Below are 69,917 nucleotides of genomic sequence, written 5' to 3'. Positions count from 1 at the left end.
ATTCTGTCATTCTATCTATCTATCTATCTATCTATCTATCTATCTATCTATCTATCTATCTATCTATCTATCTATCTATCTATCTATCTATCTAATCTATCTATTATCTATCTATCATCTGTCTATCTATCTATCATCTATCATCGATCTATCTATTATCTATCTATCATCTATCTATCTAATCTATCTACCTATCATCTACCTACCTACCTACCTACCTACCTACTTACCTACCTACCTACCATCTACCTACCTATCTACCTATCTACCTATCGATTGATCGATCGATCTACCTATGATCTATCAATCTACCGATCCATCGATTTATCAATCGATTGATCGATCCATCGATCCATCGTTTCCTCATTCTATCATTCTGTCTATCCATCCATCCATCCATCCATCCATCCATCCATCCATCCATCCATCCATCCATCCATCCATCCATCCATCCATCATCTATCAATCTATCTATCTATCTATCATCTATCTATCTATCTATCATCTATCTACCTGGCCAACTGACCGGAAAAGATCTATATTAGCACCCATTCCAAAGAAAGGTGATCCGTTGGAATGAGGAAATTATCAAACAATAACATTAATATCACCCATTGGTGTGAAGTCGAACTTGACTCATAGTGGCCTTACAGCACATGCAAGTAAAATTATGCTGAAGACAATTAAAAAACTGGTTTTAGCTGTACATTGATGGGGAACTGACAGAAATTCAAGCTGGATTCAGAAGAGGAGGTGGAATGAGGGATATCATTGCTGATGTCAGACGGATCCTGGCTGAAAGCAGAGAATACCAGAAAGATGTTTACCTGTGTTTTTTTGACTATGCAAAGGCATTCAACTGTGTGGATCATAACAATTTATGAATAATATTTCAAAGAATGGGAATTCCAGAATACTTAACTTTGCTCGTGCAGAACCTGTACATAGATCAAGAGGCAATTGTTCGAACAGAACGAGGAGTTACTGTGTAGTTTAAAATCAGAAAAGGTATGTGTTGTACCTATCATTTCACCATACTTATTCTATGTGTATGCTGAGCAAATAATCCTAGAAGCTAAACTATATGAAGAAGAACGCGGCATCAGGATTGGAAGAAGACTCATTAACAGTTTGTGATATGCAGATGACACAACCTGCTTGCTGAAAGCAAAGAGGACTTGAAGCACTAACTGATGAAGATCAAAGACCACAGCCTTCAATATAGATTACACCTCAACATTAAGAAAACAAAAATTCTTACAACTGAAGCAATAAGCACTATCATGATAAATGGAGAAAAGATTAAAGTTGTGAAAGATTTCATTTTACTTAGATTCACAATCAACACCTACGGAGGCAGCAGTGAAGAAATCAAATGATGCACTGCATTGGGCGGATCTGCAAGAGATCTTTTTAAAGTGTTAGAAAGCAAAGATGTCACTTTGAGGACTAAAGTGACCCAAGCCATGGTATTTAGAAACACCTCATATTTTTTTTTACATACATGTGAAAGCTGGACAATGACTAAAGAAGACTGAAGAAGAATTGATACCTTTGAATTAAGGTGTTTGTAAAGAATGTTGAATATACCATGGGCTGCCAGAAGAATGAACAAATCTGTTTTGGAAGAGGTACCGCCAGAATTCTTATACACCTGATGGCGAGACTTCATCTCAAGTACTTTGGACATGTTATCAGGAGGGACCAGTGCCTTGAGAAGGACATCATGCTTGGTAAAGTAGAGGTTTTGCAAAAAAGAGGAAGACCCTCAAAGATATGGATTGACACAGTGGCTGTAAAAATGGACCCAAACGTAGCAACGATTGCGAAGATGGCACAGGACCTGGCAATATTTCGTTCTGTGGTACATAGGGTTGCAATGAGTTGGAAAAAACTTAAGGGCACCTGACAACAATGTTGATTTATTCATTTATTTGATTGCTTACCTAAGAGTGCTACAGTCTAGCCTCAGTCCATATTCCCTTATGGTCAATAGCATCTTGTATTAAATAAGGTTAATTTTTTTTTTCAAAATGAGTTCCATTAAGCTTTTTGTGTTTATCCTATTATCACTTTACTTTTTCCTTCATTCTCAGTACCTTTATATTCCCACCTCATGCTAGTCTTATCACGTTTTTCAAAAGAAAATGTTCCAACGTACAACCTAACTTTTGGGGATAAAGTTATGTAACAATACAAACTCCACAAATAATTACATAACAATCATAGTTTTAGAGATGAAAAGGCTCTGAAAATAATATAACACGGATGCTGCATTTTATAGGTAAGGAAATGAATCAGTCATGAATAAGATAATCATTCAAATTCATTTAGCTGGTTGCTGGAAGTTTCTGCCCAACATCTGTGTCCAATTCGGTAGATAAATTTGTCTGAGATTCTTTAGCCTCTTTTTAACTCATATAAACATTCAAGCCAAACACTTGGGATTCATATTCAGCTTCAGTTCTTTTGCCCACAACATGTTTGATCAGCAATTATGTACAAATATTTCTCTAATTTTTTTCTTCTCTCCAGTGACATCAGTAGGGGTGTGCAGGGATGTGAACTGCAGTGGGAGACACTGCAGAGGGGTGACACCAAAATGACTGTCTGTAAAACTTTTGTGCAGTGTTTCAGCAGAAATTTATTATTTTTATAAAACCATTCTTGTAGTTAATAACAAGGAGAACATTTTTTTTGTAAGCCCAGCTTACATGCATCAATATATCTATAAAGCTAAATCCCTATACTAATTTACTTTTTGAACCTTCTAACGTGCTCCGGTAACAGCTGTCATTATTACCCAGTTACAATGATGCTTTAAGTCATGTGGACTTTTCCTCACACACTACCAGCATGTGCTGTTGTTTTCATTGCCTCCAGTATTTTTACAGTTGCAGATTTTGTGAAGTTTTTTGGTGTTTAGCTACAATACTGTGGTAATTAGTATTTGTGAGCCTATATCAATAACTTTTTTTGAGAATGAAGTAGTAATTAAAGGAAAAGAAGGAGAATAATCAAAAAGGCTTCAGCTCAATTACTAATAATGTTGTAATTCAACATGGAAAGATTTTGCAAAACAATTTTGTTGTTAGTATTCACATGATCTAAGAAATATTGCACTTAAGTAATTTACAGCTATATCTATCACGTATTATTCTATGATTTAAATTGATAATAAACATTACTAAGGATTCTGTATGGTTTGGTACGGGAGGAGGCCAATGGGGAGGTGACACCATCTGGGTGCTGCACTGGGTGACACTAACTGTAGTGACTTTACTACTTCTCTCCTACTCCAATTTTACTGCATATTTTAGGTGCTTATGATGTTGGTGAAGAATATTGAATATATCACGGACTGCCCAAAGAATCAACAAATCTGTCCTGGAAGAAGTACAGCCAGAATGCTCCTAAGAAGGAAGGATGTTGAGACTTCGCCTCAAGTACTTTGGACATGTTATCAAGAAGCACCAGTCCCTGGAGAAGGACATCTTGCTTGGTAGAGTAGAGGGTGAGCAAAATAAAGGAAGACCCTCAAGGAGGTGGGTTGACAGAAAGACTGCAACAATGGTCTCAAATATAGCAATGAGTGTAAAGATGGCACAGAAGTAGGCCACATTTCGTTCTGTTTTACGTAGGGTCAATATGAATCTTAACTGACTCAATGGCACCTACAAACATTATCTGTCAACCAGACATTCATGATAACTTCTTAATTGATTGCTTTTTCTTCAACCCAATCTCTTCCTTCTCCTTCAATCCAACGTTCACATTACTGTCATAGTTATTTTTTCCTAGAGCACACATCTATCATCACTGTTTAAAAACTTTCAATTTTTCTTTATTATCTCCAAGATAAAAATAAAGCTCCCTAAAATGGCCCTTAGTAATTCAGATGTCAAATATATTATCTAGTTCATCTTTCTCGCCTCTCTCTCATACTGAACTTTGCATTATTTTTCAAACACTCACACTCTGACTTATCCATGCTGTTACCTCGCCTAGTATACCCATCTCCATTTGTCTAGCCACCTCAAGTATTATCTCCATTGAAAAGAAACTTAGAATCAGGTAATCACCTTGCCTACAAATCTTATACTATCATTTAGGCCCTACATAGCTCTTTTATGAAAAACTTACCCTATTGAATCATACTTATTTTTTCATATCTATAGATAGGGTCGCTATGAGCCAGAATCAACTCGACAGCACTGTTTTTTTTTTTTTTCTTACCTCCCCTAAGAGACTGACTGTAAGCTCCAAGGTGAAAGCAAATACATCTCATTATCTCATTCATCTTTCTATCCCCACACAGTGATTGACCCATAATAAAGTGCTAAAACCAGTGTCTGATGCATAAGAAATGAGTGAGTGTTCGAAATCCTTTTTCATATCTGTCAAAGGAAAGGAAAGGCTGTTGTCCCTCAAGTTCTTGACCACCACCATCTTCCTATTAACATTGTGTTGAGTGTTCTAGCTTCTGAAGATGAGAAATACATTATACAATATTGGAGTAGGTACACTTCCACTTTAATTGCATGACTTTTCATATTTTCAGAATAAATCATCTTTTGCGCACTACACCTAATCATTGCTTTTTAAGATATTTTTTATTTTTATTTTTATGAATGGAAAGCATCAATGCCATGATTTTAATGCTTCTAATTTATGAAAATAATTTCTCAATTGTGCATGAGAAGTAAACTAATCACTTTGGAATTGGAAGCTCTTGTCAAGGTCATAAATTTTGTTGAGAATACACAACTTAGTACTATCCCAGGCACTGTGATTCTTAAAAAATAAAAAAAAAAGAACCAAACTGAACTATACATTACAAAGTAAGTTCTTAAGCTCCAAGAGATTCATAAACCAGATACAAAAAGCTGTGTAGTGTGTTCATGTGTGTGCGTGTGTGTATGTGTGTTTGTGAGCCTGATTACTTTTCTGAGCTGAGGGTTCATTCTGTTCACCTGATTCTTAGAGGGCCTAATTCATGTAACAGATTTTTATCAGTTGTTAATAGCCTCAGGTACTGGATTCCTACATATGCCTCTCTTTTAAAATTTCTCTCTCCATTTACTCTCTTAAAACCAAAAAACAAAAACAAAAAAACAAACCCGTTGCCGTTGAGTCGATTCGGATGCATAGTGACCTTTTAGGACAGAGTAGAGCCACCTCATAGGGTTTCCAAGGAGTGGCTGGTGAATTTGAACTGCTGACCTCTTGGTTAGTAGCCATAGCTCTTAACCACTGTGCCAAGTAATCGTTTATTCCACTTTTCTTTGTTTGCACTGAAAATCATCCCATAGGAGACAGGTAATTCTAGAATAACTTCCAGGCATTTGTCTTGGATTACTGGATGGATACAATGTAGTGGATATGTAATCTTTATTATGTCTGATGTCCAGCAACTGAAACACTTGCCTTTCTTTAGGCAGTTTTCCACCATAAGAGTCAGGCAAGCCCTTCTCCCTCTTTAGAAGCTAAAAAAGTTTTTCATCTTCCCGGCCTCCCTTGGAGCTGCTGAGGCTGAGGGGAATGTGGGCTAGGCCCAGTTGGATGCACCTACCTTAAACCCAGAGTAGGGAGCTACTGAGACTCAGACGTGGAGGTCAGTCTCAGAGGGAAGAATGGTTGCATCGCTAATATCTAGATTCCAGTACACTGATGACACAGAAAATGTTTCCAGTGATGTTGGCAGTCTTTATTGCTTTCAGTTAAGATCAGAAATACCCACCCACTGCCGTTGAGTCGATTCTGACTCATAGCGACCCTATAGGACAGAGTAGAACTGCCCCATAGAGTTTCCAAGAGGCGCCTACAGAGGGAATAAATTTGGCTGAATAGTATAATTAATTGAGTTTTGGGCATGCTGAGTTTAAAATTCCTCTGAACATCTAGGTGGAGCCGTCTAATAAGCATTTGGATATAAGATTCTGGGTTTCAGGAAAGTGATACCAGTTAAAGATAGAGGCTTGGGTATTTTCAGCATGTCTGAGTCAATAGTAGTTTTGGGTATGGATGAAATTACATACAAATGGTAAGTGGAGTAAGAATACATGCGGAGGAAGGACAAAAATTTATGATAATATCATACTATTCATTTCTTTTTAGTCAACTTTTTTATTCAGAAAATCTATTTCACTTTTTTTAAAGAAAACTCACCCCACTCTTCCCCTAATAGGTTGCAATATCTTGTTCTTTGGTCCCTTTTTCCTCTTTCTCACAGCTTTATTATGTGAAACCTGGCTCCAGACCAAGGTTAACTTCTCCACAGCAATTCAACCAAAGCTATTTTCTATAAATCCAGTTTCTATCTATAAATGAATCAAACCAGCTGCCAAGAAGACAAAATATTTTATCATTACATTTGTCTTGGTGGGTACTGTGGATTCTTTCAAAGTATCTGCACGTAACCCAATAACTACTATCCAATATTACAAATACAATCTTTCTGGTTTGACAGAATGATTTGTAATTTTGGGGTCTGTAACAAAAAATATTTATTTATTATTAATATAGAATAAACTATTGGGTACATATGAAATTTTTCCAAGTGACTTTAACTTATATATTTAAGAATCAACAATGTGTAAATTAATAGATATCTCTCATGCAATTTTGTAAAGGCAATATTTTTAGCAGTTCATTTTAAACTCTATACTAAAAAAAAAAAAAATCCTGTGGTCATCAGGTTGATTCTGACTCATGGGAACCCCATGAGTGTAGAATATAAAATAATTTTTTCTTATAGCCCTAAAGTTACAGTTATAAATACTAATTATTATACATTTCTTTAAGTCAGTATTCATTAATAGACATTCGATGTGTGGAAGGCTACTTACCAATTCACTAAATGATACTAGACTGCTGGATTTATATATTTGAAAGTACATAAATGCTAGTCTGATTTTTATTTTTAAGGTCTCTATCCTCCCATTATAAAAGTATAATGGGAATAGATTTTACCTGTTTAGTACAGGTGGTGGGCATTCCTTACCATACACTATTGCATTTTGGGTAACCAAGGATTCAACTTTCTGTTGTAGTGACTGGAAGGGAGGACTGAGACATACAGATCCTGAATCACTGAAGTGAGGGTGGAGGATGGGTGTTGTCTATACAAGGAGGTTTGAATCAGCAGGTATCATTCTACCAGATAATTTACAGTGGTATGAAGGAAGATACAGACATGTGGAGCCTTCTTGGTGGTGGTGGGGGGGAAGCAAACCCTTTACCGTCGAGTGGATTCAGACTCATAGCGACCCTTTAGGGCAGTGTAGAACTGCCCCACAGAGTTTCCAAGGAGTGCCTGGTGGATTCAAACTGTTGACCTTTGGCTTAGCAGCCATAGCACTTAACCACTACCCCACCAGAGTTTCCTTGGGGAAGCAATTCCAATTTTTGTCCTTATTGTTATTGTCATCACCCTGAGTTCCTTCACACCTTGAGTCTAGGCTTCTGCTACTGGAGATGAAGGGCTCCTCCCCAAGGAACTGTTTCCACAATATCTCAGTGTCCCCCAAATCAAGTACTAACATACATCTTGAAGGGGTGGGATAGAGTTAACTTTCCTTTTAGTTTAGTGTAGAGCCCTGAAATGGGACTTTCAAGTAGGGCTACAGCTTTCTCTTGCTACCTGGCTTCTACTTTTCCAGTACGGAACAGATACTTCTGACACTTTAAATGAATCACAACTTATTATCTTCTCTGGGGCAATTGTGGTTTAATCTAACCTTAGACAAAGTCCACAGCCCCTCCCTTTTGGAATGATAATGGCTATTTTTTTTTTTTTTTACGGAACAGAAAAGTGACTGGCCTAGTTGGGGGTATAGATTAATACTGAGGAGAAATGGTAAATAATATTAGAGAGTTAAGGTGGTCCAGATAATGGCCTTGCAAAACAGAATGAGGAAATGGTGTTTCTGGGCTTTTATCTTCCTCTTTTTCAAAAGGAAAAGCAAAGTTGAGGTCAAGAGTGCGGTGTGCAGACTGAAACCTAGAAAAAATTCATCAAAGTTTCTGTAGAAATACATTTAACATGTATTCCTCAGGTTTAGGTTTTACTCCTCTCCAAATTCTATTATTGTGTGATTTAATTATTAATATTTTTATTTTCTGAACACGTTTTCTGGAACAGACTTCTTATTAATATAATTTAAGCCCTTGAACATTCACGAATTAGATAGTTATATCGTCATAGTTAGCCATTTAGGCTAAATAACACATAAAGTTAAGTCTCAGGACAGAACAAACTAATGGGGCTGGTAAAGCATATTTTGTAAGGTTTGAATTTTTTTTTTTAACTAAATAAACCAGATCGTAAATAGGTTTTGAGTGAGTAAGCTCTTTGAGAGACACGTTGGTAGATAAAAAGAAGGGTTCTATCTTCTATTAGGTGAAAATTAATATTGAGTTAGCTAAAATACGCCAAAAATCAGACAATGTTACAGTGATAATAGAGTGCTATTTATTATTAAAAAGGAAATATGTATCTGGTACCATGTCTGTGAAGTGTGATGGGGAAATTCTGAGTTTTGGGGGATAGAGTAGCTTCCTATAAAGTATTATATGAATTTAAGATAGAATAAGACAATCTGGAATTCATAACTTCCATCCTGTATGCGTGGAATGATACTTCCATCATTCAAAGAAAAGTCTTGTTAAAAGACGTTCATAGCTCCTTTTAGCCGTGAGGCCAAGGCATCCAAAAACCAAACTCAGACGTTACTCATCTTCATGTTAATTTTTTCAAGTTGGTTTCTTTTTAATTTCTGCTTTTTTATTTTCATAATCTTTAGTTCTGTTTCACAGAGGCAATGATTTCTTCATGGTTGCAAAATTTACAAATTGGTCATGAGATTCAGCCTTTATACTTCCTTTGTTTGCCCTCAATGATGTTTTAAGAAGTATTTTTGCAATATTTGATGACACTTGAAAATCTAAAACTATCTCACAAAAAGCTGGATTCCCTGAAATGCTGGAATATTTGTCAGCGTCAGGCCCATGATCCATTCCAGCAACAACGAATGCGAGCTGAAGTTTGGAGTGGAAGAGAACAGTGGTCCTCAAATTTGGTTGCATTAGAAACAGCTTGCTTTTAAAACATACAGATCCCTGGGTCCACTTGTGACTCATTACCTCGTAATATCTGAATGGAGGCTCAGGAATATATGATTCTATGGGCTGCTGGGGTTAGGAACCACTGATATGTGTGCTTCTGTTTGCCACAGTCCTCACTAAGCCCTCTGCCCCCATTTACATAACCTCCTTGACCTTTATAGATGTTCACATTTGTGAACTCTGTTTAATCACATTCTCAACTCACAACTCAAAGGGATCTGTACTTGTACTCAGAAAATTGTGTCCTTGTCCTTTCAATTGTGGAATTTAATATTTAATATAATCAGTGCACAGTATAAAAATTGCTTTCTATAAACCCTATTATTCTAGTTTTCTTTGTAATTGGAAGTTGGGAAAAACTTTTATTTTTGTGGATGACTGCAACCTTGCATAAGCAATAAGCATGCTAATAAAAGGAAATGAAACCTAGTTTCATTTCTTGTTTCCAGAGTATAGCAGTTATGTGGAAGGGTCTGGAGAATGCTATCTTATTTTTGTGCTGCCATTCTTCATTCATTTTATACTTTTCCCATGAAATACTTTCAGAACACCCTCTCCATATCCATTTTGAAAAGCAGGTTACATTTCACACTGATGTCAGGAAAAGAAGCAATTATGAAATTAAATAGTTTTATTTCACTTTCAGAATATTGATGGTGCTTAAAAACAAAACCCATTGCTTCATGGTGCTTAGCAGGATACAATCTCCTTATGCTGACTCTGCAAAATGAAGACCTCTGCAGTGTAGTTCATATTTGATCATCCTCTGAACTGAAATGAAAGATGGATAAGATTACATTAATACACAGTGATAGGCAGGTTTGGGGTGGAGTTGTTTCAGACCGAAGACTCAGTTGAGAAAGCAGGTCTACTATTGAAGGAACAGTCCTGGAAAGAGAGAATATCTCAATATTTCCCTCTTGGCCCACGTAGGGACAGGGACTTTCTGAGATAAACAGTGGCAGTTTTGTAGTTTGGCCACTCAAAAAGTGGCAGGTTTCTGTTCTTCAATCTTGAGAGCTGAGTTTAAAAATCTACTAGATTAGTGGAAATAACGGCATTTTCTTCTGAGTTTTCTAAATTCCTGCCAATATATAGTATTGCTCCATGATTGGATAACTGGATCAGTTCAGAAGGGCATTATTTTGTTTCCTGAATGAAACGGGAAGTGAATATCCATCCAGTGTATACTAGGTAGAATGAATACACTAGTGATAATTTGTCAAAGCGTTCTAGAGATGTTTCAAGACCACCATGAGCAGAGGGCGGGGGGAGGAGGAGGAGTCATACGTAGGGCATCTTGTCATTCAACCCTACTTAAATCTAAGTATCTCTGTTTTTGAATTGTTTTACTTACTGAAGTTCCATATACGACTTTGTCTGAAACCAAGATTCCACTCCTTAACAAAAACATTCAAATACCAATGAATTAGAGGAAAATTCTAGTGGTGTTACAGGTGAGAAAAATGGATCAAGTAAAATTCTAGTTAAATTAACCACAATCCTGTATCAGTCAGGGTCTAATCAAGAGACTGAAATCAACAAGCAATTTGATCTAGGAAATTTGAATATGGAGAATTAGTAATAATAAAAAATAATATTAATAGGGGATTGTAGTAATGGAGGATTGGTTAAAAAGAGATAAAGAGATTTTGAAGAATACAGGAATAGCAGGTATAAGGAGCAACCATCATGTCCAGGACTTAGAGTACTCAGGGAAGAGTGTCCCCTCTCCCCTCCTCCCCCTCCAGGAACTGAGCTCCAGATGTCTATAGAGGGGGCATGACCAAAGCTCAGTAGATGATAGAGTAGTTCACTGAGGGGCTATGTAAGCAGGAATACTGCAAATTTTCCCTCTGGAATGTTGGAGGACAAGTCCACAGGAAGGTGTTAAAGCTGGGAACTCAGTCCAAAATAGCCACATGGTTTGTGGGGGATGCCCATTTTGGTGAGGTGCCCAGTTGGTGAGAGGCCTTGCTGTGAAGGCATCTGAAGAGATGCCTTAGTAAAGCTCACTTAAGCCAGGAAGAAAAACCCCTTCCTCTTCCAGTTTCACTTGAATGCCCTCAACTGACACAATTTAACATTGTGCCAGTTGACAAAGGAGAAATATTTACAGAGTCTCTCTCCATTATAGCAGAGCAGAAAATTAAGGGTTGATTTGGAGCTAAGAGGCATTTGTGAACTCTGTTTAATCACATTTTCAATTCACAACTCAACCGGATCTGGCTCAATTCCTAAGCCCAATTAGTTCATTTGCACTTACAGGACTTTTCTAATAGAAACTTGAAATGAAACTGAATCATCTGAATTCACTGAATTGCTGCTTAATTCGTGCCTGGCAGTGATATAGCGGCCATTTACTTTTCCAGCCTCTGGGGTTTATTGGCAAACCGCTGCACTACTGACAGTGGTGCTGCCAAAAGGCAGGGGACTTTATGACTGTTTGGACCTGAAGAAACGGGGTGGGTGCCACAAATTACTGTTTTTACAGGGCGTTGTCTGAGGGTCTGAATTTTTGGCAGAAAAAATGGAAATTTTTAGAATTTTTATTTGTTGCCTGTATGTACCTATGGAAACCCTGGTAGCATAATGGTTAAGAGCTACAGCTGTTAACCAAAAGGTCGGCAGTTCGAATCCACCAGGAGCTCCTTGGAAACTGTATGGGGCAGTTCTATTCTGTCCTATAGGTTTGCTATGAGTCGAAATCGACTTGACGGCAGTGGGTTTGTTTTTTTTTTTTGGTTTTATGTACCTATAGACCCAGGTGGGGACTCTGGGGTATAATTAGTGGTACTTCATACACACCACCAAGCACTTAGGCTAGGCTTATTGGAAGGGCCAAGAAAAAAAAAAAAATCCATACTACCTACCAGAAATTCAGACACACTCAATGATTCAGCACACTTCTGTCAATGAACACACATAGTATCAATAAAAAATTCAAAGCAGAAAATAATTGAGTCACGAAAGGGTTAAAACCTAAAGAGAGTTAGAGATTTAACTGGAATCCCCATAACACCTAGAGAATGAGGATATTATTTCATTCTTTTTCATTAATTAATTCATCTGCATGCCTACATTGCTCATAGCATTGTGCTTAGTATTCCCTATTGCAGTCAAGTCGATTCTGACTTATGATGACCCCATGTGTTACGGAGTAGAACTGCATGGTAGGGTTTTCTTGACTCTAATCTTTATGGAAGCAGATCACTCAGCCTTTCTTCCTTGGTTCCACTGGATGGGTTTGAACTGCCAACTGTGAGGTTAGTAGTCCAGCACAAACGGTTTCTGCCAATCAGGGGCCTTGCTTAATACTACCAAATCAAACCAAACCCACTGCCCTTGAGTCGATTCCAACTCATAGCGACCCTATAGGACAGAGTAGAACTGCCCCATAGAGTTTCCAAGCAGTGCCTGGTGGATTCCAACTGCCCACCTTTTGGTTAGCAGCCGTAGCGCTTAATCACTTCGCCACTTAGTACTACAGGGAGTACAAAATAGACAGCTCCTCAGAGGATGGTAATAAGTATAAGACAAGGCTGTTGACATTCAGTAATTTATTCACCAAATATCCTGGAAGATATTTTGATATGGATCCAAATCCAGATAGCTGACCATAGAAGAAATATCCTGGAAGATGACTTAAAAACAAATAAACAAGACAAAACAAATTTTATTTCTATCAACATTTGTTTCAAAAATGTTTGAAATGATTTGCCAAAAAAAAAAAAAAAAAACAATGGAGACAATTATTCATTAATTACTAGGATCAAAGAAAAGGAGACAATTATATATACATATATTGCCAAAAAAGTCAAGCAAACTTGTAATAATTAAATATTGAATTTAATTTTGAGTTTGCTGGTAGCCAAAAACAATAGGAAAACATAATTATTTATATAGATTTCAATATTAAAATCATGGAGCATATCAATTCCTTAGTAGTTGTGAAATTTGTTCTTCTAATATTCAATAGTATATTTCTTACATGAAATTTTCTGCAGATAAGATATATTAGACGAAAGAAAGTGCTTTTGTTTGACCAACAGACTATCCTCTGCTAATACCCAGGTTACTCATCCAGAACTAGAATAGTGTTTAAAGATTACTATCGTTAAGTTTGTTGTCGGTATTGTTAAGTTTGTGGAAACCCTTGTGGTGTAGTGGTTAAGAGCTATGCCTGCTAATCAAAAGGTCAGCAGTTTGAAATTCACCATGCCTTCCTTGGAAACGCTATGAGGCAATTCTACTCTGTCCAACAGGGTCACTATGAGTCAGCAATGGGTTTTTTCTTTTTTTGGTATTGTTAAGTTTGTGGATTAAGATACAAAAAAGTTATAAAAATGTGTGCATGTGTGTCTGTATAGGTGTCCGTGTGTGTACAAGTGTGTACACGTTCCTATGCATGGAGTGTATGGAGTGCTAGTCTAGGGCAGCCAGTACACAAAGGCAGCCTGGTGTAAGTTTGGCTTACGGTTATGGATTTTCAGGCATAAAGGGGCTTTAAATAGAAAGCAGCAAAGCCTATTTTGAATGCCTTCCCAAGGTAACTACAGTGCCTAAAACTCTTATTATCTTACACCAGGCCATCTTCGTTCCAACAAATTGACTATCGGGCCCTTGGAAATAATATGACTGAGTGGTTAATCATAGACTTTGAAACCAAACCACCAAATTTAAACTCCTCCTCTGTCACTTACTAGGTGTGTGACTTTATAAAATGTACTCGAATTCTTCAGGAGACTCAGTTTCTCCTTTAAAATGGAAATAATAACAGTATCTGTCTACTTAGCTCAAATACATTTAATATTTTTAAAGTAGTTAGAACCATACTGAATGGGTAATTACTATCTAAGTGATTGTTGTTGTTAGGTGCCCTCGAGGTGGCTCTGACTCATAGTGATCCTATGTACAACAGAACCAAACACTGCCTATTCCTGGGCCATCCTCATGATCGTTGTTATGCTTGAACGGGTTGTTGCAGCCACTGTGTCAATCCATCTCATTGAGTGTCTGCCTCTTTCTTTGCTGACCCTCCACTTTACCAAGTGTCATGGATTGAATTGTGTTTCCCCAAAACATATGTCAACTTGTTTAGGCCATGATTCCTAGTATTGTGTGGTTGTCCTCCATTTTGTGATAGTAATTTTATGTTAAAGAGGATTACGGTGGGATTGTAACACCCTTACTAAGGTCACATCCCTGATCTAATGTAAAGGGAGTTTCCCTGGGATGTGGCCTGCACCACCTTTTATCTTACAAGAGATAAAAGGAAAGGGAAGCAAGCAGAGAGTTGGGGACCTCATATCACTAAGATGGCAGTGCTGGGAGCAGAGCGTGTCCTTTGGACCCAGGGTCCCTGCATGGAGAAGCTTCTAGTCCAGGGGAAGATTGATGAGAAGGCCTACAGAGAGAGAAAGCCTTCCCTTGGAGCTGGCACCCTGAATTTGGCCTTTTAGCCTATTTTACTGTGAAAAAAATAAATTTCTCTTTGTTAAAGCCATCCACTTTTGATATTTCTGTTATAGCAGCACTAGATAACTAAGACACTAAGCATGATGTCCTTCTCCAGGAATTGGTCCCTCCTTATAACACGTCCAAAGTAAATGAGATGAAGTCTCATCATCCTTGCTCCTAAGGAGCATTTTTTATTATTTGGGTTTGTGATCCTTGCTAGTTGTTTAAAGCAAATATGTGATTATTTTACACTTATACTTTCTGTCTAATTTGCATGTGAAATATTGTTCACTTTAATTCCTCTAAATATCTTATTATACTGGAATATTAATTCATAGTTTTGCAGCCAATTATTTTTCACAGAAGTATCCCTTGGAGTCATGTTGATTGTGCAATGCCTTAATTTTTTTTCCCCAAGCTAGCATACCTCAGAGTCTCAGTCTTACTTCTGTTGCAACTATTCTTGTTAAAACAGCCTAATTCTCACAGTCTGTATGTCAGTTTTATGGTCCACGCCTATGTTTATAGCAGTGCACTATGGCTAACTTCTGGTCAGAGAACTTAGAATGAGTTAGGGCTGTGAGACATGAGACGTATTAGGACTCGTTCATGTATCTGTCTTTTTTCCAAATATAAGGCAAATAGAACTATTTGATTGAGCTGTTACAAGCAATTAGATAAATTATGATGAACAAATGGTGCTCTAACTAGTGCCAGGGGAGTTTTTTTTATCCGTATTTATAAAATTAGGGAACCTAGAAACACCGCTCTCCAAACCTCAGTAAATTGTCAATTCAAAATTGGAACTATTGTAATTGGTCATAAATTTACCAAGGGTTTCATATGTTTGGGTGCCCTTTGAGGTGACCACATATCCACATTACAGACAAAAAATAATCACATGAATGCTTCTCATTCTTACCAAAGTTGAAAAATACTGTAATCTAATTGAATAAATATGCCATTAGAATTTAAAATTTGATTCCTTATTATTTTGCTACACTAGGTAGGTTGTGGTTGTGTGCTGTCAAATTGATTCCAACTCATAGTGACCCTATATTGACAGAGTAGAACTGCCCCATAGGGTTTCCTAGGCTATAATCTTTACAGGAGCAGATGGCCAGTCTTTGCTCCCACAGAGCTGCTGGGGGGTTCGAACTGCTGACCTTTTGGTTAGCAGCTGAGTGCTTAACCATTATGCGACCAGGGCTTCTACACAAAGTATACGTTATACCATAACCACCTGATAGTCTTCTAACATAAAACTAGCATTGTTACTAAGTGGTTTTTTTTTTTTTTAAAGGATTCTGTAAAAGTCAGATTCATTCTAGATTTTCATTATTTCATATACCCTTTCAACAAAATTTTATTCAGTACATGCACACCTGTGATTGTGAATTCTCAAAAATTAATTAAGCAGAGTGTCCTATCCTAGTTCTAATCTTAAGACCTTTTCTTTTCAATTCTACAGATTCATGAATCAGATCAATCCATAAGACCAAATCAATTTTCTTTTTAGAGACATTTAAAAGGAAACACAGAGTTGAAAAATTAGTAAATTTTATTGTTATAATACAGTTTTGTTTTCGTTTCAGGTCTCTTTATAAAAGCTGCAAAAAATTAGAAGCAACTAAGGTCAGCAGTTTGAATCCACCAGTCACTCCTTGGAAACCCTATAGGGCAGTTCTACTCTGTCCTATAGGGCCACTATGAGTTGAAATCGACTCTACGGCACCCAACAACAACAGCAACGACAACGTGTCCAAAAAATAGAAGAATGCTAATATAAAGTGTTGAGCATCACTCAAACGAATATAATATACCAATAAAATGACAAATGTTGATACTGAATAACAAGCTGGTTAGGTCTATGAAACACCGTGAAGTGGAACACAAAGTTGTGTTGGTTGACTGCTGCACCTCCACTGCACTGTCTGGGCTTCACTGTGAATCCTCCTGTATCCCAGTTCTCACAGTTTCTGAGACAAGGTTGATTCCAGAAATATCCATACACAACTTGCCTGCTGCAGGGCCTTGGCACCTCTTCCCTGCTCCCTCCCACCCCTCAGTTCCCAAATTAAATATAGAACCTTCCCCTTTATTTCTGTAAGCCCCAGGGACAGGTCAGTTCATGTTTGTATACTCTAATCTCCACTAGAGTGAGCCTTGGGCGATGCCAGAATTTAAAAAAAACAGATAAAAGCTAAAGCCCTTTCATTTCTCTAAGCTTCTTATATAGTGTGTCTGCTCATTGCTTTTTAAAATGTTTCCTTTCTTATCTGTTAGCCATAGTGGGTAAGTCAGTTGCTGATGTTAATACTTGCTCCAATGTAGCAGGACACCATAGAGACAGCATAGGTGAAGGTCTCCAATAATATCTTTCTAAAAGCCTCTCTGTTTAATGACTCCATCTGCAGGAGACAGTCTGCACTGTTTGCTTTTGTTACCAGACAGAACATGTGCAAGACTGGCTAGACATATCTGTAAAGTTTCCAGAAAATTTATCCCAGAGAGGAAACCACTCTTAGCTGCATTGTGAAACCACGGTCAGTTCATTATTCAATATGTTAATCAGGTTATGCTTATTAATTGTGTTTTTCAAATCTTTACATGCTAACTAATTATTTTTTCTGATTATTCTATTCGTTGTTGAGGTTTTTTTTTTTTCTTCTTGTTTTATGAAGACAATCTGGCAATTGTGTTTTACACGGGGCATTTGTCCATTTACATTAAATTTAATTACTGATATATTTGAGTTTACATCTAACATATCACTAATTGCTTTCCAAAAAAATAAGTGAAGAAATATTGAGAGGCTAAAACCTCTTTTGGTGAAAAGATAGTATATGGGGAAAATCAAGGAGCCTTTCATAGTGGAAGTGACAGTAGACATAGATTGCTATATATAACTTCATCTGCTCTCCTGAGAGGTTAGACTCTGCTAGGCAGACATCCCACTATAAACATGATGGATTGGTCAGGCATGATTAGGATACAGACTTGGAAGAGGTGAATGTCCCTGTAAAATAAAGGAGAGTATCAAATATTAGGTAAAGTTTGGAAACCTGAAGGGGGAAGGACCAGAAATATGGAAAATTGCTTGAATTGCTAGGAGGCTATTTTTTTTTTCTTTTATTGTACTTTAGATGAAGGTTTACAGAACAAACTAGCTTCTCATTAACAGTTAGTACACATATTGTTTTATGACATTAGTTAACAACCCCACAACATGTGAACACTATCGCCTCTTGGCCTTTGATTCCCTACTGCCAGCTTTCCCGTCCGCTCTTACCTTTTAGTCCTTGCCCCTGGGCAGGTGTGCCCCTTTAGTCTCTTTTTGTCCTATGAGTCTGTCTACTCTTTGGTTAAAAGGTGAGCCTCCAGAGTGACTTCTTTAATAAGCTAAAAGGGTGTCCAGGGGCTCTACTCTCAGGGTTTCTCCAGTCTCTGTCAGACCAGTAAGTCTGGTCTTTTTTTGAGTTAGAATTTTGTTCTGCATTTTTCTCCACCTCTGTCCAGAACCCTCTATTGCGTTCCCTGTTAGAGCAGTCAGTAGTGGTATCTGGGCACCATCTAGTGGTACTGGACTCAGTCTGGTGGAGGCAATGGTAGTTGTGGTCTGTTAGTCCAGTTGGCTGATCTTTTCCTTGTCTCTTTAGTTTTCTTCATTTTCCCTTGCTCCTGAAGAGGTGAAACCAATGGAGTATCTTCGATGGCCGCTCACGGGCTTTTATGACCTCAGGCGCTACTCACCAAAGCAGAATGTAGAAAATAATCTTTATAAACTATGTTAAGCCATTTGAGCTAGATGTTCCATGAGACCATGGTCCCCACAGCCCTCAGCCCAATAATTCGGTTCCTAAGGGAATTTCAATGTGTCCGTGGTGCTTCCACGACCTTACCCTGAACAAGTTGTGCTGGCTTCCCCAGTCTTGTGTACAGTCTTACCTTTCACCAAAATTACCACTTATCTATTGTCTATTTAGTGTTATTCCACCTCCACCCCTCCCCTTCCTCGAAACTATCAAAGATTATTTTTGCATGTGTAAACCTTTTCATGACTTTTTATAGTAGTGGTCTCATACAATATTTGTCCTTTTGTGATTGACTTATCTCACTCAGAGTAATGCCCTCCAGATTCATCCATATTATGAAATGCTTTGCAGACTCATCACTGTCCTTCATCTTTGCATAGTATTCCATTGTGTGAATGTACCATAGTTTGTTTATTCCTTCTTCTGTTGATGGGCACCTAGGTTGTTTCCATCTTTTTGCTATTGTGAGCAATGCTGCAATGAACATGGGTGTGCATATGTCTATTCATGGGACAGCTCTTATTTCTGTAGATATGTTCCTAGGAGTGGGGTTGCTGGATCACATGGTATTTATGTTTCTAGTTTTTCTAGAAATATACCATTTTACATTCCCACCAGCAGCGCATAAGAGTTCCAATCTCCCTGCAACCTAACATTTGTTATTTTCTGTTTTTTTTTTTTTTTTTTTTTTTGACTCCTGGCAGTAATGCTGGGGTAAGACAGTTATCACATGGTGGCTTTGCTTTGCATTTTTCTAGTTGTTAATGATTGCAAGCATTTCCTCATGTGTCTCTTAGCTGCTTAAATTTCTTCTTTGGTGAAGTGTCTGTTCATTTCCTTTGCCCATTTTTTAACAGGATTATTTGTCTTTTTGTTGTAGAGGCATTGGATTTTCCTGTAGGTTTTAAAGGTTAGATCTTTGTTGGATTTGTAATAGCCAAAACTTTTTTTCCCAGCTTGTAGGTTCTCTTTTTACTCTTTTGGTGAAGTCTTTTGATGAGCATAAGTGTTTAATTTTTAGAAGATCTCAGTTATCTAGCTTATCGTCTGGAGTTTGTGTGTTGTTAGTTATGGTTTGTATCCTGTTAATGCTAGGTATTAGGGTCTCTAGCATTGATTCTATTTTTTCTTCTATGATCTTTATAGTTTTTGGTTTTGTATTTAGGTCTTTGATCTATTTCGAATTAGTTTTTTGTATGGTGTGAGGTCTGGGTCCTGTTTCATTTTTTTGCAGATGAACATACAATTTTGCCAGCATCATTTGTTAAAAAGACTGCCTTTTCCCCATTTGATGGACTTTGGGCCCTCATTGAAGATCAGGTATAGGTAGGTGGATGGATTTACATCTGGGCTCTCGATTTTGTTCCGTTGGTAAATGTATCTGTCGTTGTGCAAGTACCAGGCTGTTTTGACTACTGTAGCTGTATAGTAGGTTCTGAGGTCAGGTAATGCAAGTCCTCCTACTTTATTCTTCTTCTTCAATAATGCTTTACTTACCCCTGGTCTCTTCCCTTTCCATATAAAATTAATCATTTTTTTTCCCATCTCTTTAAAGAATGTTGTTGGTATTTGGATCAGGATTGCATTATATTTGTAGATTGCTTTGGGTAGAATTGTCATTTTCACAAAGTTGAGCCTACCCATCCATGAACATGGTATGTTTCCTCATTTACATAGATCTCTTTTGGTTTCTTGCAGTAGCGTTTTGTACTTTTCTTTGTATAGGTTTTACATCCTGGTTAGATTTATTCCTAAGTATTTTATTTTTTAGGGGCTATTATAAACCCTGGTGACATAGTGGTTAAAAGCTACAGCTATTAACCAAAAGGTTGACAGTTCGAATTCACCAGGTGCTCCTTGGAAATCCTGTGGGGCAGTTCTACACTGTGCTATAGGGTCTCTATGCTTCAGAATTAACTTGATGGCAATCATTTTTTTTTTTTTCTCTTATAAATGGTATTGTTTCCCTGATTTCCTTTTCATCGTTCTCTTTATTGGTGTATAGGAATCCAACTGATTTTTGTATATTTATCTTGTATCCTTCTACTCTGATGAACCTTTCTATTAGTTCTAGTAGTTTTCTTATGGAATCTTTTGAGTTTTCTATATATAGTATCATATCATCTGCAAATAAGGACAGTTTTACTTCTTCCTTACCAATTTGGATGCCCTTTATTTCTTTTTCTTGCCTTATTGCTCTAGCTGGGACTTCCAGCACAATGTTAAATAGGAGTGGTGATAAAGGACATCCTTGTATTGTTCTGGTTTTCAAGGGGAATGTGAAAATTTTCAGCGTCTCTCCCTTAAGAATGATGTTGGCTGTTGGTTTGTATAGATTCTCTTTATAATGTTGAGGAATTTCCCTTCTATACCTGTTTTATTAAGAGTCTTTATCACGAATGAGTGTTGGACTTTGTCGAATACTTTTTTGCCTCAGTTGAGATGATCATTTGATTCCTTTCTTTTATCTATGTGGTGGATTACATTGATTGATTTTCTAATGTTGAACAATCCTTGCATACTTAGTATGAATCCTACTTGGTCATGATGTATTACTTTTTTGATTTGATGCTGAATTCTATTGGTTAGAATTTTGTGAGAATTTTTGCATCTATATTCATGAGAGATATTGGTTTGTAATTTTCTTTTTTTTTGGTAGTGTCTTTGCCTGGTTTTGGTATCAGGGTTCTGCTGGCCTTATAGAGTGAATTTGGAAGTATCCCTGCCTTTTATATGTTCTGAAATAATTTGAGTAGTACTGGTATAAGCTTTTCTCTGAATGTTTGGTAGAATTCTCCAGTGAAACCATCTGGACCAGAGCTTTTTTTTTGTTGTTGTTGGGAGTTTTTTTTATTATTATTACCTTTTCAATCTTTTCTCTTGTTATGGGTCTGTTCAGATTTTCAACATCAATTTGTGATAGTTTGGGTAGGTAGTGTGTTTCTAGAAATTTGTCCATTTCCTCTAGATTTTCAAATTTTTTGGAGTATAGTTTTTCATAATACTCTGTTATGGTCCTTTTTATTTCACTTGGGACTGTTGTAATGTCCCCCATTTTTCGTTTCTTATTTGGGTTATTTGCATCTCTCCTGTTTTTCTTTTGTCAATTTGGTTAGTGGTTTGCCTACTTTGTTGATCCTTTCAAAGCACCAACTGTTAGTTTTGTTGATTCTTTCTATTGTTTTTATATTCTCTGTTTCATTTATTTCTGCTCTGATCTTTATTATTTCCTTTCTTCTGGTGGCTGCAGGCTACTTTTGCTGTTCTCTTTCTATATGTTCAAATTCTGTAGCTAATGTTTTGATTTTGTCCCTGTCTTCTCTTTTGATATGTGCATCGATTGCTATAAATTGACCTCTGAGCACTGCCTTTGCTGTGTCCCAAAGGTTTTGGTATGATGTGTTTTAATTCTTATTTGATTCTAGGAATTTTTTTATTCTATGTTTGATTTCATCTCTTACCCAATGGTTTTTAAGCAGGGTGTTATTTAGTTTCCATGTAATTGATTTTTTTCCCTTTCTCTTTGAGTTGTTAATTTGATGGCAGTGAGGTCAGAGAAGATACTTTGTGTAATCTCAATGCTTTGGTTTTTGTTGAGTGTTGCTTTGTGACCTAAGTTGTAATCTATTCTGGAGAATGTTCTATGTGCATTGGAAAAGAATGTGTACTTTACAGCCCATGGGTGGAGTGTTCTATATGTCTGTGAGTTCAAGTTGGCTGATCATGACCATTAGATCTTCTGTATCTTTGCTGAGTTTCTTTTTAGGTGTTCTGCCTTTCACTGAGAGTGGTGTGTTGAAGTCTCCTGCTATTATAGTGCAACTGTCAGTTTCTCTTTTTAGTGCTGTTAAAGTTTGTTTTATGTATTTTGGAATCCTGTCACTGGATGCATAGATATTTATTATGGTTATATCCTCATGCTGAATCATCCCTTTAATCATGATATAGTGCCCTTCTTTGTCTTTTTATGGTGGATCTTGTTTTAAAGTCTGTTTTATCTAAGATTAGTATTGCCACTTCTGCTCTTTTTTTGGTGGCTATTTGCTGGGTATATTTTTTTCCATTCTTTAATTTTTCATAAATTTATACCTTTGTTTCTAAGGTGTGTCTCTTGTGACAGCACATTGATGGATCCTGTTTTTTTTTTTTTTTTTTTAAATCCGTTCTGTCACTCTGTGTCTCTTTATAGGTGCATTTATGTCATTTATGTTCAGTGTAATTATTGATAGGTGTGAGTTTATTTTTGTCATTTTGTAGTGCTTTTTTTGTGGTGCTGACAATATCTTTGGTCCTCTTGCTCTCCTGAACTGAATTCCTTTTGTTTGTGGATTTTTTTTTCATTTCTTTTGTTTTTGTAGATTTTGTTTTAACTGAGACTTTATGTTTTTCTCCTTTATTTTGATGAGGCTGGTTTGTTAACTTTCTTTGTGGTTACCTTGATATTAACCCTTATCTTCTGGTTCGAATTAGTCTATAATTACTTGATATCACCTTGCCTTTCTCTCCATTAGACAGTTCTATACCTACAGTGTTTATTCCTCTTTTATTGTTCTGATGTTGTTGTCATTTGCAGATTGATCTTTCTGGCTCCCTGATGTAAATCTTTTGGTTTTGGATAGTCCTTGAGAGTTCATTTCCTATGTTGGTATCTGGCTGGTGCTATCTTGGGTCCTAGATTCAGGCTGTCATCTGATACTGTTTGTTTTCAAACCAAAGGACTCTTTTTTAATAATTCTCGTAAGTTTGGTTTAATTTTTGCATATTCTCTTAAATTCTGTTTATCTGGAAATATCCTAATTTCACAATCATATTTGAACAAGAGCTTTGCAGGATATATTATTCTTGGTTGGCAATTTTTTTCTTTCAATGTTTTATATATGTCATCCCATTGCCTTCTTGCCTGCATGGTTTCTGCCTAGTAATCAGAGCTTAGTCTTATTGTTTCCTCTCTCAGTGTGACTTTTTGCTTTTCTCAAGCTGCTCTCTGGATTCTTTATCTTTGGTTTTAGTGTGTGTGATTATGATGTGCATTGGTGATTTTTTGGGGGGCATCTATCCTATATGTGGTTTGTTGAGTTTCTTGGATGGTCATCTTTTCATCTTTCATGGTATTAGGTAAGTATTCTGTCAGCAATTCTTCAATGATCTTGTCTGTGTTTTCTGTTTTCTCCTCCTGTGCTGGAACTTCAATGACTTGCAAATTTTTGCTTATGATTGTATCTCACATAATTCTCAGGGTATCCACATTTTTCTTTGTTCTTTTTTCTGATTTTTCCTCAAACAAAATTGTATCTAAGTGTTTGAGTTCAATTTTGCTGATCCAGTCTTCCATTGTTTCAAACCTGTTCCTCAGCCCTTCTATGACACTGTCCAGTTCTGAAATCTTGTTGTTTACCTTTTGAATTTCCAGTTGTTGTTTTTGTATGATTTCTAGCTGTGAATTTATTTTGGCATTTTGTTCCTGTATTGTTTTCCTGAATTATTCCATTTTTTGGTCTGTATTTTCCATAAATCCGTCTGCCTTTTCCATGACTTTGTCTATTTTTTCTTCGTTTTTGTCTGCTTTTTTGCTTCAACTATTGGATAGCTCTGAATTTTAGAGATCTGAATTCCATATCAGGTAGTTCCAGTGCCTTTTCTTCTACTGGGAAGCCATCTGGTGTTTTAGTTTGGATGCTTATTAGAGCTATCCTGTCCTATTTTCTTAAAATATGTTTTGATATTGTCTGCTGTTTTGGGGACATTCAGTAGTTATTTCCTTCATTTATTGATTATAGATTTGTTTGTTTTTTCCTGATTTTTTGTTTTATTTGGATGTGTCTGGGCAGGTGGACTGTGCATTTTCTGTTGTTTGCTTGTTTGTGGATATGATATTTTTCACCTCTTTGTCCAACGGTCAGGGTCAGTCACTCAGCTATGGTGCAGCAGGGCAGGTCCAGCTGAAGGGGAGAGGCTGGAATGGGTTTTTTGAGGCATGTAATGGGGCTGACAAGCTGAGTCGGGGGTCAGGGAAGGGCAGGTTCCAACAGGCCATGCCTGTACTGCTTGGGGATGCAATGTTCAGTAAATGATGCATATAGGCAGGAGGGAGGTGGAGGGAGAGGTGGTGTTGTGTGGAGCTAGAGCTAGGTTGGGTATGGAAAAGAAGAGAAAGAAACAAGCAAGAAAAGAGAAGTGTTGAGGGAAACTGCCATTGGAGTGGACAGACAAGAAAATGAGAAATGAAACACAAAAGAGAAAAAAAATGCCCCCAGGGATCACACTGGTGTGGCTGTAGAGACCAGGGAAATGATATTACAACAAGCTCAACTGAAATTAAAAGAATTATAACAGAATACTATGGAAAATTGTACTCTGACAAATTTGGAAACCTAGAGGAAATAGACAAATTTCTAGAAGCACTCTACCTACCTAAACTAATATAAACAGAGGTAGAAGAACTAAATAAATCTATAACAAAAGAAGAGATTGAAAAGATAATTAAAAAAAAAAAAAAAAAAAACTCCAAAAAAAAAAAAAGCCCCGGCCCTGATGATTTCACTGGAGAATTCTACCAAACTTTCAGAGAACAGTTAACACCACTACTACTAAAGGCATTCCAGAACATAAAAAACAATGGAATACTCCCAAACTCATTCTCTGAAGCCAGCATAACCCTGATACCAAAACCAGGTAAAGACACCACAAAAAAAGAAAATTACAGATCAATATCCTTCATGAACACAGATGCAAAAACCCTCAACAAAATTTTAGCCAGTAGAATTCAACAACATATCAAAAAAATAATTCACCATGACCAAGTGGGATTCATACCAGGTATGCAGGGATCCTTCAAAATTAGAAAAGCAGTCAATGTAATCCATCACATAAATAAAACAAAAGACAAGAACCACATGATCTTATCAACTGATGGAGAAAGGGCATTTGACAAAGTCCAATACCCATTCATGATAAAAACTCTCAGCAAAATAGGAATAGAAGGGAAAATCCACAACATAATAAAGGGCATTTATACAAAGCCAACATCATCCTAAATGGAGAGAGACTGAAAGCATTCCCCTTGAGAATGGGAACCAGACAAGGATGCCCTTTATTACCATTCTTACTCAACATTGTGCTGGAGGTCCTAACCAGAGCAATTAGGCTAGAAGAAGAAACAAAGGGCATTGAAATTGGTCAGGAAGCAGTAAAACTATCCCTATTTGCTGATGATATAATCTTATATACAGAAAACCTCAAAGGATCCACAAGAAAACATCTGGAACTAATAGAAGATTTTAGTAAATTGTCAAGATACAAGATAAACATACAAAAATAAGTTGGGTTCTTCTACACCAGCAAAGAGAACATTGAAGAGGAAATCACCAAATCAATATGATTTATAATAGCCCCCAAGAAGATAAAATACTTAGGAATAAATCTAACCTGAGACGTAAAAGACCTAATCAAAGAAAACGAGACACTACTTCAAGAAACCAAAAGAGACCTACATAAGTGGAAACACATCCCTTGCTCATGGATAGGAATACTCATTATCATGAAAATGTCAATTCTACCCAAACTTATCTACAGATACAATGCAATCCTGATCCAAATTCCAAGGGCATTTTTTTAATGAGATGGAGAGACAAATCACCAACTTCATATGGAAAGGACAGAGGCCCTGGATGAGTAAAGCATTAATGAAGAAGAAGATCAAAGTGGGGGACCTCACATTACCTGATTTTAGAACCTATTATACTGCCAGGTAGTCAAAACAGCCTGGTACTGGTACAACAACAGATACATAGACCACTGGAACAGAATTGAGAATCCAGATGTAAATTCATCCACCTATGAGTAGCTGATATTTGACAAAGGCCCCAAATCATTTAATTGGGGAAAAGAGAGCCTCTTTAACAAGTGGTGCTGGCATAACTGGATATCCATCTGCAAAAAGTGAAACAAGACTGATAACTCATACCATACGTGAAAACTAACTCAAATTGGATCAAAGACCTAAGTATAGAATCTAAAACAATAAAGATCATGGATGAAAAAATAGGGACAACACTAGGAGCCCTAATACATGGCAAAAACAGAATACGAACCATAATTAACAATGCACAAACACCAAAAGAGAAACTAGGTAACCGGTAGATCCTAAAAACCCAACACTTGTGTTCATCAAGAGACTTCACCAAAAGAGTAAAAAGAAAACCCACAGACTGGGAAAAAAAATTTGGCTATGACAAATCCGATCAAGGTCTAATCTCTAAAATATATAAGATACTGCAAAACCTCAACAACAAAAGACTAATAACCCAATTAAAAAATGGACAAAGGATATGAACAGGCACTTCACCAGAGAAGATATTCAGGTGGCTAACAATTACATAAGGAAATGCTCATGATCATTAGCCATTAGATAAGTGCAAATCAAAACTACAATGAGATACTATCTCACCCCAATGAAGGTAGCATTAATCCAAAAAAAACAACATAATAAATGGAGAGTTTGTGAAGAGAATGGAACATTTATACACTGCTGGTGGGAATGTAAAATGGTACAACCTCTTTGTAAATTGATTTTGCACTTCCTTAAAAAGCTAGAAACAAAGTACCATATGATCCAGCAATGTTGCTCCTTGGAATACATCCTAGAGAAATAAGAGCTGTCATATGAATAGGTATATGCACACTATGTTCATTGCAGCACTGTTCACAATAGCAAAAAAGATTGAAACAATGTAGGTGACCATTAAGAGACAAATGGATAAATAAATTATGGTATATTCACACAGTAGAATACTATGCAATGATAAAGAACAATGATGAATCTGAGAAACATCTTATAACATGGATGAATCTGGAAGACATTATGCTAAGTGCATTGAGTGAGCTGCAAAAGAAAAAATATTGTATAAGGCCACTATTATAAGAACTCAAGAAAAGGTTTAAACACAGAAGAAAATATTCTTTGACAGTGGGGAGGGAGGGAGAGGAGTAGACATCAATTATCTTAGGTGAAGGGAAGGACAACACACAGTACAGGGGAAGTCAGCAGAACTGAACTAAACCAAAAGATAAGAAATTCCCTGAATACAATCAAACATTTTGAGGGACAGAATAGCAGGGGCAGGGGTCTAGGGACCGTGGTTTCAGGGGACATCTGGGTCAACTGGCATAACAAAATTTATTAAGAAAATATTCTGCATCACACTTTGGTGAGTGGTGCCTGGGATCTTAAAAGCTAGCCAGCAGCCATAGAAGATACATCAATTGGTCCCGACTCACCTGGAGCAAAGGAAAATGAATACCAAAGACACAAGGAAAATATTAGCCCAAGAAACAGAAAGGGCCACATAAACAAGAGACTACATCAGCCTGAGACCAGAAGAACTAGATGGTGCCCAGCTACCATCAATGATCACCTTGACAGGGAACAATGAAGTGTCCCTGGTGGAGCAGGAGAAAAGTGGGGAAAGAGCTCAAATTCTAGTGAAAAGACCAGACTTAATGGTCTGACTGAGACTGGAAGCACCCTGGAAGACATGGCCCCTGGAATCTCTTAGCCTAAAACTAAAACCATTCCCAAATCCAACTCTTCAGAGAAAGATTTGGTTAAGTGCTACAGCTGCTAACCAAAGAGTTGACAGTTTGAATCCACCAGGCACTCCTTGGAAACTCTATGGGGCAGTTCTACTGTGTCCTATAGGGTCGCTTTGAGTCGGAATCGACTCACTGGCACTGGGTCTGGGTATAAGACATAAAATGATACTTGTGAGGAGTGTGCTTTTTAGCTCAAGTAGATAAATGAGACTGAATGGGCAGCTTCTGTCTGGAATTGAAATGGGAAAGCAGAAAGGGATAGGAGCTGGTTGAATAGACACAGGAAATCTGGAGTGGCAAGGAGGAGTGTGCTGTTACATTATAGGGAGAGCAACTAGGGTCACATAGCAATGTGTGTATAAATTTTTGTATGAGAAACTAATTTGAACTGTAAACTTTTACTTATAGCACAAAAAAATGAAGAGAAAAGTAAATAAATTAATAGGCATAGGTCTGGTGAACAGGAAAATATCTAGGTTAAAGATATTCATTTGATAAGCATTGCCTTGTACTTGGTAATAAAAATATGAGAAAGGATATTAGCAAATGATATTATAGAGGGAATATATAGACAAGTTAGATGTTATGGACTGAATTTTGTCCTACAAAAACATGTGTCACCTTGGCTAGGCCATGGTTCCCAGTATTGTGTGATTGTCCATCACAGTTTTGTGTGATAGTCCACCATTTTGTCATCCAATGTGATTTTCGTATGTATTGTAAATCCTGCCTCTATGATGTTAATCATCAAATGGTAACTTGAGAAGACAAAGTATTATGATGACATATGCAAAGACCTGGAGATAGAACACCCAAGGGGAGTAATACCCTCTGCATTTCTCAAGCTGAAAGAACTGAAGAAAAAATTCAAGCATCGTGTTGCAATACTGAAGGATTCTATGAGGAAAGTCTTCAACGATGCAGGAAGCATGAAAAGAAGATGGAAGGAATACACAGAATCACTATACCAAAAATAATTGGCCAACATTCAACTATTTCAGAAGATAGTATATGATCAAGAACTGATTGTACTGAAAGAAGTCCAAGCTGCGCTGAAGGGAATGGTGAAAAACAAGGCTCCAGGAATTGACAGAATGCCAATTGAGATGTTTCAACAAACAGATGGAGCACTGGAAGTGTCACTCGTCTATGTCAAGAAATTTGGAAGCCAGCTTACTGGCCAACCAACAAGAAGAAATCCTTATTAGTGCCCATTCTAAAGAAAAGTGATCCAACAGAATGAGGGAGTTATCAAACAATATCATTAACGTTACGTGCAAGTAAAATTTTCCTGAAGGTCATTCGAAGGCAGTTGCAGCAGTACATTGACGGGGAACCGCCAGAAATTCAAGCCAGTTTTAGAAGAGGATGTGGAACCAGGCATATCAATGCTGATGTTAGATGGATCCTGGCTGAAAGCAGAGAATACCGGAAAGATATTTACCTGTGTTCTATTGACTATGCTAAGGCATTTGACCATGTGAATCACAACAAATTGTGGATAACATTGCAGAGAATGGGAATTCTGGAACACTTAATTGTGCTCATGAGGAATCTGTACCTAGATCAAGAGGTAGTCTTTTGAACAGAACAACGGGAAGCTGCATGTTTTAAAGTAAGGAAACGTGTGCGTTATGGTTGAATCCTTTCACTATACCAATTAAATCTGCATGCTGAACAAATAATCTGAGAATCTGGACTATATGACGAAGAACGGGGCATCTGGATTGGAGGAAGATGCGTCAACAACCTGCGTTATGCAGATGACACCACCTTCCTTGCTGAAAGTGAAGAAGATTTGAAGCACTTACTGATGATGATCAAAGACCAGAGACTTCAGTGTGGATTACACCTCGACACAAAGAAAACAAAAATCCTTACAACTGGACCAATAATCAACATCATGATAAATGGAGAAAAGATCGAAGTTGTCAAGGATTTCATATTATTTGGATCCACAATCAACAGCCATGAAAGCAGCAGTCAAGAAATCAAAAGATGCATTGCATTGGGCAAATCTGCTGCAAGATATCCTGTTTAAAGTGTTGAAAAAGCAAGGATGTCACCTTGAAGACTAAGGGGTGCCTGATCCAAGCCATGGTGTTTTCAAATGCCTCATATGCATGTGAAACCTGGACAATAAATAAGGAAGACCAAAGAAGAACGGACACTTTTGAATTGTGGTGTTGGCGAAGAATACTGAATATACCATGAACTGCCAAAAAACAAACAAATCTGTCTTAGAAGAAGTGCAACCAGAGTGTTCCTTAGAATCAAGAATGGCGAGACTACGTCATACATACTTTGGAGATGTTATCAGAAGGGATCAGTCCCTGGAGAAGGGTGTCATGTTTGGTAAACTAGAGAGTCAGCGAAAAAGAAGACTCTCAATGAGATGGATTGAAACAGTGTCTGCAACGATGGGCTCAAGCATAACAATGATTGTGAGGATGTTGCAGGACCAGACAGTGTTTTGTTCTGTTGTACATGGGATCGCTATGAATCTGAATCGACTTGAAGGCACTTAACAACAACAGTGACGTTAATGAGGCAGGACTCAATCTACAAGGTTAGATTGTGCCTTAAGTCAGTCTCTTTTAAGATGTAAAAGAGAGAGCAAGCAGAGAGACATAAGTACCTCATATCACCAAGAGACAAGAGTCAGGAGAATAGCTCACCCTTTGGACCTGGGGTCCCTGCTCTGAGAAGCTCCTTGACTGGGAAAGACTGATGACAAGGATCTTCCCCGAGAGCTGACAATGAGAGAGAGACTTACCCTGGAGCTGGCACCCTGAATTTGGACTTCTAGACTCCTAGACTGTGAGAGAATATACTTCTGTTTTTTAAAGCCATCCACTTGTGGTATTTCTGTTATAACAGCACTAGATAACTAAGACAATAGGAAAATCTGAATTTCCAAAAACAGAAAAAAGGGAGACTATGACAATTGTATATTTGTATTGAAAATTCAGATGAAAACAAAACAAAATTTTCATCAAACCTTCTCATTTTCTACATTTTATTTTTTCAGTCAGCTTTTGCACACCTCTGAGAAGCACATTACATATATGTATCATAAATGAACACGTACATAGCCTTCTAGAACACACAAAATCCTCTGGATTTTTCTGTGACCTGAACTGAAACTATATGTGGGTTCTTTCAGTGACAAGAACGAAGACTGATTTTCTGCAGAGTGTATTACAATTTACAAATCCATTGATTTTTGTCATCACATTTTGCTGCTTTAATCTCAGATTGAGACATCTTGGCACAGCTCATGCTCCGAGTCCACGTTTGGTCTTGTTTTACTGAAAATCTATGGAGAGAAAGCAAATGATAGCTTTAAACCAGTCATGAAAATATACTCATGTACAGGGACTATAGAGCCCTTCAGATAAAATTTTCTAATTGCAATGAAAATATGATTATTGAAACAATTTAAATAATACACAAAAATATAATGTGTAAAAAATTCTTCCCATTCTGAAGTTTTAGAACAGAGGAGATAATGAGAATTGAACTTCTGGTTTCCAGTCTGACACGTAAAGCTATTGGAAGTTGTCACTTCCATTCATACAAGAAAAAAGCTGAAAAGTTAAAGTCAACAACTCTTAGATTCATTAGAGAATTTAGGTCACAGGGTAAGCTACCACCCTGAACAATGCCTAGAGACAAGGGGCAGAAACAGAAACCCTGTCTGGTCCCAGCATCAGGTAGGAATATTCAAAGGGTAATTGACTAATTATTGGAGACTGAGTGTGGACTGGCTTGAGAGAGTAAAACTCCTGGAGGTCTAGCCTTAGAGGGGTACCCACACTTCTGTGAGTTTTACCACCAGGTTTTTACTGTGAAGATTGGAGAAATATCCCCTCATACTTCTGACAGGTGAAGAGAAAAGTAACCATTTTGAAAAATGCCCAGAGCATAATTGATTCCATGGCAATAGGTTTGGTTTTTTGGTTTTTAACCTATGTAGGGAGCTGTGGTGGTGTAGTGGTTAAGAGCTACAGCTAATAACCAAAAAGACGGCAGTTTGAATCCACCAGCAGCTCCTTGGAAACCCTATGGGGCAGTTCTACTTTGTCGTATAGGATCACTACAAGTCAGAATTGAGTGCAAAAGTTTTTTTTTTTTTTGGTTTGAACGTGTGTGGGGAAGTGAAGTGAAATACTCAGCTGCAAACCCCTCTAGCTTTCCATGAGGGTGAAGGGAAATAACCAACTCCATCCCCCTTTAGTGTTGAATGTGGAGGAAGGTAAATAACTGCAGCCTCTCTATTCTTCCAGTCTCACCTAAGAGGTAAAAACAAACAAGCAAACAAATAAACAAAGCTGAGAAGTACTTTGAAGTTTTCAGCCCAGAGGCACACACTCACTAAAAGACTAAGATCTAATCGTAGGTTCATAGAACACTTCCCCTCTTTCCACATCTCACCATCATATCAGTAGGACTTCTCTATAGTAATAACAGGACATTAGAGATGAAGAGAACTATAAGGCTCGTACTCTATTTAAGGAATCTTTAGAGAAACCCGAAGACAAGAGGGGAAGCAAAAATAAGGACACCGCAGAAAATTTTAATATGACACCTACAGCTACAGCAAACAGTAAACAAAGCCTAACTCCTTGCCAGATAAACATGAAAGCTCATGCCTATTTACCTCGGTTCCTTTTACCCAACACATCATGTTTAACTTTCAACAAGAATTTCAAGGCATGCTAAAAGGCAAGAAAAAACACAGTCCGAAGAGACTTGGAATGATCAGATCGGGAATTTAAAATAACTATGGTTAATATGCTAAACATTCTAATGGAAAAAATGGACAACATGCAAGAACAGATGGGTAATGTAAGCAGAGAGACTGAAACTCTAAAAAACGATTAAAAGCAAATGTGAGAAATCAAAGACATTGTAACAGAAATGAAGAATGCCTTTGACAGGCTCATCAGTAAACTGGACACAGCCAAGGAAAGAATCAGTGATCTTGAAGATGTGTCAATTGAAACTTCCCAAGGTGAAAAACAAAGGAAAAACAAACCAAAAAAACTGGAACAGGATATCTAAGAACTGTTGGATGATTACCAAATGTGTAACATACATGTAATGGGAATATCAGAAGGAGAAGAAAGAAGGAAAGAAATAAAAATTTTTGAACGGCTGAAGATTTTCCAAATGTAATGACAGATACCAAAAACAAGGATTCAGAAAGCTCAGAGAATGCCGAGCAGGACAAATACCAAAAAATTTAGTTGTATTGATTTCAAACAGCAGAAAATCAAAGACAAAGAGACAACCTTGAAAGAAGCAAAAGGAAAGAAACACCTTACCTATAGAGGCATAAGTGTAAAGATTATATTGGATTTATTTTCCAAATGAAAGAAAAAGACAGCAAAGTGAAATATTTAAAGTGTTGAAAGAATAGTTAATGAGTATTAGAGATGCATATATATATTTAAAAAACAAACAAACAAAAAAACTTTGTCAAGTCAATTCTAACTCATACATATGCTACAGGAGAGAGTAGACCTGGACCATAGAGTTTCCAAAATTGTCATCTTTAAGGGGACTGCCACATCTTTCTTCCTCAGAGCAGCTGCTGGATTCAAACTGCTGACATAAAGGTTAGCAGCCAAGTGCTTAGCTATTGAGTCACCAGGGCTCCTAGAGGTAAAAGTACAGATGGGTAATTCTAAAATATCACCTCTCATTTTTTTTTCATTTATAAAATTATTGATCACTGTTATAAATGAGCAGAAACTTGTTTAATTTTGTGGACTAAAATGCTGTTCTTATAAGAGATTTTACACTTAACAATTTATCTCAGAAAAAATAATAAAGGGAAAATACATCAGTGGCAAATATCGTGTCAAAATATATCTCCTGAGTGGATGGACTGAGATTTCTTTTCTTTCCCAATTTTCTTCGCAGCCTTTTTTTTTTTTTTTTTTTTGAGTTGTTTCTCACATTGTAAGAGCCAGTCAGGAAATTTACACCGGTTTAATCAGTTTAAGCCCAACAACATTGGAAACGCTTTATTGTTGCATAAAAGGGGATCAAAGTCACGTAAAAACCTAAAATAAAACAAACTCACATATTTTGGTTAAATGAGCTGTTGTCCACCCAAATCCATGACGTCTCTGCGGGTAGATATGTCAAACCAATCCAATAAAAGGTTGAACTTTTTAAGTGCCTCCATATGAAACTCTAAAGAGAACAGTAAATGAGTCATGAAACAACTGACAGACTCTTATTGATACACTAAAAATACCTTGAAAGTATCTTCTATGTGTTGGCAGTAAGCTTGGAACTGGTAATAAACAGGTAAGTCATCCTTTGTGTCTTCTGATAGACCATAGCGGAGGGGAGCAGATATGTAAACAAACAAGTGCAATACGATGTGACGACTGCTAAAACAGTTAGCTATAGTGGCAACCATGGGAGAAAGATGTGGCAGTGTACTTCCATAAAGATTACAGTCTTGGAAATCGACTTGTTGACACCAACAGTAACATAGTAGTAATAGATACTCAGGCTGTGAAGTCACACTACCTAATTTGAATCCTAGCTCTACCATTTACTACTAGCGTCCTTGGATATGTTATTAAATCTTTTTACTTTGGATTTTTTCAATCTCTAAAATTCAAATAATAGTACCTATCTCAAAGAATTATTATTGTTTTGTTATTGAAACATATTATTAAATACTGCCTGATGCATAGTAAGTGCTCAGTACATAGATGTTAGCCATTATTATTAAATACAAGTGTGAAATAATACCTAGATACAAGGTAAAATACAGGAAATATTAAAGAAAGAAAGCACTGTGTGAGCTGATATGGCAAATATTGCTTATAGTGTCTTATTATATTCTTTCTCTTTTTCTATAATAATGCAACCCGAGTCAAACTATATGGCCAGTCATAACGCATACCACATTTCTGAGCCTCCCTTTTGGCTAGAGGTGGTCATGTAACCTAACATCTGGAATATGAACAGAAGTGATACTGAAATCCTGAATCACCCACTTAAAGGGTAGGGCTATATTCTTCCATTCATTATTTTCTTCTTCCCTTCTGGCTAGAATGTGGATATAGTCCTGACTGTACAAGACTAGGTAGACAGGACAGCACCCTACTGATGAAGGTGATGAGCAGAAACTCCATAGCGGTATGGACTATTATGTGACAGAGATAACCGATTGCAGCAATTTTAAGATTTTTTCCCCCCGTTTAGCACTTTGCTATTGCAAACATCTTACAGCCAATGACTTTCTGTAGTTTAATTGGCAGCTTTTATCTTTCCCTTCTAATAGATACATAACACTGTCACACCTTATACTCGAAAGTGTCTTTGATTCAATGAAAAAAGTGAACATCTATCATGTTTAAGCTACAATTGGTTCTGTGTCACTTGCCTCTGAACTCATGCTAAATGATACACCTGTTCGTTGGGAAATAAATAACCATTAGGGAGAGGATAGTGTTTCTTCACTGAATTGCTTTTGTGCTATTGTCATAACTCAGTTGACTACATTTGTGTGGGTCTGTTTCTGGCCTCTCTGTTCTTCCATTGATTTATGCATCTCTCCTTTCACCAATTCAGGTCATCTTGATTAGTTTAGCTTTACTCTAAGACTTGAAATTGTGTAATTTGAGTCTTCCAATATTTTCTTTTTTAAGAATTCTATTGACTATTCAAGTTTAATTGCCTTTCCTTATAAATTTTAGAGTCAGCTTGTCAATATGTATAAAAATGGATGCTGGGCTTTTGATTGGGATTGCATTGACTCTATAGATGAATTTGTGGAGATCTGACTTGTTAACAGTTCACAATCATGATATATTTCTACATTTATTTAGGTTTTCTTTGTTATATTTCGTTAGTGTTTTGTAGTTTTCAGTATACAAATTTGGAACACATTTTGTTAGATTTACTTAAATATTTAATTTTGGTACTATTATAAATGGTATTATTTTAATTATGATTTCCCAAAGTTCATTGCATATACAGAAATATAACTGATTTTTTTATACCTTGCTAAACTCTTTTGCTTTAGGGGATATTTTGCACCGTTAAGTATGATGTTAATTGTAGATATTTTTTAGATGCCTGTTATTAGGTCAAGGAAGTTCCCTACTGTTCCTAATATTCTGAAAGCTTTTTGGGTTTTTTTAGTCATGAACCAATGCTGATTTTTCTTGAATTATTTTTCTGTATCTAGTGAGATAATCATTTGTTTTTTCTTATTTAGTCTGTCATTATGCATTATATTGATTGATTTTATAATGCTGACCTAACTCAACTTGGTCAAGATGCAAGGCTTTTGAACTGAATAACAATGCTAAATTTTCACATATTGTTTTTCATATATTGCTGGTCTCAATTTGCTCACATTTTGTTGCAGATATTTGCATCTATGTTTATGAGGGATAGTGGTCTGCAATTTCCATTTTTTGTAATGTCTTTGATTTGGGTATTAAGATCATTCTGGACTCATAAAATGATTTGGGAAGTGTTTTTCATCATCTGTTGTCTGGAAGAGATTGTGTAGAATTGGCATTACATTTTCCTTAAATGCTCAACGCAGCTCATCAGTGAAACCATTTAAATGCGAAGTATTTCTTGGCGGGGCAGGGGGAGGGTTAACTACAAATTCCATCTCTTTAATAAAGGATTATTCAGGCTATTTCTTCCAAGTTAATTTTTGTAGTTTGTGTCTTCAAAGGAATTTGTTCATTTCATCTAGGTTTTTCAAATTTATGGATATAGACTTTTTTTTTGTAATTAGTGTTCTTCCTTTTTTGTTGATCCATCTATTAAGAACTTCATCAATTTCAGTTTGGTTTACTTTTATCTTCATTGCTTTCGTCTGTGTTTTTCTGCTTTCGATTTCCTTGATTTCTCGTCTTATCTTTACTATTTTCATTCTTCAGCTGGATTTGGGTTTAGTTAGCTCTTCTTTTTCTAGTTTATTTTTAAGCTAGAGGCTTAAATGATTGATTCTACATTGTTCTTCTTTTCTAATATAAGCATCCAATGCTATAAATTTCCCTCTCAACTCTGCTTAAGCTCAAACCCACTAGTTTGATATTCTTTTCATACAGTTCAAAATATTTTTAAATTTTTCTAAAACTTCCTCTGTGACTACTGTGTTATTTATGTTGCTTAATCGCCAAATATTTAGGTACTGATCAAATATCATTCTATTCTTAAGTTCTGGTTTAGTTTTATTGTGATCTGACACATGCTTTGCATAATATGTATATCTGTAATTTTTTTTTGAGGTTTTTACCATGTCCCAAAATATGATCTGTCTTTGTGAATGTTCCACATGCACTTGAAAAGAAAATGTATTCTGCTCTAGCTAGACACAGTTTTACATAATGTCAATTAGGGCTAGTTGGTCGATAGTCTTCTCCAGGTCTTCTATAACGTTACTGATTTTTGTCTACATGTTCTATCAATTACTATAGATGGGGGTTGATCTCTCCAGCTATAATTGTGGATTTGTCTCTCTCTCCTTAAAGTTCCATCAGTGTTTGCCTCAGTTGTAATTTGAAACACTCTATTTGATATCACTTCTTGTCCTTATTAATATTCCATGTTCAGAAATGTACTTTTTCTGATAGTAATATAGCTACTCCAACTTTCTTTTGTTCAGCATTTACATGGTATATCTTTCTCCATCCTTTTAAATTTAACTTATGTCATTATATTTAAAATTAATTACCTGTAGACAACATAGAATTGGGTTTTTTTTTTAATCTAATCTATCTCTGACATTTACTTTAACATATGATATATTATTACTATTCCATTTAAATAGTTATCTTTTAGAGCAATAAAAATAAAAAAGTGAATTTTATTTTACACTTACTGACACCATTTCCATCACTCATATTTGGGTAAATTCAACTTTCAGTCAGCCTTATTCCCAAAGAACTTTCTGTAACATTACTGGTATGGTAGACCTGCTGTCAATGAATTCCCTGAATTTTCTTCATCTCAAAAAAGTCCTTATTTGTTCTCGATTTATGTAAGGTATTTTCAGTTAGTATAGAATTCTGTGTTGATAGTTTTTTTTCTTTTAGCACTTCTGAAAGATGTCATTCCATGGTCTCCTACTCACTAGTTCTTGATGTAAAGTCTGCTGTAATTTTGTCCCACTGTCTGGAATGTTTTTGTCTCTGATTTTCTTCAAGATTTTTTCACTGTCTTTTGTTTGTGGCAATCTTAAAAGATACTGCTAGTGTTTTTTTTTTCTTTTTAATTTATCCTGTTTGGTGTTCTCTGGGATACTTGAAACTGTGGTTTGATGCCTGTCATTATTTTTTTTTTTATAATTTTTATTGTGCTTTAAGTGAAAGGTTACAAATCAAGTCAGTCTCACACACAAAAACCCATATACACCTTGCTACACACTCCCAATTACTCTCCCCCTAACGAGACAGACCGCTCTCTCCCTCCACTCTCTCTTTTCCTGTCCATTTCATCAGCTTCTAACCCCTTCCACCCTCTCATCTCCCCTCCAGGAAAGAGATGCCAACATAGTCTCAAGTGTCCACCTGATCCAAGAAGCTCATTCCTCACCAGCATCCCTCTTCAACCCACTATCCAGTCCAATCCATGTCTGAAGAGTTGGCTTCTGGAATGGTTCATGACCTGGGCCAACAGAAGGTCTGGGGGCCATGACCACTGGGGTCCTTCCAGTCTCAGTCAGACCATTATGTCATTAATTTTTTGAAAATTCTCAAACATTATGTTCTATTACTTCTCCAAGCATCTCCTCCACCTCATTCTCTTTCTCTCACACTCTCATTATCCTGTAATTCAAATTTTACATATGTTAGACCATTTGATATTGTTCAATAGATCTTGGTTGTTCTCTTTTTTTTCCTGTTTTGTTTTAATTTGCATAATTTCTATTGACCTATCAGAATGTCCACTGATTCGCAGCTCAGCTTTGTCAAGACTATTGATGGGCAGTCAAAGACATTTTTCCTCTTGTATTGTGTTTTTCATTTTTAACATTTTCATTTGATCCTTTCTTGTATTTCCTATTTTTCTGCTAAAATTACCCATCTGACATAACATGTCGTCCATCTGTCCCATTAATGACTTTAACACACTTATCATGTTGTTGTTGTTGTTGTTAGGTGCCATCGAGTCAGTTCCAACTCATAGCCACCCTATGGACAACAGAAAGAAACACTGCCCGGCCCTGTGCCATCCTTACAATCATTGTTACACTTGAGCTCATTGTTGCAGACATTGTGTCAATCCACCTTGTGGAGGGTCTTCCTCTTTTCTGCTGACTCTGTACTCTGCCAAGCATGATGTCCTTCTCCAGGGACTGATCATTCCTGACAACATGTCCAAAGTATGTAAGACGCAGTCTCGCCATCCTTGCCTTTAAGGAGCATTCTGGCCGCACTTCTTCCAAGACAGATTTGTTTGTTCTTTTGGCAGTCCATGGTATATTCAATATTCTTCACCAACACCACAATTCAAAGGCATCAACTCTTCTTCGCCTTCCTTATTCATTGGCCAGCTTTCACATGCATATGATGTCATTGAAAATACCATGGTTTGGGTCAGGCACACCTTAGTCTTCAGGGTGACATCTTTGCTCTTCAACACTTTGAAGGGGTCCTTTGCAGCAGATTTGCCCAATGCAACGCATCTTTTGATTTCTTGACTGCTGCTTCCATGGCTGTTGATTGTGGATCCAAGTAAAATGAAATCCTTGACAACTTCAATCTTTTCTCTGTTTATCATGATGTTGCCCATTGGTCCAGTTGTAAGGATTTTTGTTTTCTTTATGTTGAGGTGCAATCCATACTGAAGGCTGTGGTATTTGATCTTCATTAGTAAGTGCTTCAAGTCCTCTTCACTTTCAGCAAGGAAGATTGTATCATCTGAGTAACGCAGGTTGTTAATGAGCCTTCCTTCAATCCTGATGCCCCGTTCTTCTTCATATAGTCCAGCTTCTGGTATTATTTGTTCAGCATACAGATTAAACAGGTATGGTGAAAGAATACAACCCTGACACACACCTTTCCTGACTTTAAACCAATCAGTATCCCCTTATTCTGTCCGAACAACTGCCTCTTGATCTACGTAAAGTGTCCTCATGAGCACAATTAACTGTTCTGGAATTCCCATTCTTCACAGTATTATCCATAGTTTGTTATGATCCACACAGTCGAATGCCTTTGCATAGTCAATAAAACACAGGTAAACATCCTTTTGGTATTTTCTGCTTTCAGCCAGGATCCATCTGACATCAGCAATGATATCCCTAGTTCCATGTTCTCTTCTGAAACCAGCCTGAACTTCTGGCAGTTCCCTGTCGATTTACTGCTGCAGCTGTTTTTGAATGATCTTTAGCAAAATTTTGCTTGTGTGTGATACTAATGATATTGTTCTATAATTTCCATATTCGGTTGGATCACCTTTCTTGGGAATAGGCATAAATATGGATCTCTTCCAGTCAGTTGGCCAGGAAGCTCTCTTCCATATTTCTTAGCATAGGTGAGTGAGCACCTCCAGCGGTGCATCTGTTTGTTGAAACATCTCAACTGATATTCCATCAGTTTCTGGAGCCTTCTTTTTTGCCAAGGCCTTCAGAGCAGATTGGACTTCTTCCTTCAGTACCATTGGTTCCTGATCATATGCCACCTCTTGAAATGGTTGAATATCGACTAATTCTTTTTGGTATAATGAAACAATGCCAGAGATCGAACGACAGAAGTTTGCAAGACCAACGACTTCTTCATTGCAAATACCTTCTTTCACCAACATAAACGGTGCCTGTACACATGGACCTCACCAGATGGAACACACAGAAATCAAATTGACTACATCTGTGGAAAGAGAAGATGGAAAAGCTCAATATCATCAGTCAGAACAAGGCCAGGGGCCGACTGTGGAACAGACCATCAATTGCTCATATGCAAGTTCAAGCTGAAATGGAAGAAAATCAGAGCAAGTCCCAAGAGTCAAAATATGACCTTGAGTATATCCCACCAGAATTTAGAGACCATCTGAAGAATAGATTTGACGCATTGAACACTAGCGACCTAAGACCAGATGAGTTGTGGAATGACATCAAGGGCATCATCCATGAAGAAAGCAAGAGGTCACTGAAAAGACAGGAAAGAAAGAAAAGACCAAGATGCATGTCAGAGGACTCTGAAACTTACTCTTGAGCATTGAGCAGCTAAAGCAAAAGGAGGAATTGACGAAGTAAAAGAACTGAACGGAAGATTTCAAAGGGCCTCTCGAGAAGATAAAGTAAAGTATTATAATGACATGTGCAAAGAGCTGGAGATGGAAAACCACAAGGGAAGAACACGCTCGGCGCTTCTCAAGCTGAAAGAACTGAAGAAAAAATTCAAGCCTCAAGTTGCAATAGGGAAGGATTCCGCGGGGAAAATATTAAACGACACAGGAAGCATCAAAATAAGATGGAAGGAACACATACAGTCATTATACACTTATCACAGTTATATTAAAGTCTTTGTCATAGAAGTCCAGCATTTGTGATATCCAAGTTTAACTCTGATGACTGTTTCTTGGGAATGTCTTTTGTTTTTTTTCTTGTGTTTTTGTATGTCTCATAATTGTTTACTCAATGCTGTACATCTTTCTTAGAACACTATAAAAAACAAAAAACAAAACCCATTGCCATTGAATTGATTCCTACTCATAGCAACCCTATAGGACAGACCCTGAGCATCTTAGTTTTTCCTTTGCACTGTGCCTCAAAGACAATCTCTTTGCACATTCTTGTTCTCTCCTATCCCTCTCCCACCAGTATTCTTCTTTAAAACTTGTTAATTTACTAGTGGGGGAGTGGGGGACAGTCTCTGTTATTCTCATTATGCTTCAGTCTTAGGAGGCACTGAGCCCCCATGTCTTCAGTGTCTGAACTTATTAATGCTGCCCCACTCTGGCTGTAATGGTTGGCATTCCTGTATTCCTGAAGTAGTATATTTTTATTCATGTCCTCTTTTTCTAGCTACAATGTTTTACCAGTTCCCTAAGGGCAGAAGTGTTTATTGACCTTCTACATGCACTTTAAAGTTTTTGTTCCATTGGGTGGATAGCAGACAGAAGAGGAGGATTTGCTACTTCCACATTATTATTATTTCCTTCTCCCAGGACTGCACCACCGTGAAGACTTTCTTCTGGTTCTTTCCTTTTTTTTTTTTTTTTTTTTCTGTGAGCTCTCGGTGAGTTTTTAAAGAGAACGTGTGTAAAGGGCGTGGATTTCTCCCATTTCTGCATACTCTGTTCTACCACCCTGCTCTCAGCCTTCTTCAGTTTTTCAATATTCTGGCTGAACTCTTTTTACTGGTGTCTGATTTGTAGACCTCGAGTAAGAAAGAATGTGTCTCCTCTCTCCCTGAAGATGCCTATTTGGCCTGTTGGTTAGTCTGCAATCTCTACTTTCCAGTGGACTTGAAAAAAAGTCGTGAATTTGAAGTTATTCCAGCTATTTTTCTTTGTAAAAGTGCAAAGAACAGTGCTTTGAGGTCTTTACCTCATGAGTGAAAGCTGTAAATCTCCCTTTTTAAACATCAGCTTATTACTTTTTCTCCTGTTCTGTCTCCTCCGTTTTCTTCTTATCCTGTCATGTGGTAACACCTGGCTGCCTTAGATGGACTAATAATTTTTTTTTTTCCCATTATAACTTTAACTTATTTGAGATCTTGAGAAGTATATGCCAGAAAATTATTTTCTATTTCTTTTGCAAAATATATTTTATCTGCCTTTAAGTGTCAATTTTTTGGAGGGATTTGGAAATTGTGAAACCTGTGTGTAAATCCTATGCTGATTCATTTTAGATTCTTATTTATCATTGAAAGGGAACAATTATGTCTGGCGCAACTAGCTGGTTAGGAATAATGTGAAGAGGTGTAACCTAAAATAAAGGAATTAAGTTTCCACTGAACATGTTGTCTCACACCGCTCTTCTCCAAAGAGTCATTTATTGTTTGCCCTGGAGACATATTGTCTTAGTTATCTAGTGCTGCTATAACAAAAATACCACAAGAGGATGGCTCTAACAAAGAGAAATTTATTTTCTCACAGTCTAAGAGGATAGAAGTCCAAATTCAGGGTGCCAACTCCAGGGGAAGGCTTTCTTTCTCCGTCAGTACTTGGTGAAGGTCCTTGTCATCAATTTTCCCCTAGTCTAGGAGCTTCTCAGGCATAGGGACCCCAGGTCCAAAGGATGTACTCTGCTCTTGGGGATGCTTTCTTGGTGGTATGAGGTTCCCATGTCTCTCTGTTCACTTCTTTCTTTTATATCTCAAAAGAGATTGACTTAAGACATAACCTAATCTTGTAGATTGAGTCTTGCCTCATCAATATGACTGTCTCTAATCCTGCCTCCTTAACATCCTAGAGGCAGGATTTACAATACACAGGAAAACCACATGAGATGACAAAATGGTGGACAACCACACAATACTGGGAATCATGGCCTAGCCAAGTTGACAGATATTTTTGGGGGTCACAATTCAATCTGTGACACATGTTGTTGTTAGGTGTTGTCAGTTTGGTTCTGACTCATAGTTGTCCTATGTACAACAGAACAAAACACTGCCCAGTCCTGTGCTATTCTCACAGTTGTTGTTATGCTTGAGACCATTGTTGCAGCCACTTGGTCAATCCACCTTGTTGAAGGTCTTCCTCTTTGTTGCTGACCCTGTACTTTACCAAGCATGATGTCCTTCTCCAGGAACAGATTCCTCCAGATAACATGTCCAAAGTATGTGAGACATGGTCTCACCATCCTTGCTTCTAAGGAGCATTCCAGCTGTATTTTTTCCAAGACAGATTTGTCAGTTCTTTTGGCAGTCCATAGTATATTCAGTATTCTTCCCCAGCACCATAATTCAAAGGTATGAATTCTTCATTCTTCCTTATTCATTGTCCAGCTTTAGCATGTATATGAGGTGACTGGAAACACCGTGGCTTGGGTCAGATACACCTTAGTCTTCACCTTTGCTTTTTAGCACTTTAAAGAGGTCTTTTTGTGGCAGATTTGTCCAAGGCAATGTGTCGTTTGATTTCTTGACTGCTGCTTCCATGGGTGTTGATTGTGGATCCAAGTAAAATGAAATCCTTGACAACTTCAATCTTTTCTCTGTTTATCGTGATGTTGCTTATTGGTCCAGTTCTGAGGATTTTTGTTTTCTTTATGTTGAGGTGTAATCCATACTGAAGGCTGTAGTCATTGATTTTCATCAGTAAATGCTTCAAGTTGTCTTCACTTTCAGTAAGGAAGGTTGTGTTATCTGCATATCAAAGGCTGTTAATGAGTCTTCCTCCAAACCTGATGCCTTGTTCTTCTTCATATAGTCCAGCTTCTCAGATTATTTGTTCAGCATACAGATTAAATATATATGGTGAAAGGATACAACCCTGACACACACCTTTCCTGACTTTAAACCACATAATATCCCCTTGTTTTGTTCAAACAACTGCCTCTTGAGCTATGTACAAGTTCCTCATGAGCACAATTAAGGGTTCTGAGATTCCCATTCTTCACAATGGTATCTATAATTTGTTATGATCCACACAGTCGAATGCCTTTGCAGAGTCACTAAAATACAGGTGAACATCTTTCTGGTATTCTCTGCTTTCAACCGGGATCCATCTGACATCAGCATTAATCTCCCTAGTTCCACGTCCTCTTCTGAACTCTGCTTGAATTTCTGGCAGTTCCCTGTTGATGTGTTGCTACAGCTGCTTTTGAATGATCTTCAGCAAAATTTTACTTTTGTGTGATATTAATGATATTGTTTGATAATTTCCATATTCAGTTGGATCACCTTTCTTTGGAATAGGAATAAATGTGGAGATCTTCCTGTTGGTTGGCCAGGTAGCTGTTTTCCAAATTTCTTGGCATAGACAAGGGAGCACCTCCAGCACTGCATCTGTTTGTTGAAACATCTCAATTGGTATTCTGTCAATTCCTGGAGCCTTGGTTTTCACCAATGCCTTCAGTGCAGCTTGGACTCTTCCTTCAGTACTGTTGGTTCAACCAATTCTTTTTGGTACAGTGACTGTCTGTATTACTTCCATCTTCTTCAATGCTTCCTGCATAGTTTAATATTTTCGCCATAGAATCCTTCATTATTACAACTCGAGGCTTGATTTTTTTCATCAGTTCTTTCAGCTTGAGAAATGCCTAGCATGTTCTTCTGATATGACAGATATCTTCCCTGAATTTCAGCCTTCCTTCCTTTGGGGGCAAACAGGAAGCATGTGAAGTTCCTAGGAAAGCCTTACATTGTGTAGTTTCACTTTGAGATAACAACAACAACAACAAAAAACATTGTCATTGAGTTGATTCCAACTCATAGAGACCCCATAGGGTAGAGTAGAACCGCCCCATAGAGTTTCCAAGGAATGCCTGGTGGATTCCAACTGCTAAACTTTTGGTTAGCAGCCATAGCACTTACACATTATGCCACCAGGGTTTCCCACTTTGAGATGATTTACTGTTTATTTCTTTCAGAACATACTTGTTAGAAGCTTTGCAGTTTACTCCAGCTTTCCTCTTCTTGACCATTAAAACTGACCTCCAAAAGAAGAGGAAAGGTCTCTTCATCTCTTAATTCCGTTCTGGATTTGGTTCATATTTCAGTGCATCTGAACAGTCTTACAGTTTGACACTTGAGGTTATTGACATTTTGTGGTTACACTGGAGATAGCTTACATCTCCTTTTGTTTTTCTTCTTGTTCTTGTGGTTTTCTGTGAAACTCAGAGGTTTCTCCCTCTGATGTTCCAACAGCTGCACTTTTGTAATCTGCTCAGATGGCTGATGTTCAACCAGGATTGTAAAGCATTGAGATCACAGGATTTTCAGAAACTGAGCCGTTGATATAACTTGTGGTTCTAATTGCCTAACCGTCAAGCTGAGAATCTTTATTGGGTTTTTACCAATTAACATTTGTATTTGTTTTATTAATTAAAAGGGTGAAAATAGTGTCCAACTTTAATGCAATAAAACTTCTATTTAAATTAATCCAGAGTTCACTAAATATTATTTCTCCTCAAGGAAGAACTAAATCTAAGTGATGAGGACTACAAAGCCACCCTTAACTTCAGTTGCCATGATATCTGACTGCAGGCTTTGTGAGCATCGTGGTAAACATGGAAGATGAGATGTTTAACCCCTTCCATTTTAGAATGGAATCTGGTAAGCAACAGGGATCCGCTGTAGAGATGAATTTAGGTGTATAACACAAAATGAACTTTCCCATCCCTTAATCAAAAAGAAGCCGAAAATAGCAACGTAGTTCATTAATTCATTCAAATTTTTGTAGTTATGAGCAGAAGAGGTTTTACAATTTTTTTCACTGACATTTGCCAAATCTGTAGCACGAGGAATCCAATTGCAAATGTGGGAAATGTTTACAATCCCAAATTTAATGTCTTACCATATCAGTGATGTCTTGAATCACAAAGAGATGTGAATTTTTCATGGCACAGATATCTCGACTTTTGTCCCAAGATTCCTCATTTTCAGCAATCCAGTAACATTTCCCGCCATGTGGTGTCCAGCTTTGGCAGGGACATGATTGATGGACAGTGGGAGAGTTGGAAGAAACTGGGAGGAGAAAAGGTAAGTAATTAAAAGAAACTCAAAACTATATCCTTGATAATGTATTTAAAAAACTCAAAATTTGTTAAAACTGTGCTTTCAGCTTTCTTTGACAGAGTGTATGCTTTTCTCCAGAGTGGATTTGGAAAAAATAGAGATCAGTGGAATTGTAACCCCATGTCCTTTCTCTCTCTCTCTCTCTTTCTTTCTCTCTCCCTCCCTCCCTCTCTTTCTTAAAAATATATCATGCTCCCCATCAGTCAATGTACCAGTCACTAGGATTAAATCAATCAGTGTTTAATCCTCAGGGTGCTCAAAGTTTCAAAGGAAAAGTAGACATTAGAGATTTTAATTAGTGGTCCACCAAAGCACCAGCAATTTGGGGAGTTATGTGTCACAGAAAAATAGCTTTTCTTGGGCAAAATTTGAGAAGTAGGTAGATCCTAAAACTCAGATAGGTTGATCTCCCCACAGACAAAAGATGCTGAGTTGCAAAAATTTGTTGGTAATAGGTAGCTCTGATTTATAGTACAGTCATGTGCCATATAACTTCCATTCAGGCAATGTCTGACCACATATACGCCCATGGTCTCAGAAGGCTATAATAGAGTTCAAAAGTCCTGATCAGAGTAATAATACAGTAATAATAATAATGTTTTGAAGAGTGTCACAATGTAGCACCCACTTGTTATTATGAACCATTGTTTGTACCTTGAATTTTTAATATAATAGCCTTTACAGGGGCTGGTTCATAATTACGGGCTGTATGTTAAGTCAGATGTTCATAACCCAGAGATTGCCTGTATGTAATATGCTGCTCACACAGTGTTCAAATCATATAATGTCCTATTTCACAGACCATATTATGGACCTCAAATGACACATGACCGTATTTGGCAGAAGATTAGATGGCGACACATGGGTATCCCAGATGGACCAATAATTTGGTGCCCCCTGAAATAAATGTTTTTAATACCAAGAATAATGGTTAAGGCTATGTGTCAACTTGGTTAGGCCATGATTCTCAGTGGTTTGGCAGATATTATGTAATCATTTTCCATTTTGTGATCTGATGCCAGCAGCCAATCAGTTGAAAGGTGAGTCCTTGGGGTGTGGCCTGCATCCAGTATATATGGAAGTTCTCACAAAGCTCACCCTCTCTTGATCCTGCATCTGATTCTTCATCCTCTGACCTCTGGTTCTTGGGACGTGAGCCAGCAGCCTGCCATCTGACCTGCAGGTTGTGGGATAGGCCAGAACCTGCAACCTTGTGAGCCAGCAGCTTTCTGCCTGACCTGCTGATTTTGGGTTCATCAACCCCAGCAATCACATGAGTCTGGAGAAGTCTCCAGCCTGACACCTGACTCATGGATTTGGGACTTGCCAGCCTTTACAACTGCGTGAACATTTTCTTGAAATAAATCTCTCTCTATATATTCATATATATGCTTTGCTGGTTTTGCTTTGCTAGAGAATCCAGCCTAAGATACCAATATAAATTATAGCTTATAATTGCAACCTGGATCTATATAGCTCAGAAAATTTATGGCATACAAGTATGCCAGGGTACACTTTTGGGAAAACTCCTCTTTTTTAGAAGACACTCACATTGCAAGACAGTTAAATACTAAAGTAATTAGACCAAAAAATTAAAACAAAAACCAACAATAACACTGTTTAACTGTTTAGCTTGTAAGAAATTTAACAGAAACTGCTAAGGTGGGGGTACTTAGCTGAAAGTAGAATGAAAAGCAGTGACTGGGCAGATGAATTCAGAAGTCAAGGATGTGATTATTTCAATGAAAAGCTTTTAAATTAATTTAGACTCACTATATCAGTTTTTTTTATATCAGTGTTTTTTTTTCTGGTTTATATAAGGTAATTTTTTCTCATTTTTCCTTGAATCATTGACATTTTTTGTCATGAGTTATAATGGGTTCACGGAAAACAATGATCCAAACTATCCCTCGGTAGAGGTAGAGGAGTCTTTATTGTACTCAGATATACTCAAAACCAATGCTATCCATGCTTGGCTACTCACGAGTTAGGCAATACAGAAAAATCTTACCTTTTGAGGTAATTGTTTTAGATTCATTTTTTCCAGTACAGTTTTTCTTTATTGACTCATTATTCACTTCATTATGTCTTGCATAGTTGAACTGGATAACTAACGAGAGAATAAACATATTTTCCTAGTTAAATTCAAAGCACATACTGCTGGGTCCTAGTGTCTTTTTGAAGTTCAATAATGTGGAAATTCCAAAGTAAGTTAAATGATTAAAAATTTAGCGGGAGAAACAACTTTATTTTTCCAAAGATTTATAGTTTTGTTTCTACTCTTATTAATTTTATTCATGATAACTAAGAGAATTGGGAAAAAATATAACCCAGGAACAAAGGAATACTCAATTTTTTCCCTAGAGCTTTCATATTTATTTTAATAAGTACTAAATAGCCAGCTCTGGTTATGAGCCTCATTTAGTAGTTGGTGTTTATTGAGTTCCTGCTACCTATATCACAGGTGTCACCTGCTTCATGGAAAGTAGGAAAGTATTTTTATTGTGTGTTGGTTTTGGTTCATAATTCTGTTCCTTTCTGGGTGCTGTGTGTAAGTGCTACGTATGTAAGTATGGGGTTAGCCCAGGAGAGTTTTTCTATGAAGAAATATTTGTCTTTCTGATGACTATTTAATATGGAACTATATTTGTTAATTTATAATCTCGTGATTATGTGTATCAGGCACTTGGTATTGGCCATTGTGATGGTTAAGGTCATTTGTCAACTTGGCTGGGCCATGATTCTCAGTGATTTGGCAGTTATGATGTAGTTTGGCAGTTATGTAATGATATAATCACTGGTGGATGATGAGATTTGACATATGTAATCACCTGCATGATGAGATCTGCTGTGATTAGCCAATCAGTCGAAAGAGAGTTTCCTCGGGAGTGTGGCCTGCATCCAAAATATAAGGACTTCCTGGCAAAGCTCACTGGCTTTTGCTTGCTCTGGATCCTGCATCTAGCTCTTCAGCATCTGAACTTTGGTTCCTGGGACTTGAGCCAGCAGCGTGCTCTTTTACCTGCTGATCTTGGATTCATCAGCCTCCAGACTCTGTTAGCCAACGGCCTGTGATCTTGGGTTTGTCAGCCCCTACAGCTACATGAATCAGGAGAAGCCTCCAGCCCGATGCCTGACCCATGGACTTGAATCAACTGCATGAGCCATTTCCTTGATATAAATCTCTCTTTCTCTCTCTATTTATATACGTACATGCTTCATTGGTTTTGCTTTTCTAGAGAGCCCAGCCTAAGACAGCCATATAAAATGAAATCAATATAACAAAAAATAAAAGTAAATAAATGTGCAATACTCGCCATGTGCCAGGCATTGGTACATAGTATTACATTTATAATGCAGTTATACAGGTAATTAATTTACTTTATTAAACATGTAATTGCTAATATTTTTATCGATATATAATACTTTTAATCCTTATGGTATTATATATATATATATGTATATATATATTTTTATAGATCCTCTAAAGAAAAAAATTCATTAATGTTGGAGGTGGGATTTGAAAGCAGTCATTTGATCTCTAGAGTGTGCATGCCTTTAAATCCTACACCTTGATACCTCTTAGATAAATTTTTAAAAAATACGTTATGTTTAAAATCTATTACTATAGCATATCTAATTTAGAACCAAACTAGTTTGTTTTAGAAGCAAACTATTTTAATAATAAACAAATCTTAACATAAAAAACTGGAGCTTTTGATGATAACTTTTTTGTGTTATATTTTAGAGTCGAAATTAGGTATTGAGTAGTTATATGAAACTAGTCAAACCACTTAATCCCTCTGGGATTCAGATTGTTCATCTAAACCTGAGGCTTGACCTTGCTGATTTCTAGAGCCCTGTCAAGTTCCAGAATTACGACTCTGCCTATTTACTTCTAATTACTAATGCCATTCATAATTGCTAATGCCATTCACAAGGTTCAGTGACATAGGTGGTTGTGCACTGGCCTGTTTTAGAGTTTGGTTTAATCTGGAAGTCCTTATTACTTGGAATATATAAATCTGTATATTAGATTTACTTTTTTTTTTTCTTCTCTCTTAGCTTTGTTCTATGGATGTCCATCAAGAACTTTTCTCCAAACATTTATTCAATAAAAATATTAACATAATTCCTGTATGAATAGTTAGGATATGTCCACGTATGTCTAAAGATGTGAGTATAATTTTTAAATGCTTGATTCAATTGATTGATTTTAGACATAATTTTCAACTACAAATACAAGATTAACGAAGCCCAGCAGCAGCTAATAAGCATAAAAACACCAAAACCAAACCCATTGCCATTGAGTTGATTCCAACTCGTAGTGACCCTACAGGACAGAGTAGAACCGCCCCATAGGGTTTTGAAGGAGCAGCTGATAATATTCAAACTGCTGACCTTTTGGTTAGCAGCCGAGCACTTACCCACAACACAACTAGGGCTTCAATGTACTTTACGATTTAATTTGGCTTCATCAAAGATGCTCTCAAAGACCTTTGTGTATATTCCCTTATCAAACTGCACTGAGGAACAACATAATGCATTATGTGGTCCTGGTCTTAAAATAGATCCCTAATCTTGACATGTTTCTTTTTATCAGTGAGAATAATTCATACCATACTTGTTGCCGTTGAGTCTATTCCAACTCATAACGACTCTATAAGACAGAGCACATCTGCTCCACAGGGTTTCCTAGGTTGTAATCTTTAATGGAAGCAGACTGCCACATCTTTGTCTTGAGGAGTTGCTGGTGGGTTCAGATCACGGAGCTGTCAGTTAACAGCCTAGCTCTTAACCACTGCACCACCAGGGCTCCTTAACTAATCTGTAGTATATATTATATCACCATGCCGAAGCTCAATGGGAAAGCTCTAATTTTAATGGTGTATCAAATTTCACACTTTTTGTGAAGTTGTGCTGTATTGTTTAGGAACCACTTGCATAACAAACACAATTATACCAGGTTACCAGAATACTAGTTTGGGGTACATGAATAGTATTGTTTATTACTTACCAAAAATGCTCAGCACAATTACGGTCACCAAGAGGATGATGATCATTGCACATCCAGCTTTCAGAAAAATTCCATGGTAGTCAGAATCTGTAAAATTGAATAGATTTCACTAGTAAGCCTAGCAGATAATTTCTTTGAATCTTCCTTGCTGGTGAGAGGTAGGGGAAGGCTGGAAAAACTTTTAAGGTTATCAGTTATAATACTCCTGTGTTACTTCCCTTTGAAATACATTTATTTATCTTTTTTAAACTCCCCCCCCCCTTTTTTTTTTTTTTTTACTATGGCTCCTTTTCTGTCTTTTGTACACAGACACAGACACAGACACACGCACGGTTTTCCTTTTTTGTGGAAAGGGGCACCCATGAAACTGTCAATGGGTATAATTTTTGCTGGTAGGTTCACAATATATATTCCCTGTATTAATCTTACTTGTGATCTACTTTTGCATCCCTAAGTTTTTATATAAAACTGTGAAACCCTCAAGAATCTCTGGTAATTCATTGACAACATTCACTTATTTGTATTGATCTTTTCTTTTATGTTCCTTCCCTTATATAATGCATCTATTGCCTGTAAATCTGTCTTGTAAGAAATACAGCCAGAATGCTCCTTAGAAGTAAGAATAGCAAGACTTCGTCTCATGTACATTGCACATGTTATCAGGAGGGACCAGTCCCTGGAGAAGGACATCATGCTTGGTAGAAGGTCAGTGAAAAAAAGAAGACTCTCAAGGAGATAGATTGACACAGTGGCTGCAACAATGGGCTCAAGCATAACAACAATCATGAGGATGGCAAAGGACCAGGCAGTGTTTCATTCTGTTGTACACAGCGTCACTATGAGTTGGAACCAACTCAAGGGCACCTAACAACAACATTTCCTGTGGTACATAATTGTCATTTTATAGAATCATCAATTTAAAAATATAAGTAGTTTTAGAGATTATCTTGTTGGACACCCATGTTTTAAAATCAGAAAATTTGATTCCACAATTACACAGTTACTTTAATAGCAGAACTAACATCAGACCTCAGGTCTCTTGACTACCAGACCAGTGGAATTTTCACTAGCAACACCATCACATTGCCTTTGGAGTACTGAAAGATAATAAATAAAAAAATAAAGAAGCTGGTCTTTTCAACTTTGCCCTGCCAGTTAAAACCAACATTCTCTAAAATAAGGTAAGTATAGTCTATCCGTTCCACTGTGTATATGTGACACACACACACAATACACGGAGAAGTATTAAAAACAGCTGATGTTAAAATATAACCAAATACAAAATCAAATGTCAAGGACAATTAAACTAGATATTTGGTTTGACTTATGTTCAAAATGTTGCTCTTCAGTGAAAAATAGTGTGATTTTATTAATTAATCCTCTGGACATGTAAAAAAAAAGTCTACATTTTTTTTTATGAGGTAAAATAATATAAATAGTGGCAATCAAGGGGATGACAAGAGGGATGTGGTAGTATTTCTAGACATGTTTCTAACATTAAGAACTGAGATTATAGGCCCATAAAACTTAGGGAAATAAAACTATAGATTTTTATGAAAGGACCTACATAAAAAGAAACTAGATAATTCTCTTAGGCCCTTCTAGTAAGACATAAGAAAGCATGAATTTATGAGTCTCAGCCTGGGATATTTTCAGTGGAATCACAGTGTGACACTGATATCCTGCTTAGTTTCCTCGTGCCATCTCTCTCTCTAGTTTTATACCTTGGAGAACCAAAAAGCCAACCATATTTATTAAGTATCTAATGAGATCCCTTAATTTATTCATCTATTTACGTGTTTCTTCACTCAACAAGCATTTACTGATAACCTGCTGTTTAATTAGTACTTTTATGTGAGATACTAGATCCCTGAGGGCATAATGCTCAATATGAGCTCAGCTGCTAACTGTTGGTTGGCAGTTCAAACCAACCAACTGCTCTGCTAAGAAAGATGTGGCAGGCTGCTCTGTAAAGATTCACAGCCTCCGAAATCCTATGAGGCAGTTCTACTCTGCCCTATAGGTTCACTATGAATTGGAATCAACTTGATGGCAACTTTTTTTTTTTTTTTTTTAATGTTAGATGCTGGAAATACAAAGATTAAAGCATCAGGGAGAGGGATTCTACAAATACAAAGGCTCTGAAATGGGGAAAAATATGGTAATTTTAAGAAGCAAAGAGAAAGCCAATGGCCAGAACAGAAGAGAAAGGACAGAAGGTACAAAAGGAAGGCCTGGGGCGGTCATGTAGAGCTCAGTAAGAGATGATAATCTAATATTTCAGATAGTTCTTTCCTTACACACTGAAAAGACACATGAGAACAAATGTTGCATTTACTCAATGGAAGCGATACACAGCAAAACAATACCAGGAGATTTAACTTCTGCTCCCACTCTTTAGATCATAAGCATGATTATAGATAAGTCATTTAATCTCTATACATTTATGTTTTCTCATTTATAACATTAGAGGATTGGACTACACAACATTAAAGATGGCACCCCCGAATTCCTAAACCAAGAAAGGATTAGGGCCCTATCAATAACAAGAAAATCAAACCCTGGAATGCAGAATCAAAAATACTGATTTTGTTGCTTGAACCGAGTTAAAATCAACCTCTAGAAAAGTGGACTAATTACATGAGGTTTTATTGGTTTGCTTGTTTTTGTTTTGTTTATAAGAATGCAGCTGTAGTCCAAGCCATTTTTCAAACTAAGTTCCAGTGTCTCAAAGGAAATGAAAGTGCTCAGCCCAGAACGGAAAGAGAACCCATTGGTCTCTATTGGACAAGTTAGAGAGACCTGGTTCAACAATAGAGAATAATATGTTATTGGATCTAGAGATAAATACATATCAGATTCATTTGATAATTGCAAGGGTGGTAAGTTTTATAAGTGAAAAGAAGAAATTCATTCTTTGGAAATACAGACAGACAGACAGACAGACACACACACACCAGATTCATTCCACAAGGGCAAGTGCAAAGAGAGGACTTCAAATTACTTAATCATTTTATATAAACTTTATCATAGAAAAAAAATCTCACTCTAGAGGAGAGAATGGAAATGCAATGTGTAAAAAAAAAATTCTCTAATGTTTTAGGAAATAGAAAAGACACCAATTCTGAAAATCTATCATTTTGAGGGTGGCTTTGTGATTAAGACACGGTGTTAAGTTTAGCCATATGCTTATCTCTTCTTATTCCAAAATATTCAATTACTCAGGTAGTTATTGAATCTAAACTTTGTGAAATAAAATGCCAACATTTCAAGTCTCTCTAATTTAGTTTAACATTTTTAGCCAGTTGACATGAATATTCCAAAGGGAGAAATGACAATGTGAAAAATGACCATGGATATTTGCCTCAATATAAATGAATTTATCACATTATGTTAAAAGGAAAATTTGATCTGTGGTGGGTAAAACTGAACAGAAAGCAGTTATGAGTAAAGAAATCACTGTGTGAATATGAATGTTCACCACAAGAAATATGAAGAACAGAGAGGCTAGGAAAACAAAGAGCAAAGTTCTACATATGAGACTCAAAGTTACAGTCAGCCTTTTGAAGAGACGTTTTGTTTCATTTAAAACATTCACTCTTATTTTTACATTCAATAAATTTTACTTTACCCTGAGTCTCCTAACTATTTCCAGTAAGACAAATATGTAAGACAGAAATAAAAGAGATTAAAAGTAGGATATTAATTTAAAACCCCTTGCTGTCTAATTGATTCCGATTCCTAGTGACCCTATAAGACAGAGTTGAACTACCCTATACGGTTTCCAAGGAGCACTTGGCGGATTTGAACTGCTGACATTTTGGTTAGCCGCCATAGCCCTTAACCACTAGGCCCCCAGGGTTTCCATATTAATTTAAAAGCACTCCTAAATCCAACTTACCAGGTTTCTGAAGTGGAGATGAATGCTCTAAACGGGAAGTCTTAACAGTTTTGATATCAGCATAAACTATGTCTCCAGACATCTCATGGATTAAAAAGAAAGAGAAGACCACAAACCATGTCCTGCTGAAAGGAGTCTTGTATTTCTGTTAACAAACCTGGAGAAAGAAGACTGGAAGCGGAAGATTGACTTCTGCTTCTCCAAGATGACGGACTTCCTCTATGAACAACGACAAGAGCAATGTGCTTAGTCTTTTCAATATCAAGATAATAAACTTTTAAATATTTGCGTGAAATACAGGGAGCTACTGTCCATACTGTAAGATCTTGCTAGCTCTTCAGTTAGCTTTCTCCCTAAATTTGGAATAATTTTAACTTTTGACGATATTGCAAAAGACAACCTCACAATTTTCTTCTATAAACCACTTCCTCTTTTTAGTTCAGAGTTATAGCCTCTGGAAGAAACTCTGTGAATATCCAGCATTTTCTTCAGTGTGGAATAATAATTTGGGGAGGGAGGCAAGGAAGAAGAGGGATTTTATTATGAATGTGTTAGAATGTGATAGAAACCTACTGGTTCTCTTGTCTTCATCTTGAAATGCACTGTACTTACGTAATGGTGATTTTGGAAGGACAATGGACTAGACAGTTTCTCCCAGAAAAAAAAAAAAAAAAAGTACTGGATGCAGACAGTTGGATTTTTTTTAATGTAATTTTTTAAATTGCGATATAATTCACATACCATAAAATTCACCCTTTTACAGTGTACAATTCAGTGGATTTTAGTATATTCACAAGGTATACAATCATCACCATTATCTAATTTCAGAACATTTTCATTACCCCAGAATAAAAACCTATAACTATCATTAGGAAACCCTGGTGCCATATGGTTAAGAACTATGGCTGCTAACAAAAAGGTCAGCAGTTTGAATCCGCCAGGCACTCCTTGGAAACCGTATTGGGCAGTTCTACTCTGTCCTATAGGGTCGCTATGAGTCGGAATCAACTCGACGGCAATGGGTGTGGTTTGGAACCATTAATAGTCACTTCCATTCCTCCTCATTCCCTAGCAACCACTAACATATTTTCTGTCTCTATGGATTTGTCTTTTCTGGACATTTCTTAGGAATAGAATCATACCACAAGTGGTGTTTTGTGACTGACTAGCATAATGTTCTTACCGTTAACCCATGTTGTAGCTTAAATCAGCACTTCATTGTTTTTACGACAAAATAATATTTTACTGTATCGATATAGCACATTTTATTTATCCTTTTACCAGTTAATGGGCATTTGGTTGTTTCCACCTTTTGGTTATTACAAATAACGCAGCTATGAATATTCATATACAAGTTTTTGTGTGAATATGTTTTCAATTCCTTTGGAGGGATACTTAGGAGAAGGATTGCTGGGCTCTGTGGTAACCCTAATACCAAACTTTTGAGGAACTGCCCAATTGTTTTCCACAGTGGCTGCATCATTTTACATTTCCACCAGCAATGGATGATGATTTTAAGTTCTCCACATCCTCTCCAACACTTATTTATTTACTTATTTATTTTGTCTTTTTGATTATAGTTATCCTTGTGGGCGTGAAGTGATGTCTTGTGGGTTTTTTTTTTTTTCTATTTCTTTTATGACTAATGATGTTAAGCATCACTTCATGTGCTTATTGGCCATTTGTATAACTTCTTCAGCAGGTATATACTGTTCAAATCTTGGGCTTTTTGTCGTTAAATTGCAGGAGTTATTCCAATTATCTAGATACAAGTCCTTTATATGTTTTGCAAATATTTTCTCCCATTCTGAGGCTTTGTTTTCTCTTTCTTGATACTGTACTTTGATACTATTTATATGCATTTTTGGATAAGGTTATCAACTTCCCTGAAAAAGGCAGTTGGGATTTTGACAGGAATTACATTGATTCCATAGATCGATCTTGTCTTCCAACCCATAAATTTGAAAATTTATTTAGGTCTTCTTTCATTTATTCAATGATGTTTTATATTGTTCAGTTTACAACTCTTGAATTTTTGTCGTTAAATTTACTCCTGAGTATTTTATTATTTTTGATGCTATTGTAAATAGAATTGTTTTCTTAATTTCTCTTTGGATTGTTCCTTGCTGCTTATAGAGATACAATTGATTTTTTATATTAATCTTACATCCGGTAACCTTTCTGAACTCTTTTATTAGCTCTACTTTTTTTGTGTGTGAAGGACTTCTTTAGAATTCCTATATACAAGATCATGTCACCTGCAAATAGGGATAATTTCACTTCCTTTCTTATGTGGGTACACTTTTTTTTCTGTATCTTGCCTAATTGCCTTGATAAGAATCTCCAGTACAACATTGAGTAGAAATGGTGACAGCAGACCCACTGTTTTTTTCCTGATCTTAAGTGGAAAGTTTTAGTCTTTCACCATTAAATGTATATTATCTGTGTTTTTTTTGAATATGCCCTTTATAGGGTCTCTATGACTTGGCATCAACTCGATGGCAACAGGTTTTTTTTTGTATGTTTAATTAGATTAAAATTTTAATATGGAGTTCCCTTCTATTCTTAGTTTGTTGAGTGCTTTTATATGAATTAATGAGGGTCTGTGTCAAACGCTTTTCCATATCTATTGAAATGATCATGTGGTTTTTGTCCTTTCTCCATTACTATTTTTTTTTTATAGTGTATTATATTGTTTGAATTTTTTTTTTTTTTTAAATATTGAACTAACCAACATTGAAATCCTGAAATAAATCTTACTTGGTCAGGATATATGATCCTTTATGTGGTGCTTGATTTGGCTTATTACTATTTTGTTGAGAATTTGTGTGTCCATATTCACAAAGGATATTGCTTCGTAACTTTCTCTTCCTGTGATGTCTTTGTCTGGTTTTGGTAGCAAGGTAATACAGGCCTCATAGAATAAGTTGAGTAGTATTTCCTCCTCTTATACCTTTTTTAAAAGAGTTTGTGATGGACTGGTGTTAATTCTTCTTTAAACCTTTGTTAAAATTCACCCGCGAAGCCATCTGGTCCTGGGATTTGTGTGTGTCTGTGTGTGTGTGGTGGGGGGAAATTTTTGCTAATGCCATATTTTTTTAAATTGTTATAGATCTACTCAGAGTTTCTATATATTATTGAGTCAATTTTGCTACTTTGTGTCTTTCTAGGAATTTTTTCAATTCATCTAGGTTATCTAACATGTTAGCCTAAAATTATTTATCCCCATGAGCCTGTCAGTTTGTCATACTGTGAGGGCTTGTGAGTTGCTGTGATGCTGGAAGCTATGCCACCGGTATTCAAATACCTGCAGGGTCATCCATGGCATCAGGTTTCAGCTGAGCTTCCAGACTGAGACAGACTAGGAAGAAAGGCTCAACAGTCTACTTCTGAAAAGAATTAGCCAGCGAAAACCTTATGAACAGCACAGAACATTATCTGATAAAGTGCTAGAAGATGAGCCACTCAGGTTGGAAGGCACTTAAAAGATGACTGGAGAAGTACTGCCTCCTCAAAGTAGAATTAACCTTAATGATATGGATGGAGTCAAACATTCAGGACCTTCATTTGCTGATATAGTACAATTCAAAATGAGAAGACACATCTGCAAACATGCATTAATAATTGGAAGATAGAATATATGAAGTATGAATCTGGGAAGATTGGAAACTGCCTAAAATGAAATGAAACACATAAAGATTGATATCCTAGGCACTAGTGAGCTGAAATGGGCCGGTACTGGTCATTTTGAATTAGACAATTGTATGGTCTACTATGCTGGGAATGGCAACTTGAAGAGAAATGACGTTGCATTCACCGTCAAAAAGAACATATCAAGATCTATCCTGAAGTACAACACTGTCAGTGATAGCATAATATCCATACACCTACAAGGAAAATCAGTTAATATGACTATTATTCAAATTTACACACTGACCACTAAGGCCAAAGATGAATAAAATTGAAGATTTTTACCAACTTTTGCAATCTGAAATTGATTGAACATGCAATCAGATTGCACTGATAATTACTGGTGATTGGAATGCGAAAGTTAGAAACAAAGAAGAAGGATCAGTAGTTGGAAAATATGGCATTGGTGATAGAAATGATGCTGGAGATCGTGTGATTGAATTTTGCAAGACCAAAGACTTCTTCATTGCAAATAGACATGGACCTCCCCAGATGAAATACACAGGAATCAAACTGACTACATCTGTGGAAAGAGACGATGGAAAAGCTCAATATCATCAGTCAGAACAGGCCAGGGGCTGACTGTGGATCAGACCATGAATTATTCAAATGCAAGTTGAAGCTGAAGTTGAAGAAAATTAGAACAAGTCCATGAAAGCCAAAGCATGACCTTGAGTATATCCCTCCTGAATTTAGAGACCATCTCAAGAACAGATTTGACGTGTTGAACACTAATAACCGAAGACCAGATGAGCTGTGGAATGACATCAATGACATCGTACATGAAGAAAGCAAGAGGTTACTAAAAAGGCAGGAGGGAAAGACAAGACCTAAACGGATGTCAGAAGAGACTCTGAAACTTGCTCTTAAACACTGAGTAGCTAAAGCAAAAGGAAAAAATGAAGAAGTAAAAGAGATGAACAGAAGATTTCAAAAGTGGCTTGAGAAGACAAAGTAAAGTATTATGATGACATGTGCAAAGACCTGGAGGCAGAAAACCAAAAGGAAAGAACACATTCAGCATTTCTCAAACTCAAAAAACTGAAGAAAAAATTCAAGCCTTGAATTGCAATACCGAAGGATTCTGCAGGGAAAATATTAAACAGTGTAGGAAGCATCAGGAGAAGATGGAAGGAATACACAGAGTCACTATACCAAAAAGAATTGGTCTACATTCAACCATTTCAGAAGGTAGGATATAATCAGGAACTAACGGTACTGAAGGAATCCTCCATAATAAACTCACCTTTACTGCAAAATGAATTGTGGCTGGTCAGAGACTGGATATCTCCCCACTCTGTTTGAGCTCTGAAAATTGTTCAACAGGCAACTCCCTGCTTGTCCTTATGTAATTTCAATCTATGCATAAGCAACCTGGTATGCAGCAGACCTAAGGGAGCTCTTTTTAGAACTCTAGCCTTAACTTCCAGCAGCCTCAGACTCCTAAAACTCCTGCTAGTGTCTCCTCAATTTTAGTGAGACAGCTAGCTCTCTTTGGATACTCCTTCTTGCTCTTAAATTCTGAAAAATGCCTCCCAGTGAAATCTGGTGTAACAGTAGTGCTCACCTTGTTTGTTTTCCTCTTCAGAAGGATCACACCCCTGACCTCTCTGTTGTATTTATATTTGAACCTTTTCTTAATATATTTGTCAAATTTTTCTATATGATTATAATCAGAAGTCTGATTCTTATTAATCCTTCAAGGTTTCTCGTGCTATAAAGTTTTAGCATATTTTTATTAACATATATTCTATGAACAATTCTTTTAAATTCACTCATATTGCTAAATTGTTTTGATTTCAACTTTGCTATTTGTTTTGTTTCAAGTTTTTGTCACAATTTATAAGAGTATTGGATTTGGAATTTTAAAATTCCAGCCTTGGGTCTTGACAGCAAAATGTAGTAGCTATAAAATTTGGACGCACATAGCTTTTAAATGCCTATGTTAAATCTGTAACAGAGATATGCAGTCACGCATTGCTTAATGTTCATGATACATTATTTGATTTGGATGTTGCGTGAACACCATATTATTTTCTTATGGCAACTTCGAGATAGCGGAAGTGTTCCTTACAAGGGACACGAAGAGACTGGAGTTTTCTTGCTGCTGTCAGGGCTGAGCCAGTGCTTGCATCCCGGGGGGTGGCAACGAGGGTGGGAAGAGGGTGCACGCTGAGCTGGCAGAGTCTGGAAACTGCGCCTTTAGGCGAGGCGCTGGGGCACTCAGGAAGGCATTAGGCCCTTTGAAGGCCCGGAAAGCCCTGCAGGCCCAGTTCATTGAGAATGAGGCCTAGAGGTGGGGGGCAAGCCCAGGGTAGTTTCCCCAAGCCCGAGCTGGTATGAGGTTCGAAGGTGGCTCCCTCTGGTTACTTCTTCTATGTCCCCTTCTCTGATTGGGATTTCTGAATTTATGGGACTGTGGACATATAAGAAGTTGGACATTGCCTGAATGGACATCATGCAATGCATGACTGTAATAACATCAGCATTAAAGTATTGTTGTGATATATGGGACATTGTAAGATATAACAAACTCTATAGATATTGTTATTTTTCTCTTTACTCACCGACTTTCTGCCGCAACATATAGCCTACTTCTCATCTAACCCCTTCCTCACCTTTTTTGGTGCTCTCTTATTTTTCGTCTTGTATTAATCTGGTGTTCTAAAAGAGACATTTTTGTGTTTAGAAAAATGGGCTAAAAATAGTGATGCTTAAGGAAGAATGACTATTTAATAATAAATTATTTTTTCCAGTTGCCATCAAGTTGATTCTGACTCATGACAACCCCTTGCGTTGCAGAGTAGAACTGCACTCTGTAGGGTTTTCATGCCTGTGACCTTTAAGAAGCCATTTGCCAAGGCCTCTCTTAACCATTGCACCATCCAGGGATGACAGTAATAACTAATAGGCTTTGTTAAGAATTTGGAAAGATCTCTTCCTCCTGCAAAATCATCAAAGTATAATGCAGGAAGATAAAATAGTACCGTGAAATATTAAATGGTAATAGTGTTAAAAATTTAAAGACACAGAACAGATAAAGCAGTGTGTTAAGTAAGTAACCACATTTAACTGGAGCCAAAAAAAAAAGAGAAGTTGCAAATTAAGGAGGATAAGGCAGTTACAAAAAGAGGAAATGTGTTCTAAAAAAAAAAAACAAACCTGGTGCCATCGAATCGATCCCAACTCATAGGATCTCAACTCATAGCGACCCTATGGGACAGAGTAGAACTGCCCTATAGAGTTTCCAAGGAGCGCCTGGTGGATTCAAACTGCTGACTTTTTGTTTAGTAGATGTACCTTTTAACCACTATGCCACCAGGGTTTCCTAAATTTAAGAGTAGAATATTAGGACTTAAAAGAAACTATAAACCTCAAATACAGATAAAGAAATTAGGGTTAAGCAAAAGTGAAAGAGCAATATTCTATAGCTAGTAAGTGATGTCAAAAAGTGTATCAGACACATTTAAGTGTCAGCACACAAATCTACTTGCATTAGAGACGTAGGGAAGAGGTGTTTGTCAACAAAGACAAGCTATATAAAGAGACAGAGAGGGAGGTAGGGAGAGAGGAGAGAAGGGAGGAAGAGAGAGAGAAAGATAAATTGTAGTTTTCAGATTTTTTTTCTGAAAAGGAATTTTACTATATCTGTGAACTTGAACTATCATTTGACTGAATATAAACTTTTGATTGAGAATCATATTTCCTCTGAATTTTAGCAACAGTGCCTGCCAGAGGCAGTACTCTTATTCAGAAATACAATACCATTCCGATTTCTGATCTCATGTCTGGGACCTACCTTTTTTAATCTGGAAACTTTTAGAATCTTTGATTTATTCCTTAAATTCTGAAATTCCATGATCAGGTATATTCTGAGTCAATTTTTATCCTGTTCTCTTTTTATGGCTTTCCTGTTTGTGTGGTTTTGGAGCTTTAGGGCTGATTTTTTTTTTTTTTTCCTAATATTATTATATTTTCCCTATTTCTCTTCCTTTTCTCTTTAGGGTCTACTAGGTAGGAGTGCTTCTCAAGTTTTCCTCCAGCTGTTTTATAGAATTCGTTTTTGAAAATTTATTTTATTATAAATTTAAATTCCCAGGATTATTTATTATCCTGTGACTTTTTTGGTTTGCCCTTTTTTTAAAAAAGTAATGCTGTTATTTAATTAATAACCTCCCTAAGATTATTAATTGCAAGGTTACTTTAAAATGTTCTTTCTCTTCACTCTCACTTTTAGTCTGAATTCACTCTTATGTGGGCTTGTTTGGGTCTCTTCCTAAATATGAAGGGATCCTCAACGATCCATTCATATGTAAGAATGGGGAGCTAACTAAGCAATAGGAAGTTCTGTGTCTGGGACTGGTAGGTGTCGCTGTGAGCGTTCAGATGGAGACTTCATTTCTTCTTCTTGATATTTGTATATCTTTTCTTTTGGGTTGGTCAGTTTTCTCCCTGGGTGCCTTAAGCATATCTGTTAAGGATCTTTGAGGCAACTGGGGAATGGGTTATAGTGTCTCTTCAGCCATTATTCAGACTTTCAAATTAATTCCTCTACCTTTAATAAATCACTCCTCCTTCAGTCTTTCCTAGAGCCTCCTCCCTGGCCCTACTCCGTTCAGGAGTTCAGATTCCTTTTAGGTCAACCTTTCCAGACAGTAAACTTCCAATCTTCTTCAGAGATGTGGGAGCTGCATTTTGGTTGTTCAAGGTAAGAAGGATCTTGAGACACCTAATTGCTCCTTGTTCATGCTTTTCACTAAAGCTCCATTCCCCCCACCCCCACATTGCTCCTCTACTTTATTAATTTTTTATTCCTGCAAAACAAATTACCACAAACATAGTGGTTGAAAACATGAGCACGTATTATCGTAAAATTTCTGTGTGTCATGTGTCTGGGCATGGCTTAGATCTCTCTGCTTCAGGATCTCATAAGGCTGCAGGGAAGATGTTGGCTGGAACTGCGATCTCATCTGAGGTACAACTGGGAAGAATATGCTTCCGAGCTCATGTGATTCTTGGCAACATTTGGTGGGCTGTCAAAATGAGGACCTCAGTTTCTTGCTGGCTGCCAGTTGGAGGCTGCCATCATTTTCTTGCCATAATGGACCTTCTTAACATGGCCTCTTGAAAGAGAGTAAGAGAGTCTTCTCCAGCAAGAAAAGATGTTACAAAATTTTATGTAGCATAATGCGTACATGTAATCACATGCATTCTGTTACTTTTGCTATATTCTATTGATTAGAAGCAAGTGACAGATCCCATCCACACTCAAGGGGATGGAATGACACAAGGACATAAATACAAGAACACAAGGATTATGGGGCCATGATCTGACTTTGGAGGTGTATAGTCTCTCCAAGTCCTGAGCATCCAGGTATCTATGGCCCAAGTCACTTGCCAAAAAATTTGTGAAAATTTCTCATCTGTAGCTATTTTCTCTTAATCCTTTTTTTTTTTTTTACAACTTTTATACCGTTTAGAATATTTTATTTATATTGTTTTTTTAATGGATCTTTTGGAGAAAGTAGAAATAAGTACATTTGTTAAATATTACAAATTTTACTGGGAATCTCCTATTGAAATTTTAAGTAAACTTTCATTTGTTCACCAATTTAAAAAAATCATTGGCATCTATAGAAAAAAAAATAAACATATACTTAATGCTTTGTTCAACTTTAATAAAGGGAAACTTCAATCCCATACTTTAACACGTGAAATATTTAAAATGTATACTGGCAATCTACTTCAGAAATTCAGCCAATGAAAACCCTATGGGTCACAATAGTCTGATCTGCAGCCGATCATGGGTATGGCACAGTATCAGGCAGCATTTTTTCGGTTGTGTATGGGGTCGCCATGAGTTAGGGCTGGCTTGACAGCAGCTAACAACAATACACGTTTGCATGCAAACACACACACACACGCTTGTAATTTTATTAGATAAAAGCTAACATTCATTAAGAACATAGTGTGTTTCAGATACTCCTCTAGGTACTTTTTTTTTGTTGTTGTTACTAGTTTTTCATTAAACAATTAATTTATGACATTGGTTGCCAACCCCATGACATGTCAACTCTCTCCTCTACTCAACCTTGTGTTCCGCATTACTAGCTTTTCTGTCCCCTCCTGCCTTCTTGTCTTTGCCCCTGGGCTGGTGTGCCCATTTAGTCTTCTTTTGTTTAATGGGCCTGTCTAATCTTTGGCTGAAGGATGAGCCTCAGGAGTAGCTCATTACTGAGCTATAAGGGTGTCAGAGGGCCATGTTTTCGGGGTTTTTCCCGTCTCTGTCAGACCAGTAAGTCTGGTCTTTTTTTTTTTTTTTTTTGTGAGTTAGAGTTTTGTTCTACATTCTACCGCAGCACCGTCCAGGACCCTCTACTGTGATCCGTGTCACAGCAGTCGGTGGTGGTAGCTGGGCACCATCTAGTTGTGTTGGATCCTCTAGGTATTTCTCATTTTTTTTTTTTAGCTCATTTAAAACTCACACCATCAATTATAAGAGTAAAGTACTATTATTTTCCCCATTTACTGATAAGGAAAACAACCTAAAGTCACGCCAAGGGAAAAGAGTAGAGTAGAGATTTGAACCCAGATTATCTGACACCAAAGTCTATAAACTCAGTGGCTAAACTGTGTTGCTTTCTATGGAGGTTGAGATTAAAAATGGCATTCTCCCCATAAGTAGCTGATTTTCCAGTGGGTTAGACAAACCATTTACTGACAATTAATATATGAAGCAAAAAATAATCCAATGGAAGCATGCATGGGGTTTTATTGAAGGCTAGCGGTGCTTCAGAGAAGTGACACTTGAAATGAGATGTGTTGTAAGAAGCATACAGTTTTTATTAAGAAACAATATTGACAAATATGTGGTCTAACCACACTAAAATGCACCATGGAGGGGTAGTTTCAGGTTAGGCAGGAATTTGTTAGGCTGACTACCCTTTGTCATTTCAGACTTTTAAAAAACTTCATATAAATGGAATCATACAGTTTGTAGTCTTTCTGGGATCTTTGCTCATTGATAGTTTTTTGTTTTCATTTTTTTTAATTGCATGTTTGCATAAATGTGAAATGTCCAGAATAGGCAAATCCACAGAGACAGAAAGCAGGCTAGCAGTTGTGAGGTGCCGGGGTGAAGAGGGAATGGGGAGTGACCACTCCATAAACAGGGGTCTCCTCCAGAACTACGAAAATGTCCTAGAACTGGATAGAAGTGATGGATGTTAAACACCAGGACTTACTAAATTCCACTGAATTGCACACTGTAAAATGGGCAAAGGTTAATTGTTTTTAATGTGAATTTTATGTCCTTTAAAAAAAAAAAGCAGGGCAGCACAGATAACCATTGGCCCAGAAATAGTAGAAATATAGGTTGATCTTAGTGGTTTTGGAGGGATAAACTCAGAGATGCAAGGGAGATACTGTGGAGTCACACAGCACAGGGGTTGAGGGGTGGAATTGGCCCTTTCAACTCAAGGAAAGAGGAGGAGGGAGAAGGTGTGGTTGGGGATGAGGGAGGAAAAGCCCTGAGATGGGAGACAAGGCAGCGAGTTCTGCCGCTGCTTTCCTGTGTAAGTCTGTATCTCATTTTTCCCTCAATTTCCCTAACTCCTAGGGGTGGTGACAGGAGTGGATTAGCCAGTAAGCAAGGTATGCATAAGCTTCATTATGTTTACTTACTACTCTGTAGTGCATAATTTCACCAGTTTTCCACCACATCACGTGGTGAAAAATTGTACGACAGAGTGGTAAGTAAACACATGTAAGCCCTTCATACTTTGCTCACTGGGTAATCCGTCCCCAGGTGGACTAAGTTATTCGAGGTGCTTCTTGAATCTGAAACCCTAAAGTCTTCACCTCCTTTAACTGTGAAGGCCATTCAGGGGTGAATGGAGACTATAGAAGGCTTGTAGCCTACAGGCTTAAACAGTTTCCCCTCCTGAAATGTAAGTGACAGGGTTAAACTGTTCCCCCTCCCATCAAGCCCACGCTCTGTGAGCTCCTGATAAGGCATTTCTGTGTAACAGCACAAGGCCATCTTACCGCTCCTCTGCTCAAGGCCACTTCACTACCCACTGCCACTCACCCCCTCTATTTGGATATGAGCAATAAGCTGTAGAGTCATCCTTAGATAAATTTCATGTGTCATATCCTCCAAAAAATCACACGCCCCCAGCTGTCACCCATACATGGTAATTAGTTCCTGAAATTGCCTTTCTAGTCCCAGAAACTTCATGAATTATGTATGTTTCATATCCCAAACCCTATAAAACTGCCTGAGAATCCCCAATCTCAGGGAGCTTGATTTGAGACTCAATCTCCAAGCTCCTTGCTTGACTGGCTTGCAGTAAAGTCTACTTTCTCTTTTTCAAAAGCCTGGTGTCTCTCTATTGACTTGTGGGGTCAAACCAGGCAGGACCCACCCTCATCGAGTTACAGGCTGAGTGGTGGAGAGACTACACAAGGGACTTACTACAGGGCAGAGTGAGCAGGAAAGAACTTAGGAAGCCTCCACTAATTTGTTCTGTGCAGAAGCAGGAACTGGAAGGAAGAACCCTTAGGTGGTCTGTGTTGCTTCTCTCCCTCCACATCAGGTCAGGAACCAAAGCTGGCACACAGGGGATGATTTTTCCAGCTCATTCTCTCAGGGCATGAGGTAGATATCTTCTAGGGATACCTTTAAGGAGAAATTCTGCAACATCGCTGTCAAGAAGAGGAAGAGCTTGGAGCTGCAATGCTCTTACGTATGCACAGTTTTCATGTGGAGAATGGGATAAAGGCTCCCTGCTCCTGAAGTTGCCCTCTGCATCCAGGAAGTGGCCCAGGTGGAAGGTGGATGGCTTCTCAAAGTGGCTTGGGTCATGGAGGATGGAGCTCAAAACTGGGTACACAGTAGCGTCCTCAGGGATGAGATATCCCCAAGATGTGGGTGTCCCTGGAGACATAGTTGGGGGGGAATGCCGTTGAGGGTGAGGTCTCTGTATCTTGTGGATGATGGCATCTGTCTAAAGCATATTGGCTCTTTCTTCAAGAATTAGAAGGGGGTGTGGATTGATCATCCTGTTGATCTCCTCATGGAGTTTCTGTGAGACATTGAGGTTCTTAAAAAAGAGGAGAAGCCCATAAGCAGAGGGTGGTGCTGGAAGTCACAGTGCCAGAGAAGAACAATAAGAGAATCTCGTGGAAGAAATCCTTCTGGTGGAACTCACCCAGGGATGGAGAGCTCCTGGGAGTGGCAATGGCCAGCCTTTAACGTCTCCGCTTGTAATGACTTTCACTTGCGGTCTCTTCTTTCCTACCCGCCCACCCCGTGTTGCTCTGTGCCAGTTTTCTTTTTCTTTATTCCTTATTGAATTTTCTTGTTTATTTTTGTTTTTCTCTATTCAAGGCCAACAGAGTAGTAAAAAGAGTGGACCCTGGAGCCGAACTGCTTGGGTTCAAACCTATAGTAAACCTTATGGTTTTTTATAGCTATGTGTCTTTGGGCAAGGAATTTAACCCCTTTGTTCCGCAGTGTTTTTCAGTTGGAGCTGTTTTGATATTATGTCCATCAATGGGTTTCTTACATTTTTGTTTTTGCATGTAGTAATGAGTAAAGTGCTTCATCATATGAATGTACTAGAATTTAACTGTTTTACAGTTGATGACCATCTGTGTTGTTACCAGTTTGGAGATTTCATGAATAAGGCTGCTATGAATTTTTTGTGCCTTTCTCTGGGTGCACGTATATAATTATTTGTTGACAAATGAGTGGAATTGCTGGGTTATGTTGTCTGTGTTCAGCTTTAGGGTGGCCGCCAAACAGTTTTGCAAGGTGGTAGTTATCAATGTACACTTTCTCTAGCAGTATAAGAAGATTTCTTATGATTTTTTTCCACTGCTTCTTGGTACAAAAGGCGGAAGAAAAGGGCTCTTTCCTCTAGTGGTTTCTGAAAGAGGGTGACTACTATCTAGGCATACAGTGGTTAAGAACTAGGGTTCTGCAGTAGATGGAGCTGGATATAAAATCTAGCCAAACTCTTGTTAGATGTAAGAGCCCACATTACCTAAGAATGGCTCTGTCTGAGCTATCTAAGACAAAAAATGACATAAAAGGTAGAGTCTCTCTGATTTTCATTTGTAAAGGGGGGAGGCAAAGTTTTGAGTCATTCTACCTCACAAATATTTATTCAGTAGTTATTGTGGTTTAAAGCAGTTTGCATGCAACATCTCATTCAATCTTCATAACAAACTTACAGGAAAGGTGCTAATATACACTACACCATGTTATAATATGCAGCTGTATGTAATGGATGGACTAATACATCTGTATAACTGATAAACTGAATTTACTGAGGTTAGGCGTTGTATTTTATTCATATTTGCCACTCCCAGACCTAGGAAAATGCTTCTCCCAGTATAGACACCTAATACCTACATCTGAAATGAGTGAAATAGTGAATACATGAATAGGATTATAGCTCTCAGACAACTGTGGAACACTCATGATCTGGGGAAAAGGTAATATGTATTCAGAGCTGTATGACAGGTATTTTTCTGGGTGCTCTACAAATGTTATCTCATTTAAAACAATCCTGTGAAGTATTTTTTTTTTTTTTTGAAGATGAAAAGAAAATCAGACCAAAGCT

General features: G+C 37.3%; 1 protein-coding gene across 6 annotated transcripts; it reads right to left on the bottom strand.

The window, feature by feature from the left end:
* Positions 1–9,779: 9,779 nt before the first annotated feature.
* CLECL1 (C-type lectin-like domain family 1) lies at positions 9,780–55,921 on the bottom strand. 6 transcript variants are annotated; one of them, XM_064284638.1, is made up of 6 exons: positions 55,597–55,907; positions 51,696–51,782; positions 48,690–48,788; positions 46,458–46,627; positions 34,087–34,199; positions 9,784–9,897 (listed from the first exon to the last, which is right to left on the bottom strand). In XM_064284638.1, exons 1-6 carry the CDS (start codon positions 55,676–55,678, stop codon positions 9,876–9,878), a joined length of 573 nt encoding a protein of 190 aa, XP_064140708.1. In that variant the 5' UTR covers positions 55,679–55,907; the 3' UTR covers positions 9,784–9,875. The 6 variants fall into 6 exon arrangements, with proteins under 6 accessions (XP_064140710.1, XP_064140708.1, XP_023404868.2 ...); XM_023549100.2 differs by lacking the exon at positions 9,784–9,897 and adding an exon at positions 30,979–31,311 and having other exon boundaries at positions 55,597–55,904; XM_064284637.1 differs by lacking the exon at positions 9,784–9,897 and adding an exon at positions 31,555–33,656 and having other exon boundaries at positions 55,597–55,921.
* Between the last annotated feature and the right edge of the window lie 13,996 nt (positions 55,922–69,917).

The sequence above is a fragment of the Loxodonta africana genome, chromosome 4, assembly GCF_030014295.1.
Source record: "Loxodonta africana isolate mLoxAfr1 chromosome 4, mLoxAfr1.hap2, whole genome shotgun sequence".
Classification (NCBI taxonomy): domain Eukaryota; kingdom Metazoa; phylum Chordata; class Mammalia; order Proboscidea; family Elephantidae; genus Loxodonta; species Loxodonta africana.
Note: the sequence above shows the minus strand (reverse complement) of the source record. Positions and strands in the feature narration are given on the sequence as shown.

Bases quoted from the DNA above. Each gene is read 5' to 3' on its own strand.
- CLECL1 (XM_064284637.1), bottom strand. From the start codon at position 55,678: ATGTCTGGAGACATAGTTTATGCTGATATCAAAACTGTTAAGACTTCC. The intron at 46,628-48,689 runs GTAAGATTTTTC...TTCTCCTCCCAG, and splicing joins TAAAACAATTACCTCAAAAG to TTTCTTCCAACTCTCCCACT. The intron at 33,657-34,086 runs GTGAGTTTGTTT...TTTTACCTCTAG, and splicing joins AGCTCATTTAACCAAAATAT to GAGCCCTGGTGACTCAATAG.